Genomic DNA, 72,089 nt, shown 5'->3' with positions numbered 1-72,089 from the left:
GAGCTTGTGCATTAATTGCACCAGTTCAGCCCATTTTGTACCAAAGTTTGTGCAGTAACAAAACAGTCCAAAACGCCCGAAAACATGAGCTTGGGGTCCAATGGGGCGGACCGGGTGCGTTCGTTGCATAAAATTCCGACACGACTTCATTGCACGAACTAATGCATTAATCGCACGAGTTCGATCCATTTTGTACCGAAGTTTGTGCAGTAACAAAATGGTCCGAAACGCCCCAAAACATGAGTTTGGGTTGAAATGGGGTGGATCGGGTGCGTTCGTTGCGAAAGTTTCTAAAAGGACTTCATAGCCCGAGCTTGTGCATTAATTGCACCAGTTCAGCGCATTCTGTACCTAAGTTCGTGCAATAACAAAACAGTCCGAAATGCTCGAAAATATTAATTTGGGCTCTAATGGGGTGGATCGGGTGCGTTCGTTGTGAAAAATTCTGACGTGACTTCGTTGCACAAACTAATGCATTAATCGCACCAGTTCGGCATATTTTGCGCCAAAGTTTGTGCAGTAAAGAAATGGTCCAAAACGCCCCAAAACATGAGCTTGAGTCCAATAGGGTGGATCTGTGCGTTCATTGCTAAAAATTCCGATGTGACTTCATCGCACGAACTTGTGCGTTAATTGCACCGGTTCGGCACGTTTTGCTCCGAAATTCGTGCAGTAACAAAACGGTCCGAAACGCCCCAAAACATGAGTTTGGGGACAAATGGGGTAGATCTGGTGCGTTCATAGTGAAAAATTCCGACTCAACTTCATTGTACGAACTTGTGCATGAACTGCACCAGTTCGGCCCGTTTGGCACGGAAGTTCATGCAGTGACGAAATGATCTGAAACGCCCCAAAACATGAGTTTGGGTTAAAATAGGGTGGGTCAGGTGCATTCGTTACGAAAAATTCTAAAACGACTTTGTGGCTCGAGCTTGTGCATTAATCGCACCAGTTCGGCCCGTTTTGTACCGAAGTTTGTGCACTAACGAAACGGTCTAATAAGCCTGAAAACATGAGTTTGGCATTTAATGGGGTGGATCGGGTGCATTCATTATGAAAAATTCTGATGCGACTACATTGCATGAACGAATGCATTAATCGCACCAATTCGGATTATTTTGCATCGAAGTTCATGCACTAACAAAACGATCTGAAACGCCTCAAAACATGAGTTTGAGTCCAATAGGGTGGATCGGGTGCATTTGTTGCGAAAAGTTCCGACACGACTTCAGTGCACAAACTTTTGTATTGATAGGACCAATTTGGCATGTTTTGCACCAAAGTTTGTGCAATAATGAAACGGTCCGAAACCCCCTAAAACATAGTTTTGGGTCCAATGAGGTAGATATGGTGTGTTCATTGTGTAAAATTACGACACGACTTCGTTGCACAAACTTGTGAAGTCTGAAACACCCCAAAACTTGAGTTTGAGTCCAATAGCGTGGATCAGGTGCGTTCGTTGCGACAAATTCCAATGCGACTTCATTGCACGAACTAATGCATTAATCGCACCAGTTTGGCCTATTTGCATCGAAGTTCGTGCAGTAACGAAACGGTCTGAAACGCCCCAAACCATGAGTTTGAGTCCAATAGGGTGGATCGTTTGCGTTCGTTTCGAAAAATTCCGACACGACTTCGTTCCACGAACTAATTCATTAATCGCACCAGTTCAGCTCATTTTGCACCATAGTTCGTGCAGTAACAAAATGCCCCGAAACGCCCCAAAACATGAGTTTGGGTTCAAATGGGGTGGATCTGGTGCGTTCGTTGCGAAAATTTCTAAAAGGTCTTCGTAACCTGAGCTTGTGCATTAATTGCACCAGTTCAACGCATTCTGTTTTAAGTTCGTGCAATAACGACACAGTCTGAAACGCCCGAAAATATTAATTTGGGGTCTAATGGGGTGGTTCGGGGTGCGTCCGTTGTGAAAAATTCTGACGTGACTTCGTTGCACAAACTAATGCATTAATTGCACCAGTTCGGCCTATTTTGCGCCGAAGTTTGTGCAGTAAAGAAACGGTCCGAAACGCCCCAAAACATGAGTTTCAGTTCAATAGGGTGGATCAAGTGCGTTCATTGCGAAAAATTCCAATGCGACTTCATGGCACGAACTTGTGCGTTAATTGCACCGGTTTGGCACGTTTTGCTCCGAAGTTTGTGCAGTAACAAAACGGTCCGAAATGCCCCGAAACAGGAGTTTGGGGACAAATGGGGTAGATCTAGTGCGTTCGTAGCGAAAAATTCCGACAAGATTTCATTGCACGAACTTGTGCATTAACTGCACCAGTTCGGCCTGTTTGGCACGGAAGTTCATGCAGTGACGAAACGGTCCGAACGCCTCAAAACATGAGTTTGGGTTAAAATAGGGTGGATCAGGTGCATTCATTGCGAAAAATTCTAAAACGAGCTTGTGACTCGAGCTTGTGCATTAGTCGCACCAGTTCGGCCCGTTTTGTATCGAAGTTTGTGCACTAACGAAATGATCTAATACGCCTAAAAACATGAGTTTGGCATCTAATGGGGTGGATCGGGTGCATTCGTTGTGAAAAATTCTGATGCGACTACATTGCACGAACGAATGCATTAATCGCACCAGTTCGGCTTATTTTTCTTCGAAGTTCGTGCACTAACGAAACGGTTTGAAACGTCTCAAAACATGAGTTTGAGTGCAATAGGGTGGATCAGGTGCGTTCGTTGCGAAAAGTTACGACATGACTTCAGTGCACAAACTTTTGTGTTAATAGGACCAGTTCGGCATGTTTTGCACCGAAATTCATGCAATAACGAAATGGTCCGAAACGCCCTAAAATATAGTTTTGGGTCCAACGAGGTATATAGGGTGTGTTCGTTGTGAAAAATTATGACGTGACTTCGTTACACAAACTTGTGAAGTCCAAAACGCCCCAAAACCTAAGTTTGAGTCCAAAAGTGTGGATCGGGTGCGTTCGTTGCGACAAATTCCAAAGTGACTTCATTGCACGAACTAATGCATTAATCGCACCAATTCGGCCTGCTTTGCACCGAAGTTCGTGCAGTAACGAAACGGTCTGAAACGCTCCAAACCATGAGTTTGAGTCCAATAGGGTGGATCGGGTGCGTTCATTGCGAAAAATTCCGACGCGACTTCGTTCTACGAACTAATGCATTAATCGTAGCAGTTTGGCCTATTTTGCACCGAAGTTCGTGCAGTAACAAAACCATCTGAAACGCCCCAAAACATGTGTTTTAGTCCAATAGGGTGGATCTGTGGGTTCGTTGCCAAAAATTCTTGCGCGACTTCATTGTGTGAACTTGCGCATTAGTTGGACCAGTTCGGCACATTTTGCACCGAAGTTGGTGCAGTAACAAAACGGTCCGAAACACCCCAAAATATGAGTTTGAGTCCAATAGGGTGGATCGGGTGCGTTCGTTGCGAAAAATTTTGATGTGACTTCGTTGCACGAACTTGTGCGCTAATTGCACCAGTTCGGCATAATTTTCTCCGAAGTTCATACATTAACAAAACGGTCCGAAACGGTTCGTTGTGAAAAATTCCGACACGACTTCGTTGCACGAACTTGTGCGTTAATTGCACTAGTTCGGCACGTTTTGCTCCGAAGTTCATGCAGTAGCAAAACAGTCCGAAACGCCCCAAAACATGAGTTCGGGGACCAATGGGGTAGATCGGGTGCGTTCGTTGCGAAAAATTCTGACGCGACTTCATTTCACGAACTTGTGCATTAACTGCACTAGTTCAGCCCGTTTGGCACGGAAGTTCATGAAGTAATGTAATGGTCCGAAATGCTCCAAAACATGAGTTTGGGTTCAAATTGGATGGATCGGGTGCGTTCTTGGAAAAAGTCTAAAGCAACTTCATGACCCAAGCTTGTGCATGGATCGTACCAGTTCGGCCCGTTTTGCTCCAAAGTTCGTGCACTAACAAAACGGTCCGAAACGCCTGAAAACATGAGTTTGGGGTCTAATGGGGTGGATTGGGTGTGTTCATTGAGAAAAACTCTGTGGCAGAACCAACCTCAATTACACCAGCTCAAGTGCCCTGATCCTTTCTCGGAAGGCCGTAAGGACTCAACTACACTTCAAACGGTGAAACCCCATGGTCTGTTGGGTAAAGTCCCGATAAAACCACCTAACTCAGGATCAAAACAAGGTACCTCGTACGAAGACGAGTCCAGAGATACAAGCGCCGATAATTTTACATCACAGGCATAATATTACATTAGTATTTAAACATATATGGTAGCAAAACCTAGCTAATACGAATTTATACAACAATGTTCAAAGTTAAAGTATCTGCAGCGGAAAATACAATGCGACACTACCAGACGTCGCGGAATAGACATTGAGCTAAGCCCAAGCTCAACATCACTCGGAAGGACCTGTGTTGGCCGGGGACGGATCCCATTCCACGGACCAACCATCGGGGAGGGCATAGGGCTATGGTACAGGCAGAGCAGAGTCCTTAGGGAGATTACCTGGAAACAAAAGTCACATTGCAAGGCTGAGTATTCTAATACTCAGGAAGGCTTACCCGTTTCATAGTATACTTAGCCATGTAACTAGACTATGAAGGCTTGTAATGGTTCGGGGTATAGTTTTCAGCTGAAAAGCAACAAAGAGGAGATCCTTAACTTCAACTTTTAGCTTTCAGGTTCTAGTTGGTTATCCATTCTAAGTAAGCAACTATAGCTACACAAGCATGGTAGAACTTTTTAAGCAAACATCATCTTTGATCATCATCAGGTTGCTCTTATTACTCTATGTGGCAAATGGATCAAGCAGTCTCAATCTCCGTGAGAAATGGACAATTCTGAATCGAATTTCAAAACCTTGCAAGGGTAAACCTAACTCACATGCTTGGAACATCCAATGATTGTTCCGAAGCAACCGTTTGCCTTTCATTCCGACTCGTAGATCAGTGCCACCACAAGCGACTGTAGGACCATACGCACATCCAATGTGTAGGACGTACGTCTATAGCGCGACTACATGACCGTACTCCTGTCCGCTGTGCGGAACATACTCCCGCACATCGGTGCGTGTGCGAAAAACCAAATTACGAGTGGTGGGGGGTATGTCCACTCCTCGGGCCGAGTGGTTACTAGGCTTACCGCTTACCATATTTCGCGGCATGTGGCTAGTACTTTCAAACGCTTAACCACCGCTACCACACACTGCGACCTTATCCAATTTTCATCGACACATACGGGGTTTTTGCCAAGGTCATGAATCATAATCACAACCCCGTTCGTCATCCTTATACTGGTTGCAGGAATGTAAACATTGCAACTCCTATAAGCTCGCGAGTGACAGGAAATCACTCGACTTCTACCGGTCCTATTAGCTTAGCAGCTAGTCGGACTCAGGTTCTAGTGTTCAATACAGGTTCCTAGGAATATGCAACTATAGTTTCAATACAATTCCTGGAAACTTTAATGCAAAAGTAGATATACATGAATATATAAGTTGCAGTGTAGTAAAAATAGCAGTTTATGTCCAGGGCTTGCCTTCTTGGGTTGGGGTAGGGTCAGGGATGTCAATAACTTCCGAACTTTGGTTCGGGGCTTCAATTAATTCCTCGGCAACGTTCACTTGGTCTTCCAAAATGCCCTGCTCGGGTTCCGGAATCAACTCGTAGGTTCCGTCGGCGAGTGTAGTCGAATCTACATGATATGAAGTGATTTGAAGCAATGGTCGTTGATTTAAGAACTTTACTTCACGATAAAGTTGCAATCCAACAAGTTAATTAACCTTTTCTATGGGCAGTCATTTATCGAGTATTAACTTACATTACCTAACTTCATTAAAACGACATGTGGAGTTACTCTAAACAATTAAGCTAATTACATTAAGTAGTATTGGAAAAGATCCTAATTTATTTATATTAGAAGTTCTATACTAGATCTTGTGTTGAAATTTTGTGAACATATTACACTACTCAAAAGTAACACTCTAATTTAATTTCATAAATTTTCATAAATCAAAACTATTATTCATGAATTATCTTTGAATCTAAGCCTAAATTCATAACTTAAGCTACTCTATGCTACTGATGTTCAAATTTTATCATGGATTACACATGCTGAAAGAAGGTTAAAGTAAAATTTTCAGCTATAAATACTAGCAGATTCGCTCTAGAATAAATCTTAAAGCTTTCATCAATTTGAAACAAAGTTACTTGAACATCATAGTTAGGAAATAGTTCTGAGTCTACAAATTTTATATAAAGCTATACATGAGACACATGTCCTATGTTTCAAATTTCAGCATCAGCATAGCTATGGATCAAGAGATCTAATTAACACACCCATTTCCTAGTATTTATTCTAATTCAAAATATCCACTTATCCAGCTCAAGGTTATTACATAAAAGTTGTAGAGTTTACTTCAATGATTAAAAAAAACTGGTTTGACATTTTTCTGAATTTCCTACGAATTCTTACAAATTTCTAAAGATCACTGATTTTGAATTGAGAGGAGGGACTGGAATCTTACAGCCAGGCCCTCAGAAAGATTTAAATCAATGCAATCAAATCCCTGGCTCATCGGGGAAGAGAGCCGAGACTCGCCGGCCAAATCCCGGTGATGGTGGTCGCCGGCGGCGAGGGGGAACCGGCCAGGGAGGAACAGGGGACTAGGGCGATTCTCGCTGGGGGTGATGTGATGGTCGGGGTCAACCGGAGGGGGTGGAACGATGGCGATCCGAGGCAGCAGCGATGGAGCTTGACTGCTGCGGCAGTGTTCTGGCGAGGGGGTTCACCGACGGCGGTCCAGAGGTTGGGGGGAAGCTCAAGGGGAACAAGGCGATTTGATTGATCACCTTGGCGAGGGTTGGATGGGTCCCCACAGCAGACCGAGCGGAGAGGTCGACGGCGACGGCGATGCTCCGGTGATCAACTTCCCGAAGGTCCTGCGTATGAGCATCGGTGAGCCACAGGTGATGCATTGCTGCATTCAATTGAGGTTAATAGCTACGGGAAAGAGGTGACCGATGGTGACCGTGACAAAGACGGAGGAGAAGAACACCGGTGAGCGTCGGGAAGGCGAAGCCGAAGTTCAAAAGTAGTCGAGTGAAGGATGGTGAGCTTCACAGGGTTGAGGTGGAGCTATGGGGGGGGTTGTCGTGGATTGGGAGGGGCTGTGGTGGTCTGCCCACGGTGAGCAGGAAGGTCGCCGGAGAAGAACTCGAGCAGCGACGGTGGATTCGAAGCTCGGGGTGAAATGAGAGTGCAAGAGAGAGCGAAATTGAGGGAGAGGGAACCATTGAAGGTCTTAGACCAGCAAAGAAAGATGGGGGAGGCACGCACGGGCGCTAGCCATGATGGCGGCGAGGTGGCGACCAGGCAGAGCTCGGGCAGAGGCAGGGCGACATGGAGCGTGTGGGAGAAGGCCAGAGGAGAAGAACTAGGGCGGCGGCCGGCCTGAAGGCGACGTATGGGAGCTACTAGAGCAGGAGGTGGCACCAGCAGAGCTACAGCGGTGGTGAGCGGTGGCGGCCTGCGACGGCAAGATGGCAGCTCGGTCGGGTGGCAGAGCGGCGTGGCGTGCTTGGGGAGGGCCAGCAGAGAGGGGCTAAGGTGGTGGGCGAGCTCGTGGGCGACGAGTGGAGCGGCGTTGCAGCAGGAGGTAGCCTCGGGCGGCGTGGCACGGCGGCCTGCGGCGGCACTGCTGCGCGGCAGAGGGGAAGCAGAGGAAGAAGGGGGAGGGGGGCGCCAGGGGCTGAGATGTAAACTCCAAAAACTCCAGGGGCCTCGGTGTAAAGTCAAGTTTTCTCACTGTTTTATACCTCAAATGAGAAAATGGTCAAAATAAAAGTTGTAGAACTTTTCAAGCCCTACAATTTTTATTTAGGGTTCAAACCCAAAAACTCAAAGGATAGAACTTTATTTTAAAACCTTGGACTAATTTCAAACTTTTTAAAGTTTTTGTCCTTATTAGGGTAAATTTCATGTAACCTTGGACTTAATTGCAAGTTTTCATGCAATGTTATGATGGCTACTACTTTTACACTTTAACCCCTAGTAAAACTTGAAAGTTACATTTTTAATTCAAATATTTTGCATAAAAGGACTCATACTTTTGAAAAATTACACATAAGTCCTTATTTCCACACATTCACTCAATTTCACTCAATTCAATACATACATTACACATTCTTTCCTAATGTTTTACAATTTTGACACCTAGGGTGTCACAACCTTCCCCCTAAAAGGAATCTCGTCCCGAGATTACAAGAATGGTAGATTTGGAAAGTAGATACCTAAGGATTCTTAAGAAACTTGGGAAAGTTTTTCTGAAGATAATCTTCAGTTTCCCAGGTGGCTTCTTCTTCAGTATGATGGTCCCACAAAATCTTATACATCTTAATCTTCTTTCTTCCAGTGGCTCTCTCTTTGGTATCTAAAATTTGAAGGGGTTGTTCGATATAAGATAGATCAGGCTCGATCTCGATGGTTTGTTGTTCAATGATCTCAGTAGGCACTTTGATGCATTTCTTGAGTTGAAATATATGAAAGACATCATTAATGGTGGCCAACTGAGAAGGAAGACGAAGTCTGTAAGCCACTGGGCCACAAGCTTCGGTGATTTCAAAATGTCCGATATATTGAGGCGCTAATTTTCCTTTTATGCCGAAACGCTGAACACCCTTAGCAGGAGATACTCGAAGATAGACATAATCTCCTACTTGGAATTGTAATGGTTTTCTCCTTTGGTCTGCATAACTTTTCTGTCTAGACTGGGCGGCCTTAAGATTTTCTTGGATAAGTTTAACTTTATCTTCAGCTTTGGTAACTAAGTCTGGTCCGAAGATTTGGCGTTCACCAGTCTCAGACCAACTCAAAGGAGTTCGACATCTTCGACCGTATAACGCCTCAAAGGGAGCCATTTGAAGACTGGACTGATAACTGTTGTTATAAGAAAATTCGGCCAAGGCTAGACATTTGTCCCAGTTCATACCATAGTGAATGATACAAGCTCGAAGCATGTCTTCAAGTATCTGATTAATTCGCTCAGTCTGTCCATCAGTTTGTGGATGGTATGCAGAGCTTCGAATCAACTTGGTTCTGAGAGAAGACTACAATTGTTCCCAGAAGCGTGCAACAAACTGTGTTCCTCGATCAGAAATGATTGTCTTAGGAACACCATGCAGTCGAATAATTTGATCAAGATAGGCTTCGGCATACTTTTTGACAGTATAAGTTGTATGCATGGGAAGGAAGTGTGCTACTTTGGTGAGTCTATCAATGATTACCCAGATGGAATCATGTTTTTGAGATGTGTTGGGAAGACCAATGATAAAATACATATTGATGTCTTCCCATTTCCATGAGGGAATAGGCAGGGGTTGGAGTGTACCTAATACCTTCAGATGACTGCCTTTAACTCTCTGACATGTATCACATTTGGACACGTATTTGGCAATTTTCCTTTTCATCCTGGTCCACCAAAAGTTTTGCCTAAGGTCTTGGTACATTTTAGTACTATCAGGATGAATAGAAAACTTGGACAGATGTGCTTCATCAAGGATTTGTTTACGTAGTTGATGATTCTTAGGTTCAACAATACGATTGTTGAACCATAGAACTCCTTGATGATCCGTGTGGAAACACCTATATTTCGCTTCTCCCTGAGATAGTTTCTGTTTGATAATTTTGATACCTTCATCATGCAATTACGACATGATGATTCTATCTTGAAGGGTAGATTCAATAGATATGAGATTCAGGCTACCTTGAGGAATAACCTCCAGATTGAGTTTCCTTATCTGATAGCAGAGGGTTTCACTGAAGATTTCTATGGATAAGCAATGACAATGTGCCTTGCGGCTTAGTGCATCCACAACCACATTGGCCTTGCCGAGATGGTAGTGTACCTCAAGATCATAGTCCTTGATCAGTTCTAACCAACGCCTTTGTCTCATATTTAGGTCAGCTTGAGTAAAGATATATTTGAGGCTCTTATGGTCAGTGTAAATGTTACACTTGGCGCCCATAAGATGATGTCTCCAAATCTTGAGAGCGTGAATAACAGCTGCTAACTCAAGATCATGGGTTGGATAGTTTTGTTTGTGATTCCAGAGTACTCTGGAAGCATAAGCAATAACCCTGTTGTTTTGCATAAGCACACAACCAAGTCTGGTTCCGGAAGCATCGCAATAGACATCAAAAGGCTTGGTACTATCTGGCTGAGCTAATACTGGAGTAGTGGTTAGAAGCATTCTCGATGTATGAAGTGCTTCTTCGCGCTTATCATTCCAATGGAATTTAATATCTTTCTTGAGTAGCTTAGTCATAGGCTTGAACTGGAGAAGTCTAGAATGAATCGTCGATAATATCCTGCCAATCCAAGGGAACTACGGATTTGATGAACTGAAGTTGGAGGCTTCCTGTGGCAGAACCAACCTGAATTACATCGGCTCAAGTACGCGAGTCCACTTTAGTGGGCTCCGGCGTGCTTCAAACGGTATAATCCATTGGCCTGTCGGGTAACGTCCCGATAAACCACCGAAAGCAGGATCAAAACAAGGTACCCCACACAAAGGCGAGTCCAGAGATACAAGGCCATCATATTTTACATCACAGGCAGTTAAATTACATGAGTGCTTAAAAGTAACATAATCTTCCCAACCGGGGAATTATTACAAATCGACATAAGTTTTAGAACAACCAGTGATATTAAAGTACGGTATGATACACGTCGCCAGTACAGATGTCATGCTTGCCCCTGCATGACATTACTCGGAGGGGTCCGGGTTGGCCGAGGACGGGTCCCACTCCACGGACCAACCATCAGGCAGAGGGTAGGGCTACGGTACAGGCAGAGCTGGGTCAGCTGGAGCATTACCTGAACAAAAGTTGTAAAGCAAGGCTGAGTATTCTAATACTCAGCAAGGCTTACCCGGTGATGGTATACATATCCATATAACTAAACTCATGAAATCTGGTAATGGTCATGGGATAAATTTTCAGCGGAAAAGCAACTAAGAGTAGATCCTTATTTTCATCTTTTAGCTTTGAAGTTCTAGTTGAATATCCATTCTAGGTGAGCATCTAAATCTATACAAGCATCTTTGATCATTCATCCCTTTTGAATATTATAATATGATTGCTCTTTTTACTCAATGTGACAAAGGGATCAAGCAGCCTCAAACATCGTGAGAAGCGGACGATTCTGAATCGAATTTAACCTTGCAAGGTACACCTAACACACACGCTTGGAACATCCAACGATAGTTCCGAAGCAACCGTTTGCCTTTCATTCCGACTCATGGACAGGTCCACCACAAGCGACTGTAGGACCATACGCACTTCCAAAGTGCAGGACGTACGTCTGTAGCGCGACTACAAAACCCGTACTCCCGGTTGCCCTTGCAACACGTATTTCCACACGTCGAACATAAGTAACCAGAAGAAGCAAGACGAGTGGTGGGAGGTATGTCCACTCCTCGGGCCGATTGGCTACTAGGCTTACCGCTTACCATATTTCGCGGCATGTGGTTAGTACTTTCAAACGCTTAACCCCAATCACCACACGCTGCGACCTTATCAAATTCAACAACACAGATGGGGTATCACCTCAACCATGATACCTCACAAAACTCCCGTCCGGCATCCTTATAGTGATAACAGGAATGTAAGCATTACAACTCCTATATCGCGCGAGTGACAGGAAATCACCCGACTTCTACCGGCCCTATTAGCATAGCAGCTAGCCGAACTCAAGTGCTAGTATTCAATACATTGGTTCCTAGGAGAATGCAACTAGGGTTTCAAGCAATTCCTAAGAACTTAATGCAGAGATAAATATAATAATATAAATTGCAGAGTAAATAAAGTAGGTTTTATGACCGGGGCTTGCCTTCTTGAGTAGGGTTGAGGGCAGTAGGATCGAGGTCTTCCGAACCTTGGTTCGGAGCTTCAGTTAGATTCTCGACGGTGTCTCCAGGATCTCCAGGAGTTTCCTCGGTTTGGTCCGCGATCAACTCGTAGTCACCGTCGACGAGAGTAAACGGTTTTATATGATATGCAAAAATATAGGGTTATGAAATGCATATTCTTTTTGTTTTATTTCATAATAAGGTTGCAATCAAAATAGTTAACATGCATAAAATATCATAAACTTTAGGATATAAAAAGGAGGTTTAGTTTTGGGTTAATGTTCATATTTAGATTATGATTACAGTATCGAAGTTATTGAAATAGGAGCCGAAATATTTGAATTTGAATACCAATTTCAAAATTAGGTTTAAGTTTCTGACAAAAAGAATTATAAATCTTGAAAATTTAACTAGACACGGGTTATTAACATTTCAAACCAGGTTAAAGAAATCTAGTTAAAATAAACTTAAGGAATACATTTAATTAAATACATAACATTTCAAATTAAAAAGCCCAAGTTCAAAAGAACTCAAACTACAAAACATTGCTGGGTTGGAAACCCTCACCAAAGCCTACACATAACTTAAGGAGGCTACAAACCAAAAATTGCAAGCAATCAAGCCATCATGTGAAAGTTGTGCACCTTTTACCGTTTTACTTTGAATATAAAATAGATCCAAAACTATTTGGTTTCATAGCAAACTTTATTAACAAAATCTGTAGGGTTTGAAATCTAGTTTCCAACAAAATTTATTTGATATTTTTTGGAAATTCCTACGAATTTCTATGAATTTCACAAGATAGAAACACTACTCACATAAAATAACAAACATCATTACAGAGAAGTCCTTAGGCAGCACTATTTTTCTGGGTCTAACCCTTTGCACAAAACCCCTTGGGTTCCTTTCTCTTCTAATCCCGCAGTCCTTTCCCCCGGTCAAGGCAGAGGCGCGGGGTTGACCGGCTTGCTCCGGCGACGGCAAGCGCCGGCGGTGAGGACAAAGGGGCGGGGGAGCACCAAAGGCTCCTTGCGCACCTGAGCTGGCTTGGAATCGAGGAGAGACGACTCGGAGTGGTGGCGCGACGGAGGCTTGCGGCCGGCGGCGAGGTGGAATGGTGGGGGCAGTACCCCGGGGCTTGTGGAAGATGGTGGAAAGGTCGGGAAGCTTCCTGGGGATGTAGTGGAGCTCAGGCCGGGGTCAAATTGGGCTAAGGAAGGCCGGGAGAGGGGGCTCCACGGTGAGGCCGAGGCGGCGGCGGCGGCGCTTCGTCGGTAACCAAATTCCGACCGGAATTGGGAGGCACCGAGGGGTTGGCGAGAATCAACAGGGCACTAGGAGGCTACTACGGTGGTCGATGGGTGTGAGGAACACTCGGTGAGGGCTGCCCACTGCGACCCGTACTTCGCCGGAGAGGAGAAAGGGGCGGCGGAGGCAAAAGAGCTAACAGCGTGTTTGGCAAAGGGGAAGAGAGCGTAAATGGGTCCTCTGCGTTCTCCTGGTCATGTTGAGTAGAAGAAGGAAGACGAGAGGATAAGCGTGGGCAGGGAATGACGGCGACGACGTGGCGGCCGGCGAACCGCTCGGGTCATCGTGGCACGCGCGCAGGGGTGCAGCAGAGAGAGGGGAGCAGGGCTAGGATAGGAGAACGACGACGCGTGGACGCGAGCTGAGCATGAGGTGGACGGCGGCGTCTGCAGGGCGGCGGCCAGGGGAGACGCTCTGTCGCCGGCGATAGAGTGGAAGCAGGGGAGCAGAAGGGGTGCAGAGGAAGAAGAAGAGAGGGAAAAGATCCAGGGACCCGTTTGCAAAATTTAAAAGTTACAGGGACCCTGCAGTAATCAGATTTTTTCCTCTAATCTAGGGGTTTTCTGAGAAAAAGCCCAACATGAAAGTTGTAGAGTTTCTCAAACTCTACATATTTGCTTTAAGGTTCAAAATCAAAAACTCAAAGTTTGCAACCGTATAAATTGAATTTTAAGCAAGGTAAAATTTAAATCACCCATGTCCTTACCAAATGAAATTTTAACCAAAATTTTGATATGTTTGCAAATATTCATGAAAGGTCATGATGACAAGCAATTTTACAAAGAGGTCCTCAAGTAAGCATAAAAATTACTTTTACTTCTCAACTTTTTGCACCAAAGACCCTATAACCTGGATTTTTTTTACACAGAGGCCCTTATCCTTACTTAAGGGCTTATATAATCATATCCAAAGCACACACTTTACACATAAAGACTTATAAAGCATGAGAATTTTCAAATACACCCTTAACATCTATGTCTATTACATCCAAGGTTTAATTTTTATGAATCTCATTACCTGGATGTCACACTTCCAATCCATAACTTTCTGAACTTTAGTGGGATCAACCGATATGCCTTCACTGGAGATAGTATGCCCCTAGAAATTTCACACTATCAAGCCAGAATCCGCATTTAGAGAATTTAGCATAAAGGTGGTGATCACGTAGTCGTTGAAGAATGACACGTAAATTATTAGCATGATCTTCTTTAGTCTTAGAGTAGATTAGAATATAGTCAATGAAAACTACGATGAATTTATCAAGTTCCGGCATAAAGACTGAATTCATAAGATACATGAAGTATGCGGGTGCATTAGTGAGTCCAAAAGACATAACCAGATATTCATAAAGTCCATATCTGGTCGAGAAAGCCGTTTTTGGAATATCACTAGGCTTCATTTTGATCTGATGATAACCAGAGCGTAGATCAATCTTAGAGAAGACTTTGGCTCCAGCTAATTCGTCAAACAAGATGTCAATGTGGGGAAGAGGGTACTTATTTTTGATGGTGACCGCATTGAGTGGACGATAATCGACATATAGCCTTAAGCTATTGTCCTTCTTCTTTACAAAGAGAGCGGGGCATCCCCAAGGTGAAGCACTTGGGCGTATGAAACCCTTATCAAGAAGATCTTGGAATATCTTCTAATTTGATGTCTGTGGTTGCATACACACAAGAGTTGAAGTACTCTTGTCGAGGTAGATAGAGGGTAGTGGCTCCATTATATGGTGAGTCAATCACAATAACTCGGGAAGAGATATCTAACAACACCATATGTTTTGTCATCCAATCCATCCCAAGTATGATATCCATACCCTCTAATGGGAGTAAAACCAAATCAGTTTTTATTACCTTACTACCCAACTGTATTGGCACGTATTGTGGCAGAACCAACCTGAATTACACCGGCTCAAGTACGCAAGTCCTCTCTCTCAAGGGCTCCAATCGTACTTCAAATGGTGTAACCCCTTGGCCTGTCGGGTAATGTCCCGATAAACCACCGAAAGCAGGATCAAACAAGGTACCTCGTACGAAGGCGAGTCCAGAGATATAATCGCCATCATATTTTACATCACAGGCATTTATATTATAAAAGTTTCCAAAAGTAGCATAAGTTCCAAACTGATAGAAATTATTACAAACCAGTTTTAAAGTTTCAAGTTCAGGCAGTGGAATTTAAAATACAACAACTATACACGTCGCCAGTACGGACATCATGCTAAGCCCTGGCATGACATCACTCGGTATGACCAGGGTTGGCTGGGGACGGGTCCCATTCCACGTACCAACCATCAGGCAGAGCACAGGGCCAAGGCATGGGAAGGGTAGGGTCTTCAGGGACATTACCTGAAATAAAATCATATTGCAATGCTGAGTATTCTAATACTTAGCAAGGCTTACTCGAGATTAGGTATACTTAGCCCATAACTAGACCATGAAGGCTTTAATGGGGTTTTAGGTTTTGTCTCAGCTGAAAAGCAATAAAAAGTAGGTCCTTAATTTCATATTTTAGCTTTCAGATTCTAGTTCCTTTAACCATTCTAGGTAAGCACCTATAACTACTCAAGCAAGGTAGAGTCTTTTTAAAGCATACCTCAGTATTACTCATCATAAGATTGCTTAATGTAGTAATTTGAAATACTGGGTTATGCACCGGGGCTTGCCTTCTTGAGCGGGGCTGAGGGCAGGAGTGTCAAAGATTTTCGAACTTTGGTTCGGGGTTTCAGTTAAAGTCTCGACGACGCTCACTGGGTCTTCAGAAAATCCTTGCTCAGTTTCCAGGACTAGCTCGTAGTCTCCGTCGTCGAGTATCGTTGACTCTACTTGATATGTAATGGTTTGATTAGATGGTTCTCGAGTTAAGAGTTTTATTTCACAATAAAGTTGCAATCCAACAGGTTAATACACTCAAAATCATAAAGCAAGAGGGTTAAACATAAACCTATTATTGGCTCTCTAATCCAATTAACTTAATTAGTTGAATTAATTGAATTAGATTAACAAGTTTGATTTTTATTTTGAAATTCATAAAGGCTATTTCCTTGAATTTTTTTGGATAAGTTTATTCCTAGTGGATAAGCTTACTATGAATTTTTCATAATTTTCTAAAAATAGATACTAGGGTATTTGAATTTAGTTCAAATGTTAGGTTTAAATTCAAATCTTATGTAAACAGTGTTATAAACTCTTGAAAAAATAATTAGGAATTAACTATCAATATATCAACATATGGTAAAAAGATCTAAGCATGAAAATCTTAGGAACATGTTTAAATAAAATTTAAATCCTCTCAAGCTTGATTTGTACAAAATTGAATTAGCTAAAGTTAGGGTGCAGTACTGGGGTTGAAATTTTTACACAAGCTTGTACTCACCTTAAACATACTACACACCGAAAATCATAGGAAAAAGAGCTAGCATGCAATAGTTATGCACAAGATACCCTTTTGCTAGAGTTTAAAATAAATCAAAAAGTATTTAGTTTCAAACCAGACTTTATTAACAAAAGTTGTAGAATTAGACTTCTAGATTCCAACAAAACTGGTTTGGCGATTTTTGGATTTTTCTACACATTCCTATGGATTTTACAAGTTCACTGATTTGAATTCGGAGAGGGGTATTGGTTTCCTACAGAAAGGCCCTTGGAAAGTTTTGAAGCTTTGCAATTGGGTCCCTGGCCGGACTACACAGGAAGTCCGATTGATGCCGATCAAATTCCGGCGAGAGAGCTCACCGGCGGCGAGGGGCAAGTGAGGGGAAATGCTCAGGGTCTCACGGCGGTCTCGGGGGTGGCCGGTGTCGGGGAAGAGAGGGGCCGAGGCGGCGTAACGATGACGAACAGGGGCGGGCGACATAGGCTCGAGGGACGTCGACGGCGTTCTAGTGGCCGGAGTGCTGGAGGGTAGCGGGCAAGTGGTCAGGGAGCTTCCACACAATGATGTGGTGCTGATGGTGGGCTTGGCTGGGGCTACGGGGCGGTGGATCGATGGGACCACGGCGAGGCCGAGCGGTGGCGGAAGCTCGAGCTCACCGGCATAGTGGTCCGGTCGTTCCGGTGCACGAGAGCGAGATTGGGCGGGCTGGGAAGCACCAGTGGGTTGCGGTGGTGCTCTAGGAGCACTAGATCGGGGATGGGAAACAGCATGGGTGGCTATCGACGGCGGCCAGAGGGTGCGGCGGAGGTCCGGCGAGGAGCTGCGCTCGGGGAGAGGAAATGCCGTGGAATAGAGGTGCTCGGGTGAGTAAAGAAGATCACAGAGCAGCAGCTGAGCATGTTTTAAGGCCAGGAGAGGCACAGCACGCGCGAGCAGGAGCTGGCGATGCTGGCAGCACGCATGGTAGCTCGGGCGGCGGCGGCGCGACGTGGAGAGGCCAGGAGAGGGCTAGCGCGGGCCGGGGAAGCGGCGGCGCGGATGCAGGGGCGGCACGTGGCGCGAGGAAAGGCGGCGCAGGGGGGACGGGTGTGCAACACATGGCCGGCGAGGGCGGCGGGGCGGCGCAGAGAAGAAACAGAGGAGGAGGGGGCTTGAGGTAGATGAAGGGGACCTGTTTACAATTTCCCGAAAGTGTAGGGACTCCACTGTAAAGACTGGATAACTTTCAAACCATAGCTTAAATGAAAAAGTGTCCAAAAGAAAAAGTGTATTGTTCAATAAGATCTACAACTTTGCTTTAAGGTTCAGTTGCAAAAGAGCTAAGGATTTGAAACTAACATAAAACTTGGCAAAGTTTTAAACTTTAATTAAATCCTATTTAAAAAGTACACTACACTTACATCCTATGTGTAGTTTCATCTATATTTACGATTTAAAAGCAAGTTCTTGACTTTTGCAAAACAACCTTCATATATTTGGATTCTACCTCCCATTCTCACCCATTTAACACTAAAGGACCTATATTTTTTCAGAATTACATAAATGTCCTTTTTCCCTTTTTGCATTCAATATGAACACACATACACAAGATCAAACATGCACACTTTATACTAGAATTTAGTGTGCTTATAATCCTAGTACCTGAATGTCACAGCCTTCCCTCCTAAAAAGAATCTCGTCCCGAGATTCTGGAACAAAATGGAATTGAGCGATCATAGTTGGGAATTGATTTGAAGGAAATCTGGGAAATTTCGTTGAAGATAGGATTCGGTTTCCCAAGTCGCTTCTTCTTCAGTGTGATGGTCCCACTGAATTTTGAACATCTTGATAGTTTCTCTTCTAGTGCTTCTCTCTTTAGTGTCTAGCACTCTGATTGGATGTTCTGTATAGGTTAGATCAGATTCGATTTCGATAGCTTGAGGATCGACGATCTTGGTAGGAACTTTGACACATTTCCTAAGTTGAGATACATAGAAGATGTCATGGATGGCCGCTAACTGAGGAGAAAGTTGAAGACGGTAAGTTACGGGTCCACAGATTTCGAGAATTTCAAAGGGTCCGATGTATCGAGGAGCAAGTTTTCCTTTTACGCCGAACCGTTGAATACCTCGAGTGGGAGATACTCGAAGATATACGAAGTCTCCCATATGGAATTGTAACGGTCTCCTTCGTATGTCAGCGTAGCTCTTCTGTCGGGATTGGGCAGCCTTGAGATTATTTTGAATAGTCTTCACCTTTTCCTCAGCTTTAGTGACAAGGTCCGGCCAAAGATTTTACGTTTGCCGGTTTGTGACCAACTCAAAGGAGTTCGGCATCGGCGACCGTACAATGCTTCGAACGGGGCCATCTTGAGACTTGTCTGATAGCTATTGTTGTACGAAAATTCTGCCAATGATAAGCTTTTGTCCCAATTCTTGTCATACTGAAGTACACAGGCTCTAAGCATATCTTCCAGAATCTAATTTAACCTTTCAGTTTGTCCGTCTATGTGAGGGTGATATGCAGAGCTTCGGATTAACTTAGTTCCAAGAGCATATTGAAGTTGCTCCCAGAACCGAGCGATGAATTGTGCTCCACGATCAGAAATGATCATCTTGGGCACTCCATGAAGATGAACGATTTGATCTAAATAGATCTCCGCATACTTTTTGGCATTATATGTAGTATGCACGGGAAGGAAATGGGCAGTCTTGGTTAATCGATCAACGATTACCCAAATGGAATCATGTCTTTGAGAGGTGTTGGGTAAGCCAACGATAAAGTCCATACTGATATCCTCCCACTTTCAAGAAGGAATGGGTAAAGGTTGAAGAATACCAGCAGTTTTGAGATGGCTGGCTTTAACTCTTTGGCAGATGTCACACTCCGAGACATACTTTGTGATTTCTCGTTTCATACGAGTCCACCAAAAGTTTTGTTTCAGATCCTGGTACATCTTAGTACTGCCAGGGTGCATGGAGAATTTGGACAAGTGGGCCTCGTCCAATATCTGCTTACGAAGCTTATGGTCCTTGAGTACAACGACACGTTCGTTGAACCATAGAACTCCTTCGTGGTCTATTCGAAAACACTTGTACTTTTCTTCTCCTTGTGCTATCTTCTACTTGATGATTCTGACCCCAAAGTGTAGCTTCAATTGAGAGATGATTCAGGCTGCCTTGAGGGATGATCTCAAGATTGAGCTTTCTCATCTCCCAACAAAGCGTCTCACTGAAAGCCTCTACTGATAAGCAAGAGCAATGTGCCTTGCGACTAAGTGCATCCGCAACGACGTTGGCTTTTCCTGGATGATAGTGTACTTCTAGGTCATAATCTTTGATAAGCTCTAGCCAGCGTCTTTGCCTCATATTTAGATCTGTTTGCGTGAAGATATACTTGAGGCTTTTGTGGTCAGTATAGATATGGCACTTTGTACCCATCAGATGATGTCTCCAAATTTTGAGTGCATGGATCAGCTGCGAGTTCAAGATCATGGGTAGGATAGTTCTGTTCATGAGTCCTGATCGCTCGCGATGCATAAGCAATCACTCGGTTGTCCTGCATAAGCACACAACCAAGTCCGATTCCCGAAGCATCACAATAGATGTCGAAAGATTTTGAGACATCAGGTTGAGCTAAAATTGGGGCAGTGGTAAGATGTGCTCTGAGGGTATGAAATGCATCTTCACATTTCTGATCGCAGGAGAATTTAACTCCCTTCTTTAATCGTTCAGTCATAGGCTTGGCTATTCTTGAGAAGTCAGGAATGAAACAACGATAATAGCCAGCTAGACCAAGAAAACTGCGGATCTAGTGGACTGATGTTGGAGGTTTCCAATTCATCACTTCTTGTACTTTATTGGGATCAATGGATATACCGTCACTGGAGATGGTATGTCCCAGAAACTTAACGGTATCCAGCCAGAATTTGCACTTGGAGAATTTGGCATACAAGTGGTGGTCTCTTAATTTTTGAAGAACAACATGGAGATGTTTCGCATGATCTTCCAAATTCTTGGAATAGATCAGAATGTCATCAATGAAGACCACAACAAATTTGTCGAGTTCTTGCATGAAGATAGAGTTCATGAGATATTTGAAATATACTGGAGCATTGGTAAGACCAAATGACATAACCAGATATTCGTAGAGTCCATATCTGGTAGAAAAGGCTATTTTTGGGATGTCACTTGACTTGATTTTGATTTGATGATAGCCGGAACGAAGATCAATCTTAGAGAATACCTTGGCTCCGGCTAACTGATCGAAGAGAATGTCAATGCGGGGCAGAGGATACTTGTTTTTGATGGTCACCGCATTGAGAGGGCGATAATCTACACATAGCCTTAAGCTGTTGTCCTTTTTCTTCATGAATAGGGCTGGACAACCCCATGGTGAAGCACACGGATGTAACCCTTATCAAGGAGGTCCTGGAGTTGGATTTTTAACTCGGCCAGTTCATTGGGTGGCATACGATAGGGCCTCTTAGATTTGGGAGTTGTGCCGGGTTGTAGTTCTATGACAAATTCAATATCCCGGTCCGGGGGCATTCCAGGCAAATCATCTGGAAAGATGTCTGGATATTCACAGACAATAGGGATGTCCTTTAACTTGATCCCTTCTATAGCATAGGCATAAGAGTTACTGCATTCCCATTATGGAAGATAAAGAATAGTAGGTTCATGATCAGGTGAATCTATCTCCACAGTTCGGGAGAAGATATCTAAGGATATTCGGTACCTAGTCATCCAATCCATATCTATTCCTTCTAGGTCCAATAATAGTAAATCTGTTCTCACCAGATTTCTACCCATCTGAATTGGCACACTTCTACAAACTTGGTTTGAGGAAATTTTACCGCCAGGAGTCGCTATCGTATAGGCGCCACTAGTAGGACAAAGATTCAAGCCTATTTTTGTCCCACATTTTGAACTGATAAAACTATGGGTGGCACCAGAATCAAAACGTATAATCACGGGTTGATGGTTGATAGAGAAAGTACCCGTCATTATTGGCGCACACTCGGGGAGTTCGGAGAGAGTGGTGAAGTTCACCCTTCCCTGGCGGACTTGTACCATCTGCTTCTTGCCTTTGCCCTTGTTGTTCAGGTTGGATGTTTGCCCTTGGAAAGATCTTCGGGGTTGGGGGCAATCCTTAATGAAATGGGACGGGCTGCCGCAATTGAAACAACGATAGTTGTTGTTTCCCTAGTTGGATGGCAGAAAGCTCGGCCGCGGGCCTTGCTGCTATTGCTACTGGGGTTGTGGTGTCGGTGGCCGATTGAATTGAGCTTGCTGGGGTGGTCGGGCTACCCATCTGCCTGGTATATTGTTTCGAGGTGGTGCTCGGGTAGCGGTGTTTAGGACCAACCGATACCTCAGCGGTTGCGCAGTTGAGGATCCAGTGGGTGTCTTCCGTTTCTTTTCTGCCCGGTGGGCTGAGATTGAGTCCTCTTGGGTGATGGCCAAATTGACCAACTCATTGAAGGTGTCGGCCTTTACCAGATTCAGTCATTCCTTAAGCTTGGTGTTCAGGCCTCGGTGGAAACGATCACGTTTGCGGGCATCAGTGTCTGCATGATAACCCGCATACTGGCATAAGTGGTTGAAGACCTGTGCATATTGCATAACAGTGCGGGTTTCCTGAGTCAAGTTCAGAAATTCATTGAGCTTTCGCTCAATAAGTCCCTCTGGAATGTGGTGCGCTCTGAAAGCGGTCCGAAATTCATCCCAGGTGATGGCATGACCAGCCGGCTGCATGGCATGGTAATGATCCCACCATATGCGGGCAGTGCTGCGAAGTTGTTGGGCTGCAAAGAGAGCCTTGTTCTTGTCTGAGCATGGTACGGACGACAATGCGAACTTAGGCTCTATGGTACGAAGCCATGCGTCAGCATCGAGGGGCTCGTCAGCCTTATGGAACAGTGGGGGCTGGGTGCTGAGAAACTCTTGGTAATTAGCCGATGGATGTTCATCACAACCTCGGGACTGGTGATGAAATTGGCCCATCTGAGCCTGCACTAGCTGGTTGAGGAGTTCTGTCTATCGGGCCATGACCTCTGCTAGATTTGGTGGGGCTGGGGGCGGTTGCTGGGAACCGCTAGCTTGGTCTGACCGAAAACCTTCCGAGGTTCCACGAGTAGCTCCAACCATCTGAAACAAAGGAGATATCCATTATCAACCATATTCTTACTCCTATTTTCAGATGATATACTGCTAGCAGATATGTAGTTCACATATTTCATTCAACCAACTCATTTTAGATGCAAAGATATTGAACTAGATGGTAGAACTCAAGGATTAGATTACAACGCAGATACTGGGTGTTCTTAACATCGTACATCAGGGTGGTTCAACTGCCATGGGTTAAGCTATATGTACACATGCCACATATACTACAACAAGTGGCTCTAGGTCTAGGTAGGCTACTTACTACCTATGTCACAACATTCTACACTAGGTACATCTGAAAGATCGACGATTTTAGATGGAATAAAAATCGTCGAGGTTGCCTACAGAGGATTGGCTGCCGGAAGAGGAGTGATCTGGCTGAGGATTGGGTTCTGGGTCTCCATGCTCGGAGTCGAGATCAGAAACTCCCTCGATTTCCTCTAGGTCTTCTTCTCCACCTTCAGGGGCTACAGGTACAGCAGGAGGTACTAGCTGCTGCTGAAGTTCGTCGATGTGAGCATGGGCGTCATCAACCTCAAGGATAAGGTCATGAATTTGCTCCTGGAGGAACTCAATGATCGTGTTGCGTTGAGTGATTATTGCATCACTCTCATTGATCTGATCCTCCCGGTGAAGAATAGTCTCCTCACGTGCTGCGATAATCTCCTCCTTCTCCGTGACCAAGGCTTCAAGCTCCACTATCTGAGTAACCTATCGATCAGCATTGCGATAATGACCTTGAGCTATGCCAATCAATTGACCCATATCGCGACGTAGCAGAAGCTGATAGTGGTGCTGGACATTCATGAACCTGATGGTACCACGGAGCATTTCTTCAGCTGAATCTCCCAGCATATGACCATAATGGGCTATCCTAAAATTCTACTCAGGATCACCAGAATCTATTGTAGGGAATAGGCCAAAGGGATGCCCTGCAACTTCCATGGGATGCTGGTTGTAGAAGATATGGATGGCCTCCAGAGCTGCAGTCTCAATGGTGTCGACAAGACAATAACCAACCACATTGACCTCGATGGGCTGCCACTGAGAACAAAAAGGGTGCTGAGGAATGGCCATCTTGACTCTGCACTGGGGAACACCTTCCTCTCTATACTCCACTCCATTGTACTGGGGAGGCTCGGTATAGAAGAATAGACTAAGTGACTCCCATAAAAGTCAGGGAAAACCCTCCCAGTGCAAGGCATCGGTATGGAGGTGCCCTGCATGATCCCAGAAGAGGTTTGATGGAGCCGCCATCTGAAACAAGAATTCAGATGGTGAGATTTGGAAGAATACTGAAAATCCAATTAAGGCTGTCACAAGAATCCTATTAAAACCATATTAGAGGTAAACAACACTCTACTTGTCCTTAAAAGAACAACATATTCAAGCATTCATTTTGTTTATTAATGGATTATGCATGCACGTACTATTCGACCTCACAACCAAAACAATTGCCGAATATCCTCGGACTTACGGGGTTAATTTTGGTGGCGTGACACATACGTCTCTCACTAATATCTAGTCGTTGAGTCCTATCCATCTTAACCTCTTAATCGTGGTTAGTGTACCTGCAGAAAACCATATTCACAATATATGAACCTTTCATGGCAGCTCGACATGAAAGCGTCCCCAAATAGTACTGTTCACTATAGAAATAGCATCTGTACCATTACCGCCGTACAGACAACGTTCGCATAAATTATCGAAACAACGTATTTACGGGGGTACCGCAAAATGCGGGGGTATGAACAGCGATCGCCATACCCTGGGCCGAACCATATACTCCCAATATACTGAACCTAAGTTGATATATTGACAGCATCTCAAGTAGGCTACTGCTTGAGAAACAGCGTTCGGTTTGCATCACGGACGGGAAGGCCAAGCTCCCTCAGTTGGCTGAGGATCCTTACCTTCTTACCTCACCATCGAAGGTGTCGTTATAAAATATAAAGTTGGGTTATGCATAAATTTAAGTTTTGACCCAAAGTAGTGCTGCAAGTTAGAGTGACTATACACACATATATACTAATAGCCAACTGATTACTCCCATATAAATCCCTAGGGCTTTGCGTTCTAAGCACCAACCTTAAAGAATCCAACATACTTCATAAATTCATTTGTTAAGCAAGTCTTTATCCTGAAAACATTTTTAAAAGCTGCTGCAGTAGTAAGAGTAAACCTACAGCTCTGATACCAGCTGTGGCAGAACCAACCTGAATTACACTAGCGCAAGTACGCAAGTCCTCTCTCTCAAGGGCTCCAATCATACTTCAAACGGTGTAACCCCTTGGCCTGTCGGGTAACGTCCCGATAAACCACCGAAAGCAGGATCAAACAAGGTACCTCGTACGAAGGCGAGTCCAGAGATACAATCGCCATCATATTTTACATCACAGGCATTTATATTACAAAAGTTTCCAAAGGTAGCATAAGTTCCAAACTGATAGAAATTATTACAAACCAGTTTTAAAGTTTCAAGTTCACGGCAGCGGAATTTAAAATACGACAACAATACACGTCGCCAGTACGGACATCATGCTAAGCCCTGGCATGACATCACTCGGTATGATCGGTGTTGGCCGGGGACGGGTCCCATTCCACGGACCAACCATCAGGCAGAGCATAGGGCCAAGGTATGGGAAGGGTAGAGTCTTCAGGGACATTACCTGAAATAAAATCATATTGCAAGGCTGAGTATTCTAATACTCAACAAGGCTTACTCGGGATTAGGTATACTTAGCCCATAACTAGACCATGAAGGCTTTAATGGGGTTTTAGGTCTTGTCTCAGCTGAAAAGCAATAAAAGTATGTCCTTAATTTCATATTTTAGCTTTCAGATTCTAGTTCCTTTAACCATTCTAGGTAAGCACCTATAACTACTCAAGCAAGGTAGAGTCTTTTTAAAGCATATCTCAGTATTACTCATCATAAGATTGCTTAATGTAGTAATTTGAAATACTGGGTTATGCACCGGGGCTTGCCTTCTTGAGCGGGGCTGGGGGCAGGAGTGTCAAAGATTTTCAAAATTTGGTTCGGGGCTTCAGTTAAAGTCTCAACGACGCTCACTGGGTCTTCAGAAAATCCTTGCTCAGTTTTCGGGACTAGCTCGTAGTCTCCGTCGCCGAGTATCGTTGACTCTACATGATATGCAATGGTTTGATTAGATGGTTCTCGAGTTTTATTTCACAATAAAGTTGCAATCCAACAGGTTAATACACTCAAACTCATAAAGCAAGAGGGTTAAACATAAACCTATTATTGGCTCTCTAATCCAATTACCTTAATTAGTTGAATTAATTGAAATAGATTAACAAGTTTGATTTTTAGTTTGAAATTCATAAAGGCTATTGCCTTGAATTTTTGTGGATAAGTTTATTCCTAGTGGATAAGCTTACTATGGATTTTTCATAATTTTCTGAAAATAGATACTAGGGTATTTGAATTTAGTTCAAATGTTAGGTTTAAATTCAAATCTTAGGTAAACAGTGTTATAAACTCTTGAAAAATTAATTAGGAATTAACTATCAATATATCAACATATGGTAAAAAGAACTAAGCATGAAAAGCTTAGGAACATGTTTAAATAAAATTTAAATCCTCTCAAGCTTGATTTGTACAAAATTGAATTAGCTAAAGTTAGGGTGCAGTACTGGGGTTGAAATTCAGTACTGGGGTTGAAATTTTTACACAAGCTTGTACTCACCTTAAACATACTACACACCAAAAATCACAGGAAAAAGAGCTAGCATGCACTAGTTATGCACAAGATACCCTTTTGCTAGAGTTTAAAATAAATAAAAAAGTATTTAGTTTCAAACCAGACTTTATTAACAAAAGTCGTAGAATTAGAGTTCTAGATTCCAACAAAACTAGTTTGGCAATTTTTGGATTTTTCTACACATTCCTATGGATTTTACAAGTTGACTGATTTGAATTTGGAGAGGGGTATTGGTTTCCTACAGAAAGGCCCTTGGAAAGTTTTGAAGCTTCGCAATTGGGTCCCTGGCCGGACTACACAGGAAGTCCGATCGATGCCGATCAAATTCTGGCGAGAGAGCTCACCGGCGGTGAGGGGCAAGTGAGGGGAAATGCTCAGGGTCTCACGGCGGTCTCGGGGGTGGCCGGTGTCGGGGAAGAGAGGGGCCGAGGCGGTGTAACGATGACGAACAGGGGCAGGCGGCGGAGGTCCGAGGGACGTCGACGGCGTTCCGATGGCCGGAGTGCTAGAGGGTGGCGGGGAAGTGGTCAGGGAGCTTCTACGCAATGATGTGGTGCTGATGGTGGGCTTGGCCAGGGTTACGGGGCGGTGGATCGACGGGATGACGGCGAGGCCGAGCGGCGGCGGAAGCTTGAGCTCACCGGCGTAGTGGTCCGGTCGTTCCGGTGCACGAGAGAGAGATTGGGCAGGCTGGAAAGCACCAGTGGGTCACGGCGGTGCTCTAGGAGCACTGGATCGGGGAGGGCAAACAGCGTGGGTGGCTGTCGACAGCGGCCAGAGGGTGCGGTGGAGGTCCGGCGAGAAGCTGCGCTCGAGGAGAGGAAATGCCGTGGAATAGAGGTGCTCGGTTGAGTAAAGAAGATCACAGAGCAGCAGCTGAGCATGTTTCAAGGCCGGGAGAGGCACAGCATGCGTGAGTAGGAGCTGGCGATGCCGGCGGCACGCGTGGAGGCTCGGGAGGTGGCGGCACGACGTGGAGAGGCCAGGAGAGGGCCAGCGCGGGCCGGGGAAGCGGCGACGTGGACGCAGGGGCGGCACGTGGCGCGAGGAAAGGCGGCGCGGGGGGCAACGGGTGTGCAGCACATGGCCGGTGAGGGCGGTGGGGCGGCGCAGAGAAGAAACAGAGGAGGAGGGGGCTGGAGGTAGACGAAGGGGACGTGTTTACAATTTCTCGAAAGTGCAGGGACTCCACTGTAAATACTAGATAACTTTCAAACCATAGCTTAAATGAAAAAGTGTCCAAAAGCAAAAGCGTAGGGTTCAACAAGATCTACAACTTTTCTTTAAGGGTCAGTTGCAAAAGAGCTAAGGATTTGTAGCTAACATAAAACTTGGCAAAGTTTTAAACTTTAATTAAATCCTATTTAAAAAGAACACTACACTTACATCCTATGTGTAGTTTCATCTATATTTATGATTTAAAAGCAAGTTCTTGGCTTTTGCAAAACAACATTCATATATTTGGATTCTACCTCCCATTCTCACCCATTTAACATTAAAGGACCTATATGTTTTTCAGAATTACATAAATGTCCTTTTTCCCTTTTTGCATTCAATTTGAACACACATACACAAGATCAAACATGCACACTTTATACTAGAATTTAGTGTGCTTATAATCCTAGTACCTGAATGTCACATGTATCTAATCAGCTGATTGGAACCAATCTTTCCCCCAGGGGTAGAAATCATGTACGACCCCTTGGCTTGACAAGAATCAAGTCCTACTCGGGCAACACTTTTGTCGCTAATGAAGCTATGACTTGCACCAGAATCAAATAGGATAATAATAGGTTTATAGTCGATAGAAAATGTACCTGTCATTATGGGGGCTCCTTCTGGAAGTTCTGCAAGGGTGGTGAAGTTAACTCACCCTTGCCGGACATGCATTACTCTCTTCTTGCCCTTACCCTGATTGTTCTGATTAGAACTCTGCCCTTGAAAAGGCTTCCTGGGCTGAGGACAATCCTTGATAAAGTGATCCGCACTCCCACAATTAAAACAGCGACAAGTGCTACTTCTCTGTTGAAATTGTTGATTGTTTTGCCTTGGGCCAAACTGCTGTGGCTGTTGCGGAGGCACGGGAGGTCTATACCCTCCTTGCTGTTGAGGCGGGCGGAAAACCAATCTGCCAGGTGGAGCATTCCGCTGTGGCACTCTGAATTGGGCATTGGGAACAACACGATACCTCGGTGACTGAGTACTCGGGGGTCCTATGGGGTCTTCCATTTCTTCTTGGCACAATGTGCCGTGATACAATCCTCCTGGGTTAGGGCCATATTAACCAGCTCACTGAAAGTATTAGCCTTAACAAGGTTTAAGTGTTCCTTGAGCTTGGCACTCAGGCCACGACGGAAACGATCTTGTTTCTTGGCATCACTTTCAGCGTGATAGCCTGCATATTGGCACAGATGATTAAAAGCCTGTGCATACTGCAGTACCATACGGATGCCTTGGGTGAGTGCCAGGAATTCATTTAACTTCCGCTCCATCAATCCTTCAGGAATATGATGTGCCCTGAAGGCATTCCGAAATTCTTCCTAGGAGATAACATGGCCATCGGGTTGCATGGCACAATGGTTATCCCACCAAATGCGGGCGGCACCACGAAGTTGTTGGGCGGTGAAGTGAGCTTTATTCGAGTCCGCACATGGTATAGTAAGAAGGGCGAACTTTCATTCAATAGTATGAAGCTAGATGTCAGCATCAAGAGGTTCTTCAGCTTTACTGAAAAATGGGGGCTGAGTACTAAGGAAATCCTGATAGCTTGCCACTTGGGGGTTGAGATCATTACAACCTCCTCGGGGTTGTTGACGATACTGATTCTGTTGTGCCTATACTAGTAGATTAAGAAGTTTCGCCTGTCGTGCCATAACCTCTACTAGATTTGAGGGTGGTGGTGGTGGTTGTTGGGAACCGCTAGCCTGGTCTGGCCTGAACCCTTCAGGAGTTCCACGCGTAGCGCCAACCATCAAAAAAACATGGAAGATGTCCATTACATCAGATTATCCTTGCTTCCATTTTCAGAATATACCGCACCCAAAAGGAATAGATAACGATAGTACAACAGATTGACAGATCGATGGATAACTGAACAGGAACTCGTATTTAGATCCTAACTGGTGGTTGGTACATTACATTCTGGTAATCTACCAATTACCATTCAACTATACTTACTCCTGCCACATATATTACAACAAGTGGCCCTTAAGTCAACGAAATTACACCTTCCCTATGTCACACTATACTACACTAAACACATCTAGGATATCGATGACAAGGATGAATTAGAAGTCATCGAGGTTGCCCACAGAAGACTGGCTGCCAAATGAAGAATGGCTGCCGGAAGAAGAATGATGGGGCTGAGGATTAGGTTCTGGATCTCCATGTTCTGAATCTATCTCAGACACACCTTCAATTTCCTCAAGTTCTTCTTCTGAATCTTCCTCTTCTTCTTCTAGCTCGTTTGGCACAAGAGGAGGCATTTGCTGTTCTTGGAGCATCTCAATATGTCCAAGGGCATCACCTAATTCTTGGTTCAAGTCATGGACTTGTTCTTGCAGAAGTCAATTACGGTGTTCCGTTGGAGAATTTGAGCATCACCCTCCAAGATCTACACCTCCAAATGTCCAATGGTAGTATCTCTCTCGGCAATTCCTTGACCAAGCGAATGAATCTGATCATCTTTCAGGGTAAGATCCCTATGAAAATCTTAGGCCAGATTCACCATATCGTCCATACACCTTTGCTTAAGTGACTGGAAGTGATACTAAGCGTTCATATACCTGATCACTGTCCTGAGGGTCTCTTCGGCAAGATCTCCAACTAAATGTCCAAAATGGTTTGTTCTGTAGATCCACTCAGCATCATGTGTAAAAACTGCCGGAAACAGTCCAATGGGATATGCTGCTACATCCTCCGGTGGTAATAGCCTTGAGGGCTGCTGCTTCAAAAGTATCCACAAGACGATATCCGACAACCTCTATCTCAATGGGATATGCTGCTACATCACCGACGGGAAGGCTAACGCCCCAGATAGCTGAGGATCCTTACCTTCTTACCTCTTCATCGAAGGTGTCGTTACAGAATGTAAGGTTTGGTTGTGCATGAATTTAAGTTTTAACAGAAAGGTAATGCTAGAAGTCAGAGTTTATATACTATAGCCACCTTTACTTCCCTTAGTAAACATCACCCTAGGGCTTTACGTACTAAGCGCAATCCTTAACGAAACCAACATAGTTTTGTAAAATACTATGTTGGTCCAATTTTATACTGAAAGCATTTTTAAGGAAATTCATATCTCTGGTGTACACTTGTTAGCTCTGATACCAGCTGTGGCAGAACCAACCTGAATTACACCGGCTCAAGTGCACTAATCCTTTCTCGGAAGGCCGTAAGGACTCAACTACACTTCAAACAGTGTAACCCCATGGTCTGTCGGGTAAAGTCCCGATAAAACCACCTAACTCAGGCTCAAAACAAGGTACCTCGCACAAAGGCGAGTCCAGAGATACAAGCGCCGACAATTTTACATCACAGGCATAATATTACATTAGTATTTAAACATATATGGTAGGAAAACCTAGCTAATATGAATTTATACAACACTGTTCAAAGTTAAAGTATCTGCAGCGAAAAATACAACACGACACTACCAGACGTCGCGGAATGGACATTGAGCTAAGCCCAAGCTCAACATCACTCGGAAGGACCTGTGTTGGCCGGGGACGGATCCCATTCTACGGACCAACCATCGGAAAGGGTGTGACACTCAGGTAATTAGTATGGTCACACCCTAAAGCCTTGATGTGTTTTTATGTGCAAAGTTTAGCAAAAGGTGTGCCTAATATGTGCAAGGTTATGGAAAAAGTGATAGTTATGTAATTAATTTTTAACTAGAGGTCCTTTAATGCAAAATGGGTGGAAATAGAGGGAAAAGTTTAAAAGTAAGAGGGTTGTTTTGCAAAAAGTGGTATCTGTGGTTAAATTGCAAAAATGTGTGAAATTACCCTTGGGTATATTTGTAAAAGTATTTTTATCCATAGGACTTATATAAAATGTGAAATTATTACTAAGTCTATAATATCTTCAAAACTGTTGCTCAACTGCAGATGAACCTTAAATAGAAGTTGTAGAGTTTGAAAAACTATGCACTTTTACTTTTTGGACCATCTCCATTTGAGCACTGGTTTAAAAGTTGCAAACTCTTTACAGTCAGGACCCTGCTTTTCTCTGAATTTACAAATCAGTCCCTGGTTCAGTTCATACCCCTTCTTCCTCCTGGCGCCTCTACCCCCCCTGCTCTGCTCCCCTGGTGCTTCTGCCGCCGGCGTAATGCGTCGCTCCTGGCCACCGCCGGCCACCTCTTGCTCTCCCCTGCCCACGCGTCACTCCCCTGATCACCCACCGCTCTAACCCCCCCTGCTGGCGCCCTGCCCGCGCGCCACGGCGCCTGCGCGCTGCCAGCGCCGCTCACCGGCGCTTCTGTTGCTGCCGCCGTAATGTCCCGGTTCATCCCCCCCCCCCCCCCCCCCCCCCCCGTAGCGGCTCAGGCCGACGTTCAGCCGCCCTGGCTCCCCCGCCCCACCCCTTTTGCCTATAAAAGCTACCCGGGGCCTCCTCGCGCGCGCACAGACCTCGCCGCGGCCTCCATTAACGCCGCCGAGCTTCGGTCGCCGTGGAGCTCTCCCCTCCACCCTCTTCCTCCCCAAATTGACAGCACCCCTACCTTCCCCGTCCCCCACTGCAGCCTCCCAACCCGGCCCTTCCCTCCTTCGCACGCCGAAACCTCACCACCGCCGTGCGCCTCCGGCCGCCGGCCCGGCCTCCCGTGGGCAGCACTGCTCCAGCCACCCCGAGCCTCTCCAAGACCACCCACGGGTAGCCCAAGACCCCCTCGTGCTCCCCCTCCCTTTCCCCTTCACCGCCGGCGACCCCCACGGCCGGAATTTGGCCGGAACCGTGCCCCCATCGCCGGCCATGGCCCCTGGACCTGATTGCAAGGATTGAGTTCTTTCCAGGGGGTTACCTGTTAAAGCTAGGGACTAGTTTGTAAAGAAGTGGCTGTTATTTCATGTGTGTGTGATTTCTGCCTTGTAAAATTCGTAACAATTCACAGAAAATTCCAAAAATGGCAAAACTAGTTTTGTTAGAAACTAGATTACAAACTCTATGACTTTTGTTAATAGAGTTTAGTTTGAAACAAAATATTTTTACCTGTATTTTGAACCTACGATTAAGGGTAGTTTATGCCTAACTTTGATATTTCAAGCTTTGTTTATGAAGTTTGGTATAAATATTCTATAAACTCTAAGTACCTTTGTGCAAAGTTTCAAACTCAAATTTGATTTTAACTTAACCTCTTTTATTTTGAAACTTTCAAATTTGAAATAAACCTAATGTATAACCTTCTCTAATTAAAATCTTTCGTCATTCGCTAATGTGATATTTTATAATGTTTAATATATAATCAAATTTCTAAAACCTATAATCTTTTATTTAAAAGTTTTGAATTCAAATTTTGGTGCATTTCAAATTTAATTTAAATGTTTTAGTTCTTATTTGCAATAAACTCCACCATATCTTTGTGATTCCTTTATAAATAGTGTTTCAAACCTAAACCTCTTTATTCTATGAATTCTTGAGTAATAATTGGATGAGATACAATTTTTGAAATGTGAAATCTTAAATTCAAATTTCACCTTATTTAATTTATTGCATCTCATATAGAATCAACGACACTCGATGATGGGGACTACGAATTGGTCTTAGGACAAGACCAAGGCTTTCCAGAAGATCCAACGCAAGTCGTCGAGGGACTAACTGAAGCCCCGAACCCGAGTTCGGAAACCTCTGACACTCCTGCCCCTAACCCCACTCCAGAAGGCAAGCCCCGGACATATCCCACTACTTTATTTACACTGCAATCTATGTCTATCTATATTATATTTTGCATTAAGTCTAGGAATTGAAGTGAAACCCTAGATGCATGAATCCTAGGAATCCAATGTAATGCTCCCGAGTCCTTATCGGATAGTTGCTCCGCTAATAGGACCGGTAGAAGTCGAGTGATTTCCTATCACTCACGCGATATAGGAGTTGCATGTTTACATTCCTGCAACCACTATAAGGATGACGGACAGGGTCATGTGTTGTATCATGACCTGGAAGTTTACCCTGTCTGTTTTGATAAAAGCTTTAAGGTCGAAATGTGTGGTAGTGGTGGCTAAGTTTTTGAAAGTACTAACCACATACCGCGAAATATGGTAAGCGGTAAGCCTAGTACCCGAATGGCCCGGCAAATGGACTTGTCTACACCACTCGACTTTTATTTTATGTTTACACGCACCGACGTGTGGGAGTACGTTCTGCAAGGCAGACAGGAATACGGGTTTTGTAGTCGCGCTACAGACGTATGTCCTGCACACATTGGGTGTGCGTACGGTCCTGCAGTCGCTTGTGGTGGCCCTAATCCATAACCCGGAATATGAGGGAAACGGTTGCTTGAAACGCCCTGTTGGTATTCCAAGCGTGTGTGTTAGGTTTACCTTTCAAGGTTAAATTCGATTCGAATCGTCCGCCTCTCACGAAGATTGAGACTGCTTATCCCTTCTGCCACATTGAGTAAGAAGTGTAACTGTTAATGAGATAATCTTGGTGAATGATAATATCAATCATGCTTGTTTAGTATAGGTGTTAACCTAGAATGGCTAATCAAACTAGAATCTGAGAGCTAAAACTTGAAAATAGTTTATACTCTCTGTTGCTTTTCAGCTGAAAATAAACCCAGAGCCTTTGCAATGCCTTCATGAGTCTAGTTACGGGCTAAAGTATACCCAACCCCGGGTAAGCCTTGCTGAGTATTAGAATACTCAGCCTTGCCAATGTCTGTTTCAGGTATGACCTACGAGAATCCCACGGACAACCTTGTGTGGCCAACGTCCGTTCCGTTTGGCTGGTCCGTGGAGTGGGACCCGTCCCCGGCCGGCACTGACCCTCCGGAGTGACACCAGGCCCTGGGCTAAGCTTGGTGTTCGCCTTCGCGACGTGTGTAGTCGCGTAAAACCTTTTCTTCCGCTGTGAGTTTGGACAAGCTGTTATGCTTGTCAGTTTGAACATGGTTTGTATAAGTTTACTTATCTTTGAACTCGGTTTGCGATAATGTTTGTATGGCTGTAAATTTAAAAGTTGATGAGCTATTCTGTGATGTGAACTCGCCTTCGTGCGAGATAAACCTGCTTCGATCCTGCGGAACCGTGGTTGTATCGGGCGGAGACCCGACAGACCAAAGGATTGTTCCGATTGAAGTGCGTTGGGCTGATTGCAGTTGTACGGCGATCAATAGCGCACTTGAGCCGGAATAATTCGAGCAGTTCTGCCACAAAGGGCATAGGGCCACGGTACAGGCAGAGCAGAGTCCTTAGGGGGATTACCTGGAACAAAAGTCACATTGCTAGGCTGAGTATTCTAATACTCTGCAAGGCTTACCGTGGTATACTTAGCCATGTAACTAGACTATGAAGGCTTGTAATGGTTCGGGGTATAGTTTTCAGCTAAAAAGCAACAAAGAGTAGATCCTTAACTTCAACTTTTAGCTTTCAAGTTCTAGTTGGTTATCCATTCTAAGTAAGCAACTATAGCTACACAAGCATGGTAGAACTTTTTAAGCAAACATCATCTTTGATCATCATCAGGTTGCTCTTATTACTCTATGTGGCAAAGGGATCAAGCAGTCTCAATCTTCGAGAGAAACGGACGATTCTGAATCGAATTTCAAAACCTTGCAAGGGTAAACCTAACTCACACGCTTGGAACATCCAATGATTGTTCCGAAGCAACCGTTTGCCTTTCATTCCGACTCGTGGATCAGTGCCACCACAAGCTACTGTAGGACCATAAGCACATCCAATGTGCAGGACGTACGTCTGTAGCGTGACTACATGACCGTACTCCTGTCCGCTGTGCGGAACGTACTCCCGCACATCGGTGCATATGCGAAAAACCAAATTACGAGTGGTGGGGGGTATGTCCACTCCTCGGACTGATCGGTTACTAGGCTTACCGCTTACCATATTTCACAGCATGTGGCTAGTACTTTCAAACGCTTAACCACCGCTACCACTATGACACCTTTGGTGTCAAAATTGTAAAACACTAGGAAAGAATGTGAAATGCATGTATTGAAATGTGTGAAATTGAGTGCATGTGTGGAAAAAAGGACCTAGGTGTAATTTTTTAAAAGTATAAGTCATTTAATGAAAAATATTTGAATTACCATTGTAACTTCCAATTTTGACTAAGGGTCAAAGTGTAAAAGTGTTAGTCATCATTGCAGTACATAAAATTTGCAATTAAGTCCAAAAATACATGAAATTTACCTTAATAAGGACAAAAACTTTAAAAAGTTTGAATTAAGTCCATAGTTCAAAAATAAAGCTCTATCCTTTGAGTTTTTGAATTTGAAACCTAAATAGAAGTTTTAGGGTTTGAAAAGTTCTACAACTTTTATTTGACCATTTTCTCATTTGAGCTTTAGAATAGTGGAAAATTTTGTATTACAGTGAGGTCCCTGGAGTTTTTGAAGTTCACAACTCAGCCCCTGGCGCCCCCTCCCCCTTCTTCTTCCTCTGCTCCTCCTTTGCCACGCAGCAGCGCCGCTGTTGGCCACCGTGCCGCGCCGCCCGAGGCTACCTCCTGCTCCAGCGCCGCTCCACGCGTCACCCCCAAGCTCGCCCACCGCCTTAGCCCCTCTCTGCTGGCCCTCCCCGAGCACGCCACGCTACTCTGCCACCCGACCGAGCCGCCACGTTGCCGTCGCAGGCCATTGCCGCTCACCGCCGCTGCAACTCTTCCGGCTCCACCTCCTGCTCTAGCAGCTCCCACGCGTCGCCCTAGCTTCTCTCCTCTGGCCTTCTCCCGCGCGCTCCACGTCGCCCCGCCTCTGTCCGAGCTCTGCCCGGCCGCCACCGCACCGCCATCGTGGCTAGCGCCCGTGCATGCCTTCCCCACCCCTTCTTTGCTGGTCTAAGAAGCTCAGTAGCTTCCCCTCCCTCCATTTTGCTCTCTCTTGCACTCGCATTTCACACCGAGCTTCGAATCCACCGTCGCCGCTCGAGATCTTCTCCGGCGACCTCTCTGCTCACCGTGGGCAGACCACCACAGCTCCTCCCGATCCATGACAGCCCCTCCTCTAGCTTCGCCATGATTCCGTGAAGCTCACCGCCCTTCACTCGACTACTTTTGAGCTCCAATTTCGCCTTCCCGACGCTCGCCGGTGTTCTTCTCCTCCGCCGTCGTCACGGTCACCGTCGGTCACCTCCTTCCCGTAGCTATTAGCCTCAATTGAATGCAGCAGTGCATCACCCGTGGCTTACAGATGCTCGTGCGCAGGACCCTCACCGATGTTGATCACCGGAGCATCACCATCAGTGTCGACCTCTCCGCCGCTGTCTCGGTCTGCCATGGGAACCCATCTTTCCGACCACCTCAACCCTCGCCAAGGTGATTAATCAAACCGCCTTGTTCCCCTGGAGCTTTTCCCAACCTTTGGACCACCGCCGGTGAGCCGCCATGCCAGAACACCGCCGCCGTAGTTGAGCTCTATTGCCACCGCTTCGGATCATCGCCGTTCCACCCCTCCAGTTGACCCCGATCATCACATCATCCCCAGCGAGGACCACCCTACTCCCTTGACCCTCCCTGGCCGGTTCCCCCTCGCCGCCGGCGACCACCGTTGTCGGAATTTGGCCGGTGAATTTCGGCTCTCTTCCCCGAGGAGCCAAGGACCAATTACTTTGATTTTAATCTTCCCGAGGGCCTGGCTGCAATGTTTCAGTCCCTTCCTTCCAATTTAAATTAGTGACCTTTAGAAATTTGTAAGAATTCGTAGGAATTCAGAAAAATGTCAAACCTATTTTGTTTGAATCCTTGAAGAAAACTCTACAACTTTTGTATAATAACCTTGAGCTGAATAAGTGGATATTTTGAATTAGAATAAATACCAGGAAATGGGTGTGCTAATTAGATCTCTTGATCCATAGCTGTGCTGGTGCTGAAATTTGAAACAAAGGACATGTGTCTCATGTATAGCTTTATGTAAAATTTGTAGACTCAGAACTGTTTCCTAGCTATAGTGTTCAAGTATCTTTATTTTAAATTGATGAAAGCTTTAGAATTTATTCAAGGGTGAATCTATTAGTGTTTGTAGCTGAAAATTTTACCCTAACCTTCTTTCAGCATGTGTAAATCATGATAAAATTTTGAACATCAGTAACATAGAGTAACTGAAGCTATGAATTTAGGCTTAGATTCAAAGATAATTCATGAATAATAGTTCTGGTTTATGAAAATTTCTGACATTAAATTAGCAAGTTACTTTTGAGTAGTGTGATATGTTCACAAAATTTCAGTACAAGATCTAGTATAGAACTTTTGATATACATAAATCTTAATATCACAATACTGATTTTGTTTATTTTATAGCATAATGGCTATAAGGATAAAAATCTTGATAAAATCACAGTAGCTTAGATTCAGACCAATCTTTATCCAGTAAAATTTTTATCCTTAGGTTTGAAGTAAATCCAACTAAAAAAAAAGTTCATAATCCAAATATTGTTTGATTAAAATAATAACCCCAACTCTTATTGAATGAGTAATTAGTTAATTAAACCAACTAATAATGTTGAAGGGAATTGATTAGATAAATTAGGATCTCTTCCAATGCTACTTACTGTAATTAGTTTAGTTGCTTAGAGTAACTCAACTTGTCACTTAATGCAATTCGGTAATTATGTTTATAGTCGATAAATGATTGCCCAGTATAAAAATAGATGACATATCAGCTAAATAGAATGTTTGTTTATTAGATTGCAACTTTATTGTGAAGTAAAGTTCTTAAATCAACAACCATTGCTTTAAATCACTGCATATCATGTAGGCTCGACTACACTCGTAGACGGAACCTACAAATTGATTCCGAAACCCGAGCAGGGCATTTTGGAAGACCAAGTGAACGTCACCGAGGAATTAACCTAAGCCCTGAACCAAAGTTCGGAAGTTATTAACATCCCTGACCCTAGCCCCACCCAAGAAGGCAAGCCCCGAATATAAACCGCTATTTTTACTACACTGCAAATTTATATATCTATGTATATCTACTTGTGCATTTAAGTTTCTAGGACTTCTATTGAAACCTTAGTTGCATATTTCTAGAAACCTATGTATTGAACACTAGAACCTGAGTCCGACTAGCTGCTAAGCTAATAGGACCAGTAAAAGTCGAGTGATTCCCTATCACTCGCGAGCTTTATAGGAGTTGAAATGTTTACATTCCTGCAACCACTATAAGAACGACAGACGGGGTTGTGATTGTTAATAATGACCTTGGCAAAAACCCCGTCTGTGTTGATGAAAATTTGATAAGGTCGCAGTGTGTGGTAGCGGTGGTTAAGCGTTTGAAAGTACTAGCCACATGCCGCGAAATATGGTAAACGGTAAGCCTAGTAACCACTCGGCCCGAGGAGTAGATATACCCCCCACCACTCATAATTTGGTTTTTCGCACACGCACCGACGTGCGGGAGTACGTTCCGCATAGCGGACAGGAGTACAGTCATGTAGTCGCGCTATAGACGTACGTCTTGCACATTGGATGTGCGTATGGTCCTACAGTCGCTTGTGGTGGCACTGATCCACGAGTCAGAATGAAAGGCAAACGGTTGCTTCGGAACAATCATTGGATGTTCCAAGCGTGTGAGTTAGGTTTACCCTTGCAAGGTTTTTGAAATTTGATTCAGAATCGTCCATTTCTTGCGGAGATTGAGACTGCTTGATCCCTTTGCCACATAGAGTAATAAGAGCAACCTTATGATGATCAAAGATGATGATTGTTTAAAAAGTTCTACCATGCTTGATTAGCTTTAGTTGCTCACATAGAATGGATAACCAACTAGAACCTGAAAGCTAAAAGTTGAAATTAAGAATCTACTCTTTGATGCTTTTTAGCTGAAATTATACCCAGAACCTTTACAAGCCTTCATAGTCTAGCTACATGGCTAAGTATACCATGAACGGGTAAACCTTGCTGAGTATTAGAATACTCAGCCTTGCAATGTGACTTTTTGTTCCAGGTAATCTCCCTGAGGACTCTGCTCTGCCTGTACCATGGCCCTATGCCCTTCCCGATGGTTGGTCCGTGGAATGGGATCCGTCTCCGGCCAACACAGGTCCTTCTGAGTGATGTATCGTGTTATACCCAATACGCAGTTCAAAACGCCGCAGCGGAATGCTCCACCTGGCAGATTAGTTTTCCGCCTGTCGGTGTTTAACCGGCTGCCCACCGAGGGGTATATCCAAGGTGGTAGATTTTGGGTGAGGGGACGCCGAGATCAGGAGCTCGAAGGTGCAAGGAACACAAGACTTAGATAGGTTCGGGCCGCACGGAGCGTAACACCCTACGTCCTGTATGGTTTGTATGGCCTTTAGTATAGAATGACCTAATGATCGTCTGTTTTGAGAGGGGTCCCTGACCTCCCTTATATATCCGAGAGGCCAGAGTTACAAAGGTGCTAACCAACCTCCGCTGAGAGATCATACCAGAACATATCTCAAGTAGATCCCCTCCGTGTTGGTTAGCTCTATCTCCTATTTAAACAGGATAAACAAGAGATAAATAAAATGAATAAGAGATAAGATGGACTTAATCTCTTAGACCTCTTTGAACCATGTTATGTGCCCAGCCCGGTGGCCCCGGGTCTGACACGCCCCCGAGCTCTTCGTAGCTGAGTACTGCAAGCTTACCGAGTACTTTCGAAATAGTCTTCGACTTCTTCTAAAGCTTCATCTTGAAGTCCTTCTTCGAGTACTTGCTTGGCTGCATCGAAGCTATGAGGCGCTCATGCCTCGAATTTTTGTTATGGCGTGCGATTTAAAAATCGCACTCCATATGGAGTAGCCCTTGAGCCTTAGGTTGAATCGGAGAATCAGGCTGAGGGTCCCATTTGTCTGTAATCCTCCTTATTCATCAAAGAAATTTGAAAAATAAGTAGTCGATGCCACGTACGCCGCAGCCCCCGAGCCTTGAATCCAAATCCCACAAAATTTGGAGATAAGGATCCAACAACCGTGGCATGCAGGCAAAAAATGACAACCTGCAAAACTACCAAAAAGATGGCACAGGTGATGGGTATTAGATTATTATTTCAAGAAACCCCTTTTTTTGGGCCAACTAACCCTGAAAATGGTTAATCGAATATTTTAATCCAAACATTCCATCCAATGACCCCTCAGATTTGGAATATTCTCGGAAGTGACTCCTGAACTTCAGAACAGTAACTTTTCCCCACCCTGCTGGTATTTAACCCCGTGATAACAGTAGGAAAAAACCGTGCTTTCAACCCGCATTCCGCCAAAAGCCACCAAAGTCCCCAATCTGAGCCAGGCGCCGCCGCCATCCCCCTTAGGAGATTCTCCCGCTCCAACCTCCCCGCCCCTCTCCCTGCAGCCCCCGAGCAACTCGTGGCCAGCGCATCGGAGATGGCATCCAAAAAGTCAGAGATCGAGGAAAAGAGGAAAGAGGCGGAGCCATCAACCGCGGAATGGACACACAGTAAGTGCTCCCTCAATAATCTGAACAAACTAGTTTCCGAGGGGTTGCTGCAAGAGAAAAACCTTGTCAACTGGCGCCCCTCATACCGTGATCCTTTCCCCATGGAGAATGTTGACGAAATCGTCACATTCCTCCATTTTGCCGAACGGGGATTGGCCCTCCCCACTTGTTCCTTCTTTCGTGGCCTTATTTATTATTATGGGCTTAAGCTCCATCACCTCAACCCTAACTCCATTTGCCACATTTCCATTTTCATCCATTTCTGCGAGGCCTTTCTCGGAATCGAACCCCACTGGGATCTATTCCGCTTTCTCTTCCGCGTCAAACCCCAGCCTACCACGAAGAAACTGTCTGTAGTAGGGGGCGCCAGCATCCAACTGCGACAGCAGGCCGGCGAAAAATACCTTGCATACAAATTCCCCTCAAATCTTCCTGGATGGAAAAACCATTGGTTTTACATCGAAAACCATGCTCCCCATCTTCCGACGAAGTCGAACAGACCCCCGGTAGTGAGGAGAGAATGGAACCTTGAACCCTCCGGCGGAGAAACGGATCAAGTCAGAGAGCTGCTGGACGTCATTGAGGCACAGAAGAGCAAGGGAGTAACCGGCGCCTCCGTCATGTTCGCATTTTACAAACGCCGCGTCCAACCCATCCAGCAGCGTCATCACCTGGGCTTCGAGTACACAGGCCCCGCTGATCCTTCTCGCATGTGCGCAGAGGATTTGCCCGACGACGTCGCGCTCCAGCGGGTTCAGCGGGTGCTGCTAGACGTGGACGCCGTGCCGTACGTGCCCACATTGTTTTCCGCATGAAATCCACCCAAACCAGTAAGAATTCAACTTCTTTTGCTGAAAATGGACGCTTTTGCACCGTTACTTAAGTGAAGAACTTTCTACAGGGACACACGGAGCTGTACAGCAGCTACCCGCCGCAGCCTGACATCCCCCGACCAGATCACCTCCTCCCCTCTGCAGCCACTGCGGCCAAGAAGGCTCGCCTTGCTGCAGCTCAACGCAGCAGCGAATCCACCGGACGCGCGGGTTCGCAGGCGGGAGAAGGAGCCGAAGGAGAATCGCGCCGGGACAACTCCTCTGACCAGAGCGTGGAGTTGACCGGCGCTTTACCACTGGTGCCAAAGGGCCATCGACTGGTGCGCAAACGCAAGGCGCAAGAAGTCGAGTCCTCTAGGTACTGATTGGCCGCTTTGACGAGTTGCTAAGTACCAATAGCACTGAATACTGACAGTATCCACTTGTAGCCTTCCTGCTCTGCCCCCCGGGACCGAACCCGAAGGGATGGAAACGGGCCCATCCGCCGTCGCTGCGGTGACCATTGCCGTGGCGGGGACCACTCAATCGGCTGTTCAAGCCTCGCCACCGGCGACAGAGGCTCCGCGGCGGGCCTTACGGGTGAAAAAGGCCGCCAAAAAGAAGTCAACACTGTGAGTTTACCTCCGTCGCTTGAAAAACTTGCTCTTGCCAGCTTGGATAACGACGACTTTGACATCATCAGGGCTGCGAGCGTGGTGCAGCTTCAGCTGGGCCCGGGCACGACTACTGCAGCCCCGGAGCCGTCAACTCGGGCTGATCCTTCCAGTGCGGAGCCAGCCCCCGCTGCTGCGGCCTCGCCCTCGGCGCCCGGAGAGCCGACACCCCCGGAGCTGGCCCCCGAAGCGGATGCGACGCTCCTTGACTTGCCGCCTCCCGAGCTCCGACATGACGAAGCCAAAACCGGTGGTGGAGAACAAGTCGAAGCCCCTGATGCCGCTCTTACTGATGGCACAGGCAAGCGTTTACCCGCCCGTGGCCTGCTGCCGGGGCCTGGGCACAGTGTATTGACAACTTTTGTACTTTCAGGTGTCCGGCAACCACCGCCCGAAGACATCGCAGGGTCTTCAAGGAACCCCCGTGAGGTGTTGAGGGCTGGGCCGGGGTACAAGAACGTCATCACCACTGACCTGGTAGATGACACCTTGCTGTCGGCTGAAAATTTGAGGACCTTCAAGAGCACCTTCAGGGAACTATACGATTTCTCCATGGTAAGACTTGAGTGATATTCCGGGTGTGCACATTGATGGGCTGTTTTGACCCGATTTCCGCCCGTTGAGCAGCATGTAATCACCAAATCCCAAAAGAAATCGGAGAGGCTCGGCGCAGTTGTGAATGATGCGAAGGAGTTAGCTGCCCTGGACAAGTGCATCTCCGAGGAGAAGACGAAAAATTGCTATCTGCAGCGAGAGCTTGATATACTGAAGCAGGAAAGAACTCGAGAGGTTTGGCTGCTCAAGAATGACCTGAAAAACCTCGAAGCGGCCAACTCCGAGCTCCAGAAACAGCTCAAGGAGCAACAAGCGGAGTACCAGGAGCAGCTCAAGTTAGAGAAGAAGGTGCACCAAGGTAGGCCCCCGCTTCCCTCGAGTACTTTTTCATTAATAGTTTCCCTTGGTTGCTGAAATATCCTTGCCGCAGAGCTTAGGAAAATAATAAAATACAAAGAGGAGCTGCTTACTGACGTGAAGAATATGCTGTATCGCCGTACAGATGATGTTGAAAGGCCGCAGAAGGTAATCGGTGACACTGAACGGCAGTTCGTCGACTGCCTTCAGCAGATCAAAACACTGGGCGAGAAGGATGAACGGCAACAGAAGGAGCTAGGGGACCTCAGGGGGGCCGCCCAGGAGCTGGTGGATATGGTGAATCCCCCAGAAGAAGGCGAGGCGAGCCCGCGGCCCCTGCTCGAGCGACTCCACGAAGCCCCAAAGAAAGTGCTCAAATTCTTGTCTGAGGCTCCGGTCGCATGCGTTAGCAACGCCCTTGCGTATGTAAAATCCTTCTTGCCGAACGCGCAGCTGGACATTTTTGCGCAGGGAATGGCAGCAGACTGCACGGACGAACAATTCGATGAGTACCTGCGAGAGGCTCAACCTGTAGCAGAGCGAATTGTACATAATGTACTACAGGATTAGGGTGTGAGAAACAAGTAATCATGCCCTTATGTAAATACTTCGCTCGATATCTCTACTTGTTTGCATGATTAGCTGAATTGGGGTCCAGGCTTACAAGGCTCCAGTTGTAGATGCTTCCCTGGGTACAACGACCCGAAGGGTAGCTAATACTCGTCTAACAGATTAGCCACAACTCGTTCGAGTGGGTCTAAACTTGTTAGGAAAAGAATGCGAGCATCGTCGCGAGGTTGCCGTGTGCAAGGCAGAAAAATAGGACTACCCCGAGTGCGGCGACTCCGAGTGTAGTTGAAAGTTGCTCCTGCTGTGAGCGTGCTCCGTAAGCTAGACAGGACCCGGACGGACGGATCGAGCTTGCTAGGAGCAGGTGCGGGCGGTGCCGCGGTTTTGCCATTCTTTTTGGCAGAAACAAGACTGTTCTGAGTGCGGCCACTCAAGATGTAGTCGAGATAGCTCTTTAAGCGAGCCTTTCCAGCGTACTAGGTGTAAGCCAGTCGAGCGGATCGACTGTGTCGGAAAAATGCGACTGCTGTCACGTGCGACCATCCAAGGTCGCGGCGGGACTTCGATATGTAGAGAGGTTGGCCGGAGTTGAGGGTTCTGTCAGGAACGGGAATCAAAAGGAGATGATCGTGGCCATAGCCCCCACATCATTCACGACAAGAAGTCGATTTATAGTTGTGTCTACACGCGGCCATGGCCGTCGTGTAAGTAGAAAGGAAAGTACAACTCGTGTTATGTGGCTCATAGCCTCCAAATTGATTCGGGGAAAAGAGACCTTCTGAGCCCTCGGGGATTTAGCGATCGTCGGGCCTCGACTTAAGGGTAGAATTTGTGCAGGTTCTGAATGTTCCAGGAGTTCGGGACATCGTGACCCTCCGGAAATTGTAGTCGATAAGACCCTGGCCTTGTAACCTACTTGACGACGAACGGGCCCTCCCACCTTGCGTTTAGCTTGTGTTGGCCAGATTCGTCTTGAATGCGACGCAAGACCAATTCACCAACATTGAATGACCGCTCCCTGACGTTGCGATCATGATATCGCCGGACCCCCTGCAGGTACCGAGCTGACTGGACAAGAGTGGTGCAACGAGCTTCTTCCACAGAATCGAGCTCAAACTGCCGCGCCTCGTCCGCCTCGCCCTCGTTGTACATTTCGACCCTTGGAGACCTCCACATGATATCGGCTGGTAGAATGGCTTCAGATCCATACACAAGGAAGAAAGGTGTTTGGCCTGTGGCTTTGGACGGCTGAGTCCAAAGCCCCCAGATGACGTGTGATAGCTCGTGCACCCATTTGCCTCCCTTCTTGCTGTTCTCATCATAAAGTCTCTTCTTGAGGCCGTCAATGATCAGGCCGTTCGCCCTTTCGACTTGTCCATTGGCCCTTGGGTGTGCAACCGAGACATATTTAACTACGATGCAAGCATTCTCGCAGAACTCCCAGAACTGGTTTGCCATGAAGTTTGATCCCAAGTCTGTGATGATGGTGTTGGGGAAGCCGAAACGATGCAAAATATCTGAGATGAAGTCGACGACCCGATCTAGCGTGAGCTTGGCTATCGGCTTGTACTCGATCCACTTGGTGAACTTGTCGATAGCCACCAGCACATGGGTAAAGCCGCCTGGCGCCATTGTGAAGGGCTCGATCATGTCGAGACTCCAACAAGCGAAGGGCCAAGATGGCGGTATAGTGATGAGGCTATTGGCGGGAACATGAGTCTGTTTGCCGAAGAATTGACACTTTTGGCACCTGCGCACGAGATCCTCCGCGTCAGTCACTGCGGTGGGCCACCAGAAACCGGCCCTGTATGCTTTCCCCACCAGTATTCTTGAAGCCGCATGGTTGCCGCAGACGCCCTCGTGGATCTCCCGCAGTATGTCGTGACCATCTTCCGTTATAACACACTTCATGAGGACTCCTGACCGAGCGCCACGCCGATAGAGCTTGCCATCGACCAGGACGAAACCCTTGCTTCGTCGTAAGATGCGTGCAGCTTCTGCGCTCTTGGCGTCGATTCCCGCTGGTAGCCGTTGGTCTCGAATGAAGTCGATAAAAACCTCTCGCCAGTCCTCCTGCAACACCATAACCTCTCGATCGGGTTGTTGGAGACCCACGTCAATGGTTACCTGCAGAGAAGACTTGATGGATGGCTGTTTGAGCTCCTGGACGAAGACTCCTGACGGGACCTGGGCACGCGTGGACCCCAGTTTGGACAAGGTGTCCGCGCCAACATTGTGCTCCCGCAATATATGATGAACCTCCAGTCCGGAGAATTTGCTTTCCAACTTGCGCACTTCCTGTACATAAGCATCCATTGTCTCCTTGTTGCAGTCCCATTCCTTATTGACCTGCTGAACGACAAGGAGAGAGTCGCCATATACAAGTAGTCGCTTGATCCCTAGTGATATCGCCAAACGGAGCCCATGAAGCAAAGCTTCATACTCGGCTTCGTTGTTGGACACCGCCCACAAGATCTGAAGGACATATTTCAACTGTTCACCTCGTGGAGAAATAAGCAGAACACCAGCGCCACCGCCGTCGAGCTTGAGGGACCCATCAAAATACATGGTCCAGTGCTCTGGCCTGTCCACTGGGGTTGGGACTAGATTCTCCCTCCATTCAGCCATGAAGTCTACTAGAGCCTGTGACTTGATTGCAGTGCATGGCTTGAAGTCGATTGACAAAGCCCCCAGTTCCACTGCCCACTTGGATATGCGCCCCGTGGCATCTTGATTATGAAGAATATCCGCCAGCGGGAAGTCCGTGATCACAGTGATCTTGTACTCGTCGAAGTAATGGCGTAGCTTTCTGGATGTGATTAAGATTACATACAAGAGCTTTTGAACAGCTGGATACCGTACCTTGGATTCGGAGAGGACTTCGCTGACGAAGTAGACAGGCCTCTGCACTCCAAACGCATGGCCTTCTTTGCCTCGCTCGACTACGATAGCACTGCTGACAACATGAGTTGTTGCCGCGATGTAAAGTAGTAGATCCTCCCCTGGCAACGGTGCTGTAAGGATCGGAGGAGACTGAAGATGATGTTTCAAATCCTGCAAGGCCCGCTCAGCCTCCTCCGTCCATTGGAACTTATCTTGGCGTTTCAGGAGCTTGAAGAAAGGTAGTCCTCTCTCCTCGAGACGGGAGATGAACCTGTTCAGGGCCGCCATACAACCTGTTAACTTCTGCACATCCTTGATTGTGGCAGGAGCCTCCATATCAGTGATGGCCGTGATCTTTACAGGGTTGGCTTCAATGCCTCAGTTGCTAACAATGAACCCGAGCAATTTCCCTGAAGGCACTCCAAAGACGCACTTGGTGGGATTGAGTTTCCACCGAAATCTGCGCAAACTGCTGAATGTTTCCTCCAAATCTGCAATTAAGTCGCTGGATGCCTTGGTCGTAATGACGACGTCGTCCACATAAGCCTCAACATTCCGGTTCAGCTGATCCGCGAAACACATCTGGATCGCACGCTGATAGGTTGCTCCTGCATTCTTCAACCTGAAGGACATTGTTTTGTAGGCGTAAGTCCCGTACGGGGTGATGAAGGCAGTCTTGATTTGGTCCTCTTCCTTGAGCGCTATCTGATGATAACCTGAGTAACAATCAAGAAAACAAAGAATGACATAACCAGCCGTCGAATCGACAACTTGGTCAATGCGCGGTAGCCCAAAATGGTCTTTTGGGCAATGCTTGTTGAGATCAGTGTAGTCGACACACATTCTCCATTCATTGTTCTTTTTCTTTACAAGAATGGGATTCGCGACCCACTCTGGATGGATTACTTCTTTAATGAATCCAGCCACGAGAAGTTTGGCGATCTCCCGTTTAATGCCCTCACGCTTGTCGTTGGAAAACCTCCGCAAGCGTTGCTTTTTAGGCGTAGCCTTCGGATGTACATTCAAAGCATGCTCGATCAACTCCCTGGGCACCCCTGGCATATCCGCTGGTTTCCATGCGAATATGTCTCGGTTAGCCCAAAGGAAGCTGACGAGCGTGAATTCCTATTTGTCACCTAAGCCGGCTCCGATGATAGCGGTCTTAGATGAATCCCCCTCCTGAAGCTGGATCGCCTTGAGGGCCACGTCATCAGTCGACTGGATGCTCGACTTGCTGGCCTTCTTGGAAGGAATCTCCAGCCCGGATTGGGAAAGCTGCTGCGCGGCCGCGAGTACTTCTCCCAAAGCACCTGGCACGCGAGTAGTCGAAGCATATTGGATCACCTCCTGATTACAGTCATATGACTTCTTCAGATCGCCACGGAGGGTGAGTACTCCACTGAGTCCTGGCATCTTAAGAAGCAAATAGATGTAATGTGGCACTGCCATAAACTTGGCGAGTGCCGGACGACCCAATATAGCATGGTAAGAGGATTCAAAGTTAGCCACCTCGAACTTGATGAACTCGGTACGGTAGTTCTCCCGCGTGCCGAAGGTGACTGGGAGGACCACCGTACCCAGCGGGTGTGCCGCGTTACCTGGGACGATGCCGTAGAAGGGAGACTTACTGGGAACCAGCATGTCCTTGAAATTCAGGCCCATTTTCTTCAAAGTGTTGACGAAGATGAGATTGAGCCCACTCCCGCCATCGATTAGGACCTTGGTGAGCTCGACCTCCGCCACCACAGGGTCCAGGACCAAGGGGAACTTACCGGGCTCCGAAAAGCTCATCCACTGGTCATCACGGGAAAACGAGATGGGGACCTCCGACCAACGGAGTGGTCGTGGTACCGCCGGCTCGATGGACAAAATCTCCCGGAGGAGCAGCTTCTGATCCCGTCTGGAACAAAAATCCTTGTCTCCCCCGAAGATGACGTTGACAACCTTTGACGCGTCTTGAAACTTCGGGTTGCGCCCGTGATCCTCCTGATCATCATCCTCGGGTTCTTTGTCAGCGGGCTTCTTGTTCTTCTTTCCACCACCGGAGTTGCTGAATGTCCTCCGAAGGTGATAGCAGTCGATGGCAGCATGGCTGGCACCCGGATGCCATGGGCACTTCTTCTGTAGGAGCTTCTCGAACTCCTCCTGCGTCGTCGACTTCTTGCCCCGCGAAGGACGATTGATAGCTGCGATGACATCATCTGGCTTTCGTTTTCGGGGTGGCCCCGAAAAGTCCCGCTGGCCTTTATCGTTTGGGCGACGCAGATTGCTATCTTGACGCCGCGGGAACCGCTCCCGCATCTTCTCCTCCTGCTCGTACCAATCGTGCATCATATCATGAAGGCCCGCAACAGTTTTTGGCCTGTTCCGCCCGAAATCCCTGTATATGCCCGTGTCGGTGATGCCGTTGTAGAAGCAATCGATGATGTCGTCCTCCGAGATGTTCGCGATGGTGGCGCGAACGTCGAAAAAACGACGCTTGTAGGACCGCAGAAGCTCGCTACGTTCTTGTTTGCACTGGGCGAGATCGTGTCGAGTACCTGCACGGGTAATCGCTCCCTGGAAATTGTCGATGAAGATCTTCTTAAGTCGTTCCCAGGAGTCGATGGAGTTGCTGCCGAGGCTTTCCAGCCAAGTGAGCGGTGCATGTCGGTGTTTAACCGGCTGCCCACCGAGGGATAGACCCAAGGTGGTAAGTTTTGGTTGAGGGAACGCCGAGATCAGGAACTCGAAGGTGCAAGGAACACAAGACTTAGACAGGTTCGGGCCGCACGGAGCGTAACACCCTACGTCCTGTATGATGGTTCGTATTCCTTTTGGTGTAGAATGACCTAATGATCTCTATTTTGAGGGGGTCCCTGACCTCCCTTATATACCCGAGAGGTCAGAGTTACAAAGATGCTAACCAACCCCCACCGAGGGATCACACCAGAACTGATCTCGAGTAGATCCTCTCCGTGTTGGTTAGCCCTATCTCCTATTTAAACGGGATAAACAAGAGATAAACAAAATGAACAAGAGATAAGACGGACTTAATCTCTTAAACCTCCGTAGACTACGCTACATGCCCAGCCCGGTAGCCCCGGGTCTGACAAGCCCTCGAGCTCTTCGTAGCTGAGTACTGCAGGCTTATGGAGTACTTTCGAAGTAGTCTTCGACTTCTTCTGAAGCTTCGTCTTGAAGTCCTTCTTCGAGTACTTGCTTGGCTGCATCGAAGCTTTGAGGTGCTCATGCCCCGAATTTTATTTTTGATATGGTGTGCGATTTGAAAAATCGCACTCCATATGGAGTAGCCCCCGAGCCTTAGGATGAATCGGAGAATCAGGCTGAGGGTCCCATTAGTCTGTAATCCTCCTTATCCTTCAAAGAAATTTGAAAAATAAGCAGTCGATGCCACGTACCCCGCAGCCCCCGAGCCTTAAATCCAAATCCCACAAATATGGAGATAAGGATCTAAAAACCGTGGCATTGGTGTTACTCTGGAATTCTGAGAAAAACTCTTCGCCTCTGCATATGAAATTAAGCCTCCCGCTGGTTTATTTAACCGTGCGGTGGCTTAGAGTTTCTTCTGCACTCTCAGTCTTCATATGAGTCATCTTCGAGTAGTTTTACGGCGTCCAGCCCCCGAGCTTACAAGCCAGGAGAGCCGAATGAGTCATGTCAAGTAGTGCGCATCGCCCGGCCCCCGAGCCTGGGAACTAGCGAAACTGCGATGGCACGCCACGCTGCCTGGAGGGTTGTTGCTGAATCTTGACCTGAAAAAAAAATGCACACATTATGTAGCATAATGCGAAAATATCGAGTAGTACTCAGTAATAATATAAATATACCAAAATTTATTCGGTGTAAAAATTTCGCATCTTGCTCTTGCTAGGCCATGTAATTTCCCCGGTCAGTTAGCCTGTTACGTTTAAGCACCTGATCCCTGATGGCCGTAGACCATAGCGTAGGGAGCTTAGCCGCATACACGCATAGGAGCATAGGCTTACAGAAGAGTCGAGGTTTCACGGATTAAGGCGTGTGCTACCCGAGTACTTTAGCAACCGTTAAGAGAAGACAAAGAAGTCGTCATGCGACAAAGAGGATGCGCAGTGCGCAAAGATAGTCGGCGAAGTGTAGCTCTGGAGGGTTTCATGCCCATCGAGAGTCGTACACGGACAAGTAATCGATCATGGTGTAGCCCCCGAGGGTTTCATGCCCGTTGAGAGGCGTACCAAAAAAGGTAGCCGATCTTGTGAATAACAAGTCGGAAAAGGTATAAATCATTTAGCTTGATTCGTGGACGAATGTCAACGAAGCCGTGGAGCTCGTTGATGAAGCTGCGATGATTTGTTGATGAAGCTCGACTAGTTGGAACCGATTCCGACTAGTTTTCAAGTCGAGACGAGTAGTTGATGTAGTCATCGGCGAGCTGCCGATCGTCCTCGCGAAGTCGAAGTAGTCGAACACGTTGCTGCCGCGCGCGGACATTGCGGCACAAGCCGAAGTTGAGCCGGGTCGTCGAGGTCGACGGCCGCGGTGCATCGACGCTGCAGCGCATGGTGAAGTCGAGCCGAGTAGTCGAGATCGATGTAGCCGTTCGCTGAAGGATCCGATCTTGAACTCAATGAATCGATTCGTCGATGCACATGCGTGAAGGTAGCAATCCACCACCTGGTGAACTAGAAAGATGCCATCGAGTTCGCCGGCGGATCTTCGACGCGCTCCCCTACCTGGCGCGCCAGCTGTCGGTGTTTAACCGGCTGCCCACCTAGGGATAGACCCAAGGTGGTAAGTTTTGGGTGAGGGAACGCCGAGATCAGGAACTCGAAGGTGCAAGGAACACAAGACTTAGACAGGTTCGGGCCGCACGGAGCGTAACACCCTACGTCCTGTATGATGGTTCGTATTCCTCTTGGTGTAGAATGACCTAATGATCTCTGTTTTGAGGGGGTCCCTGACCTCCCTTATATACCCGAGAGGTCAGAGTTACAAAGATGCTAACCAACCCCCACCGAGGGATCACACCAGAACTAATCTCGAGTAGATCCTCTCCGTGTTGGTTAGCCCTATCTCCTATTTAAACGGGATAAACAAGAGATAAACAAAATGAACAAGAGATAAGACGGACTTAATCTCTTAAACCTCCGTAGACTACGCTACATGCCCAGCCCGGTAGCCCTGGGTCTGACAGTGCAGGGTCCAAAGCCATCGGGAAGTAGACGACTTTGGTGATGTTTGAACCCCCTGTGACCTCAATAGCCGTGGAATAGCAACGTAGCCACTGCTGAGGGGCTTGCTTGCCGTCGTACTTGGTGATGCCGATCGGCTTGAAGCCCTCTGGGTACTTGTAGCTGCTGAAACGAGCGGAAAAAGCAGGGAATCGATCACTACAGTCAGTACCTTCAGTCTCGACTTCTTCACAGACCTTGCGCCTGGAGGAGATCACGGTCCGCGCGTCGCGACCTTCATTGATGAGCTGGCGCAGGTCCTCCGAAGGAGGTCGATGATTAGCCTGTCACGGGTGACCCCCTTGTGGTGGCTGTTGCCTCCCGCCAGGGGCCTGGCTCCCATGCGCATTGTCGTTGCTGATCTGGTATCGAGGACGACCGCCAGCCGTTCGGCTGTGAGCCTGACTTCGACTCTCGCCCACGCGCTCCTCCAGGATGGTGGGCGCCGGGTTGTGTTGATCTAGCTGGATCCAAGCCCTCTGCGCGTAGAGGAGAGCTTGACGTACCTCCGGAGGATGGCCGTTACCCTAGCGATGTTGGCCACCGGGGTCCTGAAACCCCGCTCGCTTACGGCGGCGAACTCAGGGTCAAGCTCGCAATGCATAGATCGCCTACGCTCGTTGGCCCTCCTCTTCCGGATTGTACGGGCCCTGTTCCTAGCCCTCCACGCCTCTCGATCGGCGTCGTTCTTGTCGCCAACGTTGGCCGTGATCTCATCTTCGGAGATCGCTTCAAAGTTGACGATGGGAAGATCCCCATCGTCCTCGCCTTCCTCGGCCATCAGCACCTGGCGGGAGGAAAGGTCGTGAGAGCTTTCGTCGACTAGTTCAGTCGACCCCTCCACCACGGTGGCCAATGGCCTGCCCTCTTGAAAGGGCAATAGCTCGAGGTGAGCCACAAGCCATCCCTCTGCCTCGAGTATATCAGAGAGCATCATGCCTTTCCAATGCACAATGCGCCCCTTCGGCAGAGAGGTGATCTCCAAATCACCAGGACCGGAACAACCCGAAGCCCCCCGACACGCGGTGGCTTCGGGCCTTTCGTCCTGGAGCAGCAAGTCTAGATCCTTCTCTAATATGGAGAGGGACCTAGCGACGTTGGCCTCCTAAAGATCAGTGGCCGGTGTGCATGAGCCGAGTTGAGATCGACCATGCCGATCCCTAGATTGGAACAAGCCCAAACCAGGGGAAGTTGTCGCAACACCAGAAGAAGTCAAGCCTGGAGCAGACTCCATCTCGATCTGTGCAGTGGAAGTATAGAGTGGCAAGTTGTCGAGCTTGTCGACAAACTTGTCGAGGCCGCTGCGAGGATCCGCAGCGAAGGTTTTTGGCTTCATGTCGACGAGGAATCGCCGAAAGTTGCCCGCACCATCTGCGATGCAAACCCACGAGCCAAAAACGAATGTCGTACCCTGAGAGGGAACTGACCTGATGAAACTGAAAGATGCCATCGAGCTCGCCGGTGGATCTTCGACGCGCTCCCCTACCTGGCGCGCCAGCTGTCGGTGTTTAACCGGCTGCCCACCGAGGGGTATATCCAAGGTGGTAGATTTTGGGTGAGGGGACGCCGAGATCAGGAGCTCGAAGGTGCAAGGAACACAAGACTTAGACAGGTTCGGGCCGCACGGAGCGTAACACCCTACGTCCTGTATGGTTTGTATTGCCTTTAGTATAGAATGACCTAATGATCGTCTGTTTTGAGAGGGGTCCCTGACCTCCCTTATATATCCGAGATGCCAGAGTTACAAAGGTGCTAACCAACCTCCGCTGAGAGATCATACCAGAACATATCTCAAGTAGATCCCCTCCATGTTGGTTAGCTCTATCTCCTATTTAAACAGGATAAACAAGAGATAAATAAAACGAATAAGAGATAAGACGGACTTAATCTCTTAGACCTCTTTGAACCACGTTATGTGCCCAGCCCGGTGGGTATAGACCTCCAGTGCCTCCGCAACAGCCGCAACAGTTTGGCACAAGGCCAAATGTTCAACAATTTCAGCAGAGGAGCAGCACTAATCGCTGTTTCAATTGCGGGAGTGCGGATCATTTTATCAAGGATTGTCCTCGGCCCAGGAAGCCTCTTCAAGGGCAAAGTTCTAATAAGAACAATAAGAGCAAGGGCAAGAAGTGAGTAATGCAAGTCCAGCAAGGACGAGTCAACTTCACCACCCTTGCAGAACTTCCAGAAGGAGCCCCCATAATGACGGGTACATTTTCTATCGACTATAAACCCGTTATTATCTTATTTGATTCCGGTGCAACTCATAGGTTCATTAGTGACAAATGTGTTGCCCGAGTAAGACTTGATTCTTCTCAAGCCAAGGGGTCGTATATGATCTCTACCCCTAGGGGAAAGATTGGTTCCAATCAACTGATTAGATGTGTGCCAATACAGTTGGGTAGTAAGGTCATAAAAACTGATTTGGTTTTACTCCCTTTGAGGATATGGATATCATACTTGGGATGGATTGGATGACAAAACATAAGGTGCTGTTAGATATCTCTTCCCGAGTTATTGAGATTGATTCACCATATAATGGAGCCACTACTCTCTATCTGCCTCAACAAGAGTGCTTCTACTCTTGTGTTTATGCAACCACAGACATCAAATTAGAAGACATTCCTATAGTCTGTGAGTATCCCGATGTCTTTCCAGATGATCTGCCTGGAATGCCACCAGATCGAGACATCGAGTTCATTATTGAGCTCCAACCTGGCACAGCTCCTATTTCCAAGAGGCCATATCGAATGCCGCCTAATGAACTGGCCAAGCTAAAAATCCAACTTCAAGATCTTCTTGACAAGGGTTTCATACGCCCAAGTGCTTCACCTTGGGGATGCCCCGCTCTCTTTGTAAAGAAAAAGGATAATAGCTTAAGGCTATGTATCGACTATCGTCCACTCAATGCAGTCACTATAAAAAATAAGTACCCTCTTCCCCGCATTGACATCTTATTTGATCAATTAGCCGGAGCCAAAGTCTTCTCTAAAATTGATCTACGTTCTAGTTACCATCAAATCAAAATCAAGCCTAGTGATATTCCAAAAACGGCTTTCTCGACCAGATATGGACTTTATGAATATCTGGTTATGTCTTTTGGACTCACTAATGCACCGGCATATTTCATGTATCTTATGAATTCAGTCTTTATGCCGGAGCTTGATAAATTCAACGTGGTTTTCGTCGATGATATTCTAATATACTCTAAGACCGAAGAAGACCATGTGGATCATTTACGTGTCGTTCTTCAACGACTACGTGATCACCGCCTTTATGCTAAATTCTCTAAATGTGAGTTCTGGCTAGATAGTGTGAAATTTTTGGGGCATACTATCTCCAGTGAAGGCATATCAGTTGATCCAACTAAAGTTCAGGAAGTTATGGATTGGAAGCCTCCAACTTCAGTCCATCAAATCCATAGTTTCCTTGGATTGGCAGGATATTATCATCGATTTATTCCAAACTTCTCCAAGATAGCCAAGCCTATGACTGAGCTACTCAAGAAGGAGGTTAAATTCTATTGGGATGATAAGTGCGAAGAAGCATTTCATACATTGAGAAAGGTTCTAACCACTGCTCTAGTATTAGCTCAGCCAGATAGTACCAAGCCTTTTGATGTCTATTGTGATGCTTCTGGAACCGGACTTGGTTGTGTGCTTATGCAAAACAATCGGGTCATTGCTTATGCTTCCAGAGCACTCCGGAATCATGAACAAAATTATCCAACCCATGATCTTGAGTTAGCAGCTGTTATTCACGCTCTCAAGATTTGGAGACATCATCTTATGGGCGCCAAGTGTAACATTTACATTGACCATAAGAGCCTCAAATACATCTTTAGTCAAGCTGATCTAAATATGAGACAAAGGCATTGGTTAGAACTGATCAAGGATTACGATCTAGAAGTACACTACCATCCCGGCAAGGCTAATGTGGTTGCGGATGCACTTAGCCGCAAGGCACATTGTCATTGCTTATCTATCGAAATCTTCAGTGAAACTCTGCTATCACATAAGAAAACTCAATCTGGAGATTATTCCTCAAGGTAGCCTAAATCTCATATCTATCGAATCCACTCTTCAAGATAAAATCATCATGTCGCAATTGCATGATGAAGGTATCAAAATTATCAAACAGAAACTATTTCAGGGAGAAGCAAAATATAGGTGTTTCTGCATGGATCATCAAGGAATTCTATGGTTCAACAATCGTATTGTTGTACCTAAGAATCATCAACTACGTAAACAAATCCTTGATGAAGCACATCTGTCCAAGTTTTTTATTCATCCCGGTAGTACTAAAATGTACCAAGACCTTAGGTGAAATTTTTGGTGGACCAGGATGAAAAGGGAAATTGAAAAGTATGTATCTGAATGAGATACCTATCAAAGAGTCAAAGCTAGTCATCTGAAGGTATCCGGTACACTCCAACCCCTGCCTATTCCCTCATGGAAATGGGAAGACATCAGTATGGATTTTATCGTTGGTCTTCCCAAACATCTCAGTAGCATGATTCCATTTGGGTAATCATTGATAGACTCACCAAAATAGCACACTTTCTTCCCGTGCATACAACTCATACTACTAAGAAGTATGCCGAAATCTATCTGGAGCAAATTATTCGACTGCATGGTGTCCCTAAGACAATCATTTCTGACTGAGGGGCACAATTCATTGCACGCTTCTGGGAACAATTGCAGTTTTCTCTCGGAACTAAGCTAATTCGAAGCTCTATTTATCATCCGCAAACTGATGGACAAACTGAGCGAGTTAATCAGATCCTTGAAGACATGCTCCGAGCTTGTATCATTCACTATGGTACGAACTGGGACAAATGTCTAGCCTTGGCTGAATTTTCTTATAACAACAGCTATCAGTCTAGTCTTCAAATGGCCCTCTTTGAGGCGTTGTACGGTCGAAGATGTCGAACTCCTTTGAGTTGGTCTGAGACTGGTGAACGCCAAATCTTCGGACCAGACTTAGTTACCGAAGCTGAAGATAAAGTTAAACTTATCCAGGCAAACCTTAAGGCAGCCCAGTCTAGACAGAAAAGTTATGCAGACCAAAGGAGAAAACCATTACAATTCCAAGTAGGGGATTATGTCTATCTTCGGGTATCTCCTACTAAAGGTGTTCAACGTTTCGGCATAAAGGGAAAGTTAGCACCCCGATATGTCGGACCTTTTGAAATCACCGAAGCCTGTGACCTAGTGGCTTACAGACTTCATCTTCCTTCTCAGTTGACTGCCATTCATGATGTCTTTCATATATCTCAACTCAAGAAATGCATCAAAGTGCCTACTGAGATCATTGAACAACAAACCATCGAAATCGAGCCTGATCTATCTTACGACGAACGACCCATTCAAATTCTAGATACCAAGGAGAGAGTCACTAGAAGAAAGAAGATTAAGATGAATAAGATCTTGTGGGACCACCATACTATAGAAGAAGCCACCTGGGAGACTCAAAACTATCTTCAGAAAAACTTTCCCGAGTTCCTTAAAATTCCTTAGGTATCTATTTTCCAAATCTACCATTCTTGTAAACTCGGGATGAGATTCCTTTTAGGGGGGAAGGTTGTGACACCTTAGGTGTCAAAATTGTAAAACACTAGGAAAGAATATGAAATGCATGTATTGAAATGTGTGAAATTGAGTGCATGTGTGGAAATAAGGACCTAGGTGTAATTTTTCAAAAGTATGAGTCCTTTTATGCAAAATATTTGAACTACCATGTAACTTCCAATTTTGACGAAGGGTCAAAGTGTAAAAGTGTTAGTCATCATTGCAGTACATAAAATTTGCAATTAAGTCCAAAAATACATGAAATTTACCTTAATAAGGACAAAAACTTTAAAAAGTTTGAATTAAGTCCATAGTTCAAAAATAAAGCTCTATCTTTTGAGTTTTTGAATTTGAAACCTTAATAGAAGTTGTAGGGTTTGAAAAGTTCTACAACTTTTGTTTTGACCATTTTCTCATTTGAGCTTTAGAATAGTGGGAAATTTTGTATTACAGTGAGGTCCCTAGAGTTTTTGAAGTTCAAAACTCAGCCCCTGGCGCCCTCTCCCCCTTCTTCTTCCTCTGCTCCTCCTCTGCCGCGCAGCAGTGCCACCGTTTGCTGCCATGCCGCGCCGCCCGAGGCTACCTACTACTCCAGCGCCGCTCCACGTGTTGCCCCTGAGCTCGCCCACCGCCTTAGCCCCTCTCTGTTGGCCCTCCCCAAGCACGCCACGCCACTCTGCCACCCGACCGAGCCGCCACCTTGCCGTCGCAGGCCACCGCCGCTCACCGCCACTGCAGCTCTGCCGGTGCCACCTCCTGCTCTGGCAGCTCCCACGTGCCGCCCCCAGCTGCCCGCCGCCCTAGCTTCTCTCCTCTGGCCTTCTCCCGCGCGCTCCACGTCGCCCCGCCTCTGTATGAGCTCTGCCCGGCCGCCACCTCGCTGCCGTCATGGCTAGCGCCCGTGCGTGCCTTCCCCACCCCTTCTTTACTGGTTTAAAATGCTCAGTAGCTTCCCTCCCTCCATTTCGCTCTCTCTTGCACTCACATTTCACACTGAGCTTCGAATCCACCGTCGCCGCTCGAGTTCTTCTCTGGCAACCTCTCTGCTCACCATGGGCAGACCACCACAGCTCCTCCTGATCCATGACAACCCCTCCTCTAGCTTCACCATGATTCCGTGAAGTTCACCGCCCTTCACTCGACTACTTTTGAGCTCCAATTTCGCCTTCCTGACACTCACCGGTGTTCTTCTCCTCCGCCGTCGTCACGGTCACCGTCAGTCACCTCCTTCCCATAGCTATTAGCCTCATTTGAATGCAGCAGTGCATCACCCATGGCTCACTGATGCTCGTGCGCAGGACCCTCGCCAACGTTGATCACCGGAGCATCACCGTCGCCGTCGACCTCTCTGCCACCGCCTCGGTCAGCCATGGGAACCCATCTTTCCGACCACCTCAACCCTCGCCAAGGTGATCAATCAAACCGCCTTGTTCCCCTGGAGCTTTTCCCCGACCTCTGGACCACCACCGGTGAGCCGCCACGCCGGAACACTGCTGCCCTAGTTGAGCTCTATCGCCGCCGCTTCGGGTCATCGCCGTTACACCCCTCCGGTTGACCCCGACCATCACATCACCCCCAGCGAGGACCACCCTAGTCCCCTGACCCTCCCTGGCCGGTTCCCCCTCGCCGCCGGCGACCACCGTCGTCGGAATTTGGCCGGCGAATCTTGGCTCTCTTCCCCGAGGAGCCAAGGACCCAATTGCTTTGATTTAAATCTTCCCGAGGGCCTGGCTGCAAGATTTTAGTCCCTTCCTTCCAATTTAAATCAGTGATTTTTAGAAATTTGTATGAATTTGTAGGAAATTCATAAAAATGTCAAACTAGTTTTGTTTGAATCCTTGAAGAAAACTCTACAACTTTTGTATAATAACCTTGAGCTGAATAAGTGGATATTTTGAATTAGAATAAATACTAGCAAATGGGTGTGCTAATTACATCTCTTGATCCATAGCTGTGCTGGTGCTGAAATTTGAAACATAGGACATGTGTCTCATGTATAGCTTTATGTAAAATTTGTAGACTCAGAACTGTTTCCTAGCTATAGTGTTCAAGTATCTTTGTTTTAAATTGATGAAAGCTTTAGAATTTATTCAAGGGTGAATCTGTTAGTGTTTGTAGCTGACAATTTTACCCTAACCTTCTTTCAGCATGTGTAAATCATGATAAAAGTTTGAACATCAGTAACATAGAGTAACTAAAGTTATGAATTTAGGCTTAGATTCAAAGATAATTCATGAATAATAGTTCTGGTTTATGAAAATTTATGAAATTAAATTAGGGAGTTACTTTTGAGTAGTGTGATATGTTCACAAAATTTCCGTACAAGATCTAGTATAGAACTTCTGATATACATAAATCTTAATATCACAATACTGATTTTGTTCATTTTATAGCATAATGACTATAAGGATAAAAATCTTGATAAAATCATGGTAGCTTAGATTCAGAACAATCTTTATCCGGTAAAATTTTTATCCTTAGGTTTACAATAGATCCAACTAAAAAAAAGTTCATGATCCAAATATTGTTTGATTAAAATAATAATCCCAACTCTTATTGAATGAGTAATTAGTTAATTAAACCAACTAATAATGTTTAAGGGAATTGATTAGATAAATTAGGATCTCTTCCAATGCTACTTACTGTAATTAGTTTAGTTGCTTAGAGTAACTCAACTTGTCACTTAATGCAATTAGTAATTATGTTTATAGTCGATAAATGATTGCCTAGTATAAAAATAGATGACATATCTGCTAAATAGAATGTTTGTTTATTAGATTGCAACTTTATCGTGAAGTAAAGTTCTTAAATCAACAACCATTGCTTTAAATCACTGCATATCATGTATACTCGACTACACTCGCCGACGGAACCTACAAATTGATTCCGGAACCCGAGCAGGGCATTTCGGAAGACCAAGTGACCGTCGCCGAGGAATTAACTGAAGCCCCGAACCAAAGTTCGGAAGTTATTAACATCCCTGACCCTAGCCCCACCCAAGAAGGCAAGCCCCGGACATAAACCGCTATTTTTACTACACTGCAAATTTATATATCTATGTATATCTACTTGTGCATTTAAGTTGCTAGGATTTGTATTGAAACCTTAGTTGCATATTTCTATGAACCTATGTATTGAACACTAGAACCTGAGTCTGACTAGCTGCTAAGCTAATAGGACCGGTAAAAGTCGAGTGATTCCCTGTCACTCGCGAGCTTTATAGGAGTTGAAATGTTTACATTCCTGCAACCACTATAAGGATGATGGATGGGGTTGTGATTGTAAATCATGACCTTGGCAAAAAACCCCGTCTGTGTTGATGAAAATTTGATAAGGTTGTAGTGTGTGGTAGCGGTGGTTAAGCGTTTGAAAGTACTAGTCACATGCTGCGAAATATAGTAAGCGGTAAGTCTAGTAACCAATCGGCCCGAGGAGTGGACATACCCCCCACCACTCGTAATTTGGTTTTTCGCACACGCACCAACGTGTGGGAGTATGTTCCACACAGCGGATAGGAGTACAGTCATGTAGTTGCGCTACAGACGTACGTCCTGCACATTGGATGTGCGTGTGGTCCTACAGTCGCTTGTGGTGGCACTGATCCACGTGTCGGAATGAAAGGCAAACGGTTGCTTCGGAATGATCATTGGATGTTCCAAGCGTGTGAGTTAGGTTTACCCTTGCAAGGTTTTTGAAATTTGATTCAGAATCAGCCGTTTCTCGCGGAGATTGAGACTGCTTGATCCCTTTGCCACATAGAGTAATAAGAGCAACCTTATGATGATCAAAGATGATGATTGTTTAAAAAGTTCTACCATGCTTGATTAGCTTTAGTTGCTTACATAGAATGGATAACCAACTAGAACCTGAAAGCTAAATGTTGAAATTAAGCATCTACTCTTTGATGCTTTTCAGCTGAAATTATACCTAGAACCTTTACAAGCCTTCATAGTCTAGCTACATGGCTAAGTATACCATGAACGGGTAAGCCTTGCTGAGTATTAGAATACTTAGCCTTGCAATGTGACTTTTTGTTCCAGTTAATCTCCCTGAGGACTCTGCTCTGCCTGTACCATGGCCCTATGCCCTTCCCGATGGTTGGTCCGTGGAATGGGATCCGTCCCCGGCCAACACTGGTCCTTCCGAGTGATGTTGAGCTTGGGCTTAGCTCAATATCCGTTCGGCGACCTCTGGTAGCATCGTATTTTACTTTCCACTGCAGATACTCTAAGTTTAAAAAGTTTTGTATAAATTCGTACTAGTTAGGTCTTGCTACTGTATATGTTTGAATAATAATGTAATATTATGCCTGTGATGTAAAATTATCGGTGATTGTATCTCTGGACTCGCCTTCGTGCGAGGTACCTTGTTTTTATCCTGAGTTAGGTGGTTTTATCGGGACTTTACCCGACAGACCACGGGGTTACACCGTTTGAAGTGCGGTTGCGTACTTACTGCCTTCCGAGAAAGGATCAGCGCACTTGAGCTGGTGTAATTCAAGTTGGTTCTGCCACAACCACACACTGCGACCTTATCCAATTTTCATCGACACAGACGGGGTTTTGGCCGAGGTCTTGAATCATAATCACAACCCTATCCGTCATCCTTATAGTGATTGCAGGAATGTAAACATTGCAACTCCTATAAGCTCGCGAGTGACAGGAAATCACTCGACTTCTACCGGTCCTATTAGCTTAGCAGCTAGTCAGACTCAGGTTCTAGTGTTCAATACATAGGTTCCTAGGAATATGCAACTAAGGTTTCAATACAATTCCTAGAAACTTAAATGCACAACTAGATATACGTGAATATATAAGTTGTAGTGTAGTAAAAATAGTGGTTTATGTCCGGGGCTTGCCTTCTTGGGTGGGGCTGGGGTCAGGGATGTTAATAACTTCCGAACTTCGGTTCAGGGCTTCAATTAATTCCTCAGCGAAGTTCACTTGGTCTTCCGAAATGCCCTGCTCGGGTTCCGAATCAACTCGTAGGTTCCGTCGGCGAGTGTAGTCGAATCTACATGATATGCAGTGAATTGAAAGTTACATTTGTAATTCAAATATTTTGGATAAAAGGACTCATACTTTTGAAAAATTACACATAAGTCCTTATTTCCACACATTCACTCAATTTCACTCAATTCAATACATACATTACACATTCTTTCCTAATGTTTTACAATTTTGACACCTAGGGTGCGTTCGTTGTGAAAAATTCTGACATGACTTCGTTGCACATACTAATGCATTAATCGCACCAGTTTGGCTTGTTTTGATCCATGGTTCGTGCAGTAACCAAACGGTCCGAAACGCCCCAAAACATGAGTTTGAGTCCAATAGGGTGGATCAGGTGCATCCGTTGCGAAAACATCAGACGCAACTTTGTTGCCCGAACTTGTGCGTTAATTACACCAGTTCGGCACGTTTTGCTCTGAAGTTCGTGCACTAACAAAACGGTCCGAAACGCCCCAAAAATATGATTCTGAGTCCAATAGGGTGGATCAGGTCCGTTCATTGCGAAAAATTCCGATGTGACTTCATTGCACAAACTTGTGCGTTAATTCCACCAGTTCAGAACATTTTGCTCCGACGTTTGTGTAGTAACAAAACATTCTAAAACACCCCAAAAGATGAGCTTGGGGTCTACAGGGGTAGATCGGGTGTGTTCGTCGCAAAAAATTCTGACGCGACTTTATTGCACGAACTTGTGCATTAATTGCACCTGTACGGCCCTATTTGCACAGAAGTTCATGTAGTAATGAATGGTCCGAAATGGCCCAAAATATGAGTTTGGGTACAAATAGGGTGGATCGGGTGCGTTCACTGCGAAAAATTCTAAAACGACTTCGTGGCTCGAGCTTGTGCATTAATCACACCAGTTTGGCCCATTTTGTATCGAAGTTCGTGCAGTAATGAAACAGTCCAAAACGCCCGAAAATATGAGTTTGGGGTCCAATAGGGTGGATCGGGTGCGTTCGTTGCGAAAAATTCCAACGCGACTTCGTTGCACGAACTAATGCATTAATCGCACTATTTCGGCCGGTTTTGCACCAAAGTTCGTGTAGTAACGAAACGGTCCAAAACGCCCCAGAAAATGAGTTTGGGTTCAAGTTGAGTGGATTGGGTGCGTTCGTTGCGAAAAATTCTCAAACGACTTCGTGACCCGAGCTTGTGCACTAATCGCACTAGTTCAGCCCATTTTGCACCGAAGTTTGGGGTCCAATGGGGTGGACCGAGTGCGTTCATTGTAAGAAACTCTAACGCGACTTCGTTGCACGAACGAATCCATTAATCGCGCTAGTCCGGCCTGTTTTGCTCCGAAGTTCGTGTAGTAACGAAACAGTCTAAAACGCCCCAAAACATGAGTTTGAGTCCAATAGGGTGGATCGGGTGCGTACGTTGCGAAAAATTCCGACACAACTTCATTGGACGAGCTTGTGCATTAATTGGACCAGTTTGGCACGTTTTTCAACGAAGTTCGTGCAGTAATGAAACGGTCTGAAATGCCCCAAAACATGAGTTTGCGGTCTAATGGGGTAGATTGGGTATGCTTATTGCGAAAAGTTCCGACACGACTTCATGGCACAAAGTTCGGCCCTTTTTGCACGGAAGTTCGTGCAGTAACAAACGGTCCAAAACCCCCCAAAACCTAAGTTTGGGTTCAAATAGGGTGGACCGGGTGAGTTCGTTGCGACAAATTCTAAAATAACTTCGTAGCCTGAGCTTGCGCATTAATCACACCAGTTCGGCCCGTTCTGCATCGAAGTTAGTGCAGTAATGAAACGAACCAAAACGCCCGAAAACATGAGTTTAGGGTCCAGTGGGGTGGATCGGGTGCGTTCGTTGCGAAAATTTCTGATGCGACTTCGTTCCATGAACTAATGCACTAATCGCACCAGTTCAGCCCGTTTTGCACCGAAGTTGGTGCAGTAACAGAACGGTCCAAAACGCCCCAAAACATGAGTTTGAGACCAATAGGGTGGATCAGGTCTGTTCATGGCGAAAAATTCTAATGTGACTTCGTTGCACGAAATTGTGCGTTAATTGCACCAGTTCGGCACAGTTTGCTCAGAAGTTCGTGCAATAACGAAATGGTCTAAAATGCCCCAAAACATGAGCTTGGGGTCTAATGGGGTAGATCGGGTGCGTTCGTTGAAAAAAATTCCAAAGCGACTTCGTTGCACGAACTTGTGCGTTAATTGGACAAGTTCGGCATGTTTTTCACTGAAGTTCATGCAGTAACGAAACAGTCCGAAATGCCCCAAAACATGAGTTTGCGGTCCCATGGGGTAGATCAGGTGCGTTCGTTGCGAAAAATTTTGAAGTGACTTCGTTGCACGAACTTGTGAAGTTCGAAACGCCCCAAAATATGAGTTTGAGACCAATAGGGTGGATCGGGTGTGTTCGTTGCGAAAAATTCTAAAATGACTTCGTGGCTCAAGCTTGTGCATTAATCACACCAGTTCGCCCCGTTTTGCATTGAAGTTCGTGCAGTAATGAAACGGTCCAAAACGCCCGAAAACATGAGTTTGGGGTCCAATAGGGTGGATCGGGTGCGTTCGTTGCGAAAAATTCGACGCAACTTCGTTGCACGAACTAATGCATTAATCGCACCAGTTCGTCCCATTTTTCACTGAAGTTGGAGCAGTAACAAAACGGTTTGAAATGCCACAAAACATGAGTTTGAGACCTATAGGGTGGATCGGGTGCGTTCGTTGCGAAAAGTGCCGACGCGACTTCGTTGCACGGACTAATGCACTGATCGCACCAGTTCGGCCTGTTTTTCATCGAAGTTGGTGCAGTAACGAAACGGTTCGAAATGCCACAAAACTTGAGTTTGAGGTCCAATGGGGTAGATTGGGTGCGTTCGATGCGAAAAATTCCGAATCAACTTTGTTGCACGAACTTGTGAAGTCCAAAACGCCCCAAAACATGAGTTTGAGTCCAATAGGGTGGATCGGGTGCGTTCACTGCGAAAAATTCCGACGTGACTTTGTCGGACGAACTAATGCAGTATTCGCACCAGTTTGGTGCAATTTGCACCGGTCTTGGTGTAGTAACGGAATGGTCCGAAACGCCCCAAAACATAAGTTTGAGTCCAATAGGGTGGATCGGGTGCATTCATTGGGAAAAAATTCCGACGCGACTTCGTTGCACAAACATGTGCGTTAATTGCACCAGTTTGGCACCTTTTGTTTCGAAGTTCGTGCAATAACGAAACGGTCCGAAATGCCCCAAAACATGAGTTAAGGGACCAATGGCGAAGATCGGGTACGTTTGTCGCAAAAAATTCTGACGTGACTTTGTTGCACGAAATTGTGCATTAATTGCACCTGTTTGGCCCTTTTTGTGTGGCAGAACCAATCTGAATTATACCGGCTCAAGTACGCGAGTCCACTCCCGAGGGCTCCAACGTGCTTCAAACGGTATAATCCCTTCGCCTGTCGGGTAACATCCCGATAAACCACCGATACACAGGATCAAATAAGATTTCCTCACACGAAGGTGAGTCAGAGATACAATCACCATCACATTTACATCACAGGGATTTACATTACAAGAGTTTCCAAAAGAAGTACGAAGTTTCAAATTTAGAGAAAACATTACAAACTGTTAAAACTACGATTTTTGGCAGCGAAAAACATACACGATGATTACAACACGTCGTCAAGACGGATGTCATGCTAAGCCCGGGCACGACATCACTCGGTATCACCAATGTTGGTCGGGGACGGACCCCATTCCACGGACCAACCTTTTGAAAGAGCATAGGGCCAAGGCAAGGGAAGAGTAGGGTTTTCCAGACATTACCTGCAAAACATATAGCTAGCAAGGCTGAGTATACTAATACACAGCAAGGCTTACCTAGGATTGGGTATACTTTAGCCCATAACTAGACTTATGAATGCTTATAAGGGTTCTGGGTTTAGTTTCAGCTGAAAAGCGACTAAGAGTAGATCCTTAATTTTAACTTTTAGCTTTCCAGTTCTATGTGATTATCCATTCTAGATAAGCACCTATAACTAAGCAAGCATGGTATAATCTTTGGTCAAATATCATCTTTGATAATCATATGATTGCTCTTGTTACTCAATGTGACAAAGGGATTAAGCAGTATCAATCTTCGTGAGAAGCGGACGATTCTGAATCGAATTTCCAACCTTGCAAGGTAAACCTAACTCACACGCTTGGAACACCAAAGGGTCGTTCCGAAGCAACCGTTTACCTTTCATTCTGACTCGTGGACCAGATCCACCACAAGCGACTGCAGGACCATACGCACTTCCAAAGTGCAGGACATACGTCTGTAGCGCGACTACAAAATCCGTACTCCTGGTTGCCCTTGCAACACGTATTCCCACACGTCGGTGCGTGTGAACATAAAATAAAGATCGAGTGGTGGGAGGTATATCCACTCCTCGGGCCGATTGGCTACTAGGCTTACCGCTTACCATATTTCGCGTCATGTGGTTAGTACTTTCAAACGCTTAACCCCGATCACCACACGCTGCGACCTTCTCAAAATTCAACGACACAGACGGGGTATCACCACCACCATGATACCTCATAAAACTCCCGTCCGTCATCCTTATAGTGATAACAGGAATGTAAACATTACAACTCCTATATCGCGCGAGTGACAGGAAATCACCCGACTTCTACCGGCCCTATTAGCATAGCAGCTAGTCGGACTCAAGTGCTAGTATCCATCACATTGGTTCCTAGGAGAATGCAACTAGGGTTTCAAGCAATTCCTAAGAACTTAATGCAGAGATAGATATAATAACATAGATTGCAGAGTAAATAAAGTAGGGTTTATGTCCGGGGCTTGCCTTTACTGGTGGGGCTGAAGTCAGTAAAGTTAAGATCTTCCGAACTTTGGTTCGGGGCTTGCGACATTTCTTGGTGACGTTCATTTGATCTTCAGGAACATCCGCCGTAGACTTCTGGGAGATCTCGTAGTTACCGTTTGCAGAAGTAGTCGTATCTACATGTAATGCAACATTACATTCAAATGTGCACACAAAACTATTTTACTTCACAACAAAGTTGCAATTCAACATTCATTTAATAGGCTACTCACATAACAATCAAAAAGATCTGAAACTAAACTTAGGTAAAGCTTTAGGGAGACAACTAATTAGAATCAGCTACTTGTTTAGGGTTACAACAGAGCTGATTGGAAATAATGAGGGTTGAGTTGATTGATGAGTGCATCGGGTTTCTAGACGATCGATGAAAGCATCGAGTACTTCAGAAGAGGGATGATTCCTAAAGCAGTTGTGTCTTAACTTAGATGTGCTTAAGTGTTATCCTAGGTAACTAGGTGCGGTTGTATCGGCTTGATTACGTCAACACATCAACTGAGTGACGTACAGTCGATTGGAATGTGGTTAAGGGTATGTGACCAATAAGTATAAAGCCGACCTCTCAGTCGATAAATCGACTGATAGAAGTGTGTGGATAAGGATGGGGAAACTAAGGATTGATCGGCCTTATTTGATCGATATGGAAAAGCAACCCAAATCAGCTTGGGTCGGCCGATGGCAAGAACCCTAAGATCGTGGGTGTCTCTTCGATACATCGACTCTGTGCAGTCGATGTAGGACAGAATAAAAGGATTGTATCGGCAGTAGCCGATACTAGAAAGGTAACAACCGTATCAGCTAATCAGTCGATGATAGAAGTATCGACTGACAGCTGTTACGCAAAAACACCATAGGTTTAAAGAAAATAGATGCTAGGTGGCTGGGTTGACAACCTGACACTGAAGCATAGCTGTCGAGAAGTATTAGCTAAGCAATAGATGCACACGGACTAATAAGGATCTATATACGACAAGGAACTTTAAGGAAACAGCAATCAAGACGAGGACAATGTCTTGATGGTAGGGACTAGGGTGATAGGATTAACTAACTGTCACACTTCTCCACTTAAAACATACATCCTATAATTACTTTTCAGCTATAACACATGCACACAACACAAGGTATAAATAAATCATTCATTCCCTAATATTTAACCTAGACCACCAATCAAGACTTTCAATTCAAGATCACAACATAAACTTGTAGATTTCGACCTAGGGTTTCAAACAAAACTGATTTTGTACTTTTATGAACTTCTTACGAGAATCTATAAAATGTAGAAGTGCATTGATTTGAAATAAAGAAAGCTCTGGAAATCTTACAGAAAACACCCTAGAACTTTCTAAACCAAAGCAATCAAGTCCCTGGTCTGGGAAAACAGATAACAGGAAGTTAACGACGATATTCCGGCAAAGGGATTGCCGGCATTAAGAAGATTTAGTGAAACAGGGCAAACCTTGGGGTAGCCTTGATTATGAAGGAGAACACGCGGAAAGTGAATTCCCGCGGTGAATAGGTTTGGCGATGAGAAGAGCTCGACGGTGACGAGATTCCGTGAGTGACGAAGAAGTTTGCCGGGAAAGGTTGCCGTGGTGGAAGACGGCCGAAGGAGTAGTCTCCGTGGGTGACGAAGAGCAGAAGTTGCTAGATGTCGTGGATCATGGGATGAGACGATGGAGCCGAATTGATTCGCTAGGCCAACTCCTCCGCGAACCTCAAGGTCCTCCTGCTCACGGTTGAACTTCCTCTGCTCACGCACGTGTGCCACTGAAACATGGCCGGCACACCCGCGTAGCTCCCTGCAGGACTGCCGTGTTTGGTTGCATCGAGGCTCCTCCGAGCTCGTCACGCCTAACTGCCGCCTTCGCTTCACAACTTCTCCTTCCGACTCGCCTCGCCAAACGTGTAGCCGCATCACTATCTGTGGCCTCCGCCGCCCCACGCTGAGCACTCGACGTGGTCAAACCCTGGAAGGAAACCCTGGACGCCATGCTGTTTGCGAACCAGCTGCTGTCAAATCCGCGCCGCTGTTTCCGCCTCAACCACCTCGTGCTGCTGCTCCTCTTCCTCCTCATCTGCTGGACCGGCGTCGCCTCGGCCTTGTCGTGCCGCATCTGCACACCGTCGCAACATCCGCCCGACGGCGTCTTGCACCCTCGACGCCTCGCCCAACCGTAGGACCCTCGCGTTCTCCAGCACCACGCATATCGGCATTTCGTCGAACACCTGAGCTGCGTCCTTGATACGGTCATCGCGTTCCTCCATCTCGCGCAACAGCTTTCCTCCGCCTGCACTGCTAACTCCCACGATGCTCCCACGACGCCCGCGTCGCGCTGCCACACCGCGCCGAACCGCAGCCGGCGCCGTCAACTTCCGCACCTGCACGCGCCAGAGTTCCACCTGCACGTTCAGTCCTGCCCGCCGGGCCGCGCCGTGCCCGCACACGCCTGTTCCCGCGTCACGCGCGCTCACTCCGAGCCGCAAACGCACGCTTGCACTGGCCCAATGCTGCTGCTCCACCTCCGCGCTGCGCGCCGCCAGCACCTGCGTCGCGCCCAAGCCGAACCGCCGCACCCAACGCCGGCCTGCCGCCCAACAACTGCTGCCCACGCTTCCTCCCGCGCAGTATCCACTCCAGTGCCGCCTGGATCACGAGCGCCTACTCGCTCCTGCCCGGGCCTGCCTGCGCCGCGCGTTTGCCCGCCAGCGCCCCGCATCTGCCTGCTGCCCGTGCGCCTGCACCGCTCGGCGCCGCCTGCCACGAGCCGCTCGCCACGCCGGCTCGCCTCCGGCTCCCGCAGCCCGCTTGCGCCAGCCGAGCTACCCCCGCCCGCTCTGCTCGCCTGCTCCCTCTTTCGCGCTGCGCCGTGCAGCGCCCGCGCGCACCGCGTCCGCGCGCGCCTGGAGCCGCGCTGCGTGTAACATTCATGTAATTAGATATCTGGACACTAGGTATTAGTGAATTGTATGTATGTTATGAGTTGTACAGAGAGCTAGGGGTGTAATTGTAAATTATAGACTTTTATAAGTTCCTATGTGCAATTGTGTGAAAATGCTCTTAAATGTCAAATTCAAATGACTATAGGGAAGAAAAGTACAAATATTAAGTTAAAACATAAGAGAAATAGACTTTGTAGGGAACTAAGGACCTATGTGTAATTAACACAAAGGTATAAGGGTTTACATGTAAATGGTTGAGAGGTAAAAGTAAAACTCAGTTTTACTTAGGGACTAATGCGCAAAAACATAAGTAATCATGACATCTCAGGAAAATTTGTAAACACACCCAAAGTTTGATCAAATTATTGAACAAAGACAAAAGTAATTTAAATTCTACCTTTATTCATAAATTTATCTTAAAGAGTTGTAAACTTTGAGTTTCTGAACTTAAGCCCTAAAGCAATGTTGTAGAGTTTGAAAAACTCTACAACTTTCATGTTGACCATTTTCTCATTTGACCTTTGTAGCAGTGAGAAATTTTAGTTTATAGAGGGGTCCCTGAATTTTTTGGAAATCACAAACAAGTCCCCCTGACATCTCCCTGCTTCGTCTTCCTCTGACCACCGCCGCTTCCCTCTCTGCCCTATGCTCCTGCCACCGCCGCTCACTGCCGGCGCAGGCCCCCGAGCTCCACCTCCAGCTGCTACACATGCCCACGCGTCATCTCCTCTTGATCCCGACCTTTTTCCTCTCCCCTGGAGGCCTCTCGCGCGCGCGCCACGATGACCCCGAGCTTCCTCCGGCTGCCACCTCCTCGTCGCCGTGGAGCGCTCACCACAGAGCCTTAACTTCTTGTCTCTCGCGCGCATCAGCTTTCCTGTGATGCCTACGCTCTATTCCTCCAGTTCCAGTGCACAATTCCGAGCGCTCGACCCACATTTCACCGCCGCCGTCTCCTTTTGCTCCGGCCGCGCACGGCATCACCGTGGACAGCAAGCACCAGGCCTCCTCCGTCCCAATCCACCCTTGCGCAAGCTTCCCCGTAGCTCACTGGTGCTCCTCGACCACTCGTTGCCATCCAATTGCAACTGGAACTTCGTCTCCGACGAAGCGCCGCCGCCGCCACCTTCGGCCTCACCGTGGGCAGCTCGCTCCGAGTCTTTCCACACCACCACGATACCCTAGCCAGCACTACATCACCCCTGTGAAGCTTCCCGACCCATCCATTGACCCTCTAGTCCAGCACATCTCCCTCCCGATGATCGCCGGTATTCACCTCCGCCGCCGCCGCCACTGTCCTCGTCGATTACCTGTGACCCGATGTGTTTTCTTCCAATTGATGGTACCTACACGTTCCCTGTGTCTCACTGAAGCTCGTGCGCAGGTTTGCTGCCGACGTTCACCGCCGGAGCACTGCCGTCGACGGAGACCTCTCCGCCGCCGCCTCGGGTCCTCGTCGAGACCTCTCTCTCCGGCCATCCCAGTCCTCGACAAGTAGCGCAACAAGACCACTGTGAGTCCCTGAGCCTTTCCCTCCCCTTGGACCTCGCCGCCGGTGACCACCGTCGCCGGAACACGGCCGCCCCTCCCTTGCTCTGCTTCGGCCTCCGGCTTAAG

This window comes from Panicum hallii, chromosome 3, assembly GCF_002211085.1.
Source record: "Panicum hallii strain FIL2 chromosome 3, PHallii_v3.1, whole genome shotgun sequence".
NCBI classification, from domain to species: Eukaryota; Viridiplantae; Streptophyta; class Magnoliopsida; order Poales; family Poaceae; genus Panicum; species Panicum hallii.
The sequence above is the reverse complement of the archived record's forward strand: the minus strand, read 5'-3'. Positions refer to the sequence as shown.